Genomic DNA, 58,516 nt, shown 5'->3' on the forward strand with positions numbered 1-58,516 from the left:
AAGGGAATATTTCATGCAAAGATAGGCTCGATAAAGGACAGAAATGGTATGGACCTAACAGAAGCAGAAGATATTAAGAAGAGGTGGCAAGAATACACAGAAGAACTGTACAAAAAAGATCTTCACGACCCAGATAATCATGATGGAGTGATCACTAATCCAGAGCCAGACATCCTGGATTGTGAAGTCAAGTGGGCCTTGGAAAGCATCACTACGAACAAAGCTAGTGCAGGTGATGGAATTCCAATTGAGCTGTTTCAAATCCTGAAAGATGATGCTGTGAAAGTGCTGCACTCAATATGCCAGCAAATTTGGAAAACTCACCAGTGACCACAGGACTGGAAAAGGTCAGTTTTCATTCCAATTCCAAAGAAAGGCAATGCCAAAGAATGCTCAAACTACAGCACAATTGACTCATCTCACATGCTAATAAAGTAATGCTCAAAATTCTCCAAGCCAGCCTTCAGCAATACGTGAACCGTGAACTCCCTGATGTTCAAGCTGGTTTTAGAAAAGGCAGAGGAACCAGAAATCAAATTGCCAACATCTGCTGGATCATGGAAAAAGCAAGATAGTTCCAGAAAAACATCTATTTCTGCTTTATTGACTATGCCAAAGACTTTGACTGTGTGGATCACAATAAATTGTGGAAAATTCTGAAAGAGATGGGAATACCAGACCACCTAACCTGCCTCTTGAGAAATCTGTATGCAGGTCAGGAAGCAACAGTTAGAACTGGACATGGAACAACAGACTGGTTCCCAATAAGAAAAGGAGTACGTCAAGGCTGTATGTTGTCACCCTGCTTATTTAACTTATATGCAGAGTACATCACGAGAAACGCTGGGCTGGATGAAGCTGAAGCTGGAATCAAGATTGCTGAGAGAAATATCAATAACCTCAGACATGCAAATAACACCACTCTTATGGCAGAAAGCGAAGTAAAGAGCCTCTTGATGAAAGTGAAAGTGGATAGTTAAAAATTTGGTTTAAAACTCAACATTCAGAAAACTAAATCATGGCATCTGGTCCCATCGTTTCATGACAAATAGATGGGAAAACAGTGGCAACAGTGGCAGACTATTTTTTGGGGGGCTCCAAAATCACTGCAGATGGTGACTGCAGCCATGAAATAAAAAGATGCTTGGTCCTTGAAAGAAAAGCATATTAAAAACAGAGACATCAGCAGATGAATGGATAAGAAAGCTGTGGTACATATACATAATGGAATATTACTCAGCCATTAAAAAGAATACATCTGAATCAGTTCTAATGAGGTGGATGAAACTGCAGCCTATTATACAGAGTGAAGTAAGCCAGAAAGAAAAACACCAATACAGTATACTAACACATATATATGGAATTTAGAAAGATGGTAATGATAACCCTGTATGCAAGACAGCAAAAGAGACACAGATGTATAGAACAGTCTTTTGGACTCTGTGGGAGAGGGAGAGGGTGGGATGATTTGGGGGAATGTCATGGAAACATGTATAATATCATATAAGAAACTAATCGCCAGTCCAGGTTTGATACAGGATCCCTGGGGCTGGTGCACTGGGATGACCCAGAGGGATGGTATTGGGAGGGAGGTGGAGGGGGTTTCAGGATGGGGTACATGTGTACACCCGTGGTGGGTTCATGTTGATGTGTGGCAGAACCAATACAATATTGTAAAGCAATTAGCCTCCAATTAAAATAAATAAATTTAAATAATAATAAAAAACACAGACATTACTTTGACAACAAAGGTCCATCTAGTCTAAGCTGTGGTTTTTCCAGTGATCCTGTATGGATGTGAGAGTTGGACTATAAAGAAAGCTGAGTGTTGAAGAATTGATGCTTTTGAACGGTGGTGTTGGAGAAGACTCTTGAGAGTCCTTTGGACAGCAAGGATATCCAACCAGTCCATCCTAAAGGAAATCAGTCCTGAATATTCGTTGGAAGGACTGATGTTGAAGCTGAAACTGCAATCCTTTGGCCACGTGATGGGAAGAGCTGACTCATTTGAAAAGACCCTGATGCTGGGAAAGATTGAAGGAAGGAGAAGGGATGACAGAAGATGAGGTGATTGGATGGCATCACCGAGTCAATGGACATGAGTTTGAGTAAACTCTGGGAGTTGGTGATGACAGGAAGGCCTGGCGTGCTGCAGTCCATGGGGTCTCAAAGGGTCAGACATGACTGAGTGACTGAACTGAGCTGAACTGGGCTATGTCATTCTTTCAAAGTTGTGTCCTGCTCCCTTCCCTCCTGTTTCTTACTCTTTTCCTGAGCCCCATATGGGTTCACAATGTTGCCTCTACAACCTTCTGGAGGGACAACTAGAAAATAGCTGGCCCTTGGGAGGGAAATACTGTATAATATCCAATCCCTCTAGATGTTCAGGCCTTCATCTTCCATGTTTCCTACAACATGTGCAACCAGAGCATCTCTCAGGGAACCTGCTAGGGCAGGCGACAGGCACACAACGCCTGTTAGAAGTCCATCTGTTGGTGGCATCCCTTCAAGAGCAGCTGGGCTTCCAGGGATAATGTTTACCTCTTTGCGAGTTAGTGCTGCAGATCATTTGGGTCCAAACCCTTGCCACCCTTCTCCTTACAAACATACCACTGGATCAAATCTTCATTCCACTTTATGGAACACGTGGTCTATTACCTCTTATCAATTTGTTCTTAAGCCACTTACTAATTCCTACAACCAGGACTCTGCCCCCTAGAATACTCTTACTGCCCCTAACAGGACCAGATAATCCACTCCTTTGTCATTACTTCTGGTATTACCTAAAGCGGGTCTATGACAATGAAATGTTTACCACTGCAGACACTCTAATCTGCTCTTAGGGAGGACCCTAAGATCTGCCTAGGGATCTGGTCCCCAGGAGTTTGTCACACCTCAGCCTGCTCAGAGATCTGCCAGTCCAGGGGTCGCAGGAGGTCGACATTCCTCGACCTGCCTAGGGACCCAATTCTTGGGAAGCTGTCATGCCTCACCCTGCCTGGATCTGCACCCTGACCTGGGGATGCCCGGCTCTCAGATTGCAACAGTACTGGGTAGGATAAGCTTCAGAAAGACTCACCCCTAAGGAAGTCCACCCATAAAAAGAAAAGGAAGCCTTATAGTTGTGGGACTGTGCCTGGTCTCAGCAATAACTCAGAAGCCCAGTGAGAACCTCATTGCCTTTCTGGAAAGGCTAAAGGAGGCCCTCCAAAAGTTTACCAATTTGGACTTAGACTCTTATGAGGGACAGGTGATTTTAAAGGACAAATTCCTGTCCCAGTGTGCATCAGGCATCGGAATAAAGTTACAACAGCTCCAGCAGCAGGACCCTGTTGCCTCTTTAGATGAGATGTCCAGACAGCTATCAATACCTTTTATAACAGAGAACAGGAGAGGGAGGCCAAGGCCCAGGAAAGGGAGAAAAGGAAAGAGACAAGGCATGTCCAGATGCTAGCCGCCCTCCAGAGAAGCCCTATGGCAAAGCCTGAGTCCTTGAAGTTGAAGGACAAGCATGGGGCAAATGCCTAATCTGTAGACAGTGGAGCTTTGGGCCAAAGAGTGTCCAAACTGTGACAAGTCTCCTAAAAGGGCTTGCTACAAATCCCATCAATCGGGACATTGGGTGGCACTCTGCCCTCGGGACCCAAGAGCCTCAAGGTCAAGCGGCAAGCCTTTGCTCACGATGGCTCAACAGGACTGAAGCAGTCCACTCCAGCCAGCCCGCCTGTCACAGATAACCACCATGGGGATGGAGCCAAGGGTAAAATTGGATGTGGCAGATAGGTCTGAGAATTTCTTGGTTGACACAGGGGCTGCCTACTTTGTCCTGACCTCCTTCCTACTCGGGAGCCTTCTTCTCCCAAACCTGTACTATTTTGGGTGCTCCAGGAAAAACAATTACAAAAAGATTCACCTGAGCACTTCTTTGTTGCTGGGATGGACAAATATTTTCTTACCAGTTCCTGGTGGTCTCTGTGTGTCCTACTCCCTTATTGGGAAGAGATCTTTCCCTGCCTTCGAAATCTTACAGCTATGGCAGTCCTGATAGAAGATGCTTTGAAACTCTCTTGGGGGAAAACTAACTATTTTGAAACATGGTGGATGAAGCACAAGCTAGGATCAAGATTGCTGGGAGAAATATCAATAACCTCAGATACGCAGATGACACCACCCTCATGGCAGAAAATGAAGAAGAACTAAAGGGCCTCTTGATGAAAATGAAAGAGAAGAGTGAAAAAGTTGGCTTAAAGCTCAACACTCAGAAAACGAAGATCATGACATCCAGTCCCATCACTTCATGGGAAATAGATGGGGAAACAGTGGCAGACTTTATTTTGGGGGGCTCCAAAATCACTGCAGATGGTGACTGCAGCCATGAAATTAAAAGACGCTTACTCCTTGGAAGAAAAGTGATTACCAACCTAGATAGCATATTGAAAAGCAGAGACATTACTTTGCCAACAAAGGTCAATTTAGTCAAGGCTATGGTTTTTCCAGTAATCATGTATGGACGTGAGATTTGGACTATAAATAAAGCTGAGTGGTGAAGAATTGATGCTTTTATAACTGTGGTGTTGGAGAAGACTCTTGAGAGTCCCTTGGACAGAAAGGAGATCCAACCAGTCCATCCTAAAGGAAATCAGTCCTGAATATTCATTGGAAGGACTGATGCTGAAGCTGAAACTCCAATCCTTTGGCCACCTGATGTGAAGAGCTGACTCATTTGAAAAGACCTTGATGCTGGGAAAGATTGAAGGCAGGAGGAGAAGGGGAGGACAGAAGATGAGATGGTTGCATGGCATCACCAACTCAATGGACATGAGTTTGAGTAAGCTTCAGGAGTTGGTGATGGAGAGGGAGGCCTGGCATGCTGCAGTCCACGGGGTCACATAGAATTGGACACGACTGAGCGACTGAACTGACTGACTAGGTGAAACAACTCCTGAATGGGAGAGGCCATTTATGGATGTCTGATCAAAGGATCCTCAGATATCAAATAGTGCTGATGGAAAATCCATGCCTGACTATATCCCCTTGTGAAGTTCTTAACCCAACTACCCTCTTGTCTACTCCTGAGGGCTCTCTCCCATTTCACTCTTGCCTAGAAACCTTGGACCACTGGACAAAACCATGAGAAGGATTGTAAGAAGATCCTCTGGCCAATCTTGAGGTAGTCTGGTACACTGATGGAAGCAGCTTTGTCTTGGATGGAAAAAGAAGAGTGGGATATGCAATAGTCTCTAATTTTGAGACCTTAGTGGCTAAACCTTTGCCACCAGGTGAAGTGAAGTGAAGTTGCTTAGTTGTGTCCAACTCTTTGCAACCCCATGGACTGTAGCCCACTAGGCTCCTTGGTCCATGGGATTTTCCAGGCATGAATACTGGAGTGGGTTGCCATTTCCTTCATAGCCCTGATTCGAGCTCCAAGCTGGGAAAAAGAAAAAGAGTAGCCATTTACACTGACTCCAAGTATGTTTTTCTGGTGCTACATGCACATGCTGTTATTTGGAAAGAAAGAGGCCACTTGACCACCCGAGGGTCCCCAGTCAAATATGGTGATCAAATCTTTAGGCTTCTTGAGGCAGCTCATCTGCCTGCTGATGTTTCAGTCTCCCCTGTAAAGGACACCAAAAAGGAAGCACAAAAGTGGTACGAGGGAATCAAGCAGCTTACCAGGAAGCTAAGAAAGCAGCATGACAGAACAATGACCTAATGGGGGTTGCCACCTTAGTTCCACAGACAAATTTTCCAGAAACTCCTTCATATACTGAAGGTGAGACTCTTAAAGCTAAGAGTGAGGGCTTTCAAGAAGATCATACAGGGTGGTTCCACAAGGAGGGACTCCTTTTCTGCCTGGGAACCTCCAAAGGAAGTTGGTTAATGCCTTACATGCTACCACTCATTTAGGTGAAAAGGTCATCCAAAGATTACTAGAAAGTTCCTTTAGAGGAACAGGCCTCCAAATGACTATAAGGCAAGTGGTCTCCTTTTGTCTCACTTGCTAATTAACTCCCAAGGAGCTCGAAGACCCCAGCTGGCTGAGCCCATCCAATGACGTGGAACCTACCCAGGAGAGGACTGGCAGATGGACTTCACCTAGATGCCAGTTTCTCAAGGGTACAAATACCTATTAGTCATGATAGATGCATTCACAGGATGGATTGAAGGCTTTCCCACTCGGACTGAGAAGGCTGAGGAGGTGGTAAAAAAAATGCTCCATGAAATCATTCTGAGATTAGGTCTGCTCAGTTCAGTTAGTTCAGTTCAGTCGCTCAGTCGTGTCCGACTCTTTGTGACTCCATGAATTGCAGCACGCCAGGCCTCCCTGTCCATTACCAACTCCAGAAGTTCAATCAAACTCATGTCCATCGAGTCGGTGATGCCATCCAGCCATCTCATCCTCGGTCGTCCCTTTCTCATCCTGCCCCCAATCCCTCCCAGCATCAGAGTCTTTTCCAATGAGTCAACTCTTCGCATGAGGTGGCCAAAGGATTGGAGTTTCAGCTTTAGCATCATTCCTTCCAAAGAAATTCCAGGGCTGATCTTCAGAATGGACTGGTTGGATCTCCTTGCAGTCCAAGGGACTCTCAAGAGTCTTCTCCAACACCACAGTTCAAAAGCATCAATTCTTCAGCGCTCAGCTTTCTTCACAGTCCAATTCTCACATCCATACATGACCACTGGAAAAACCATAGCCTGGACTAGACAGACCTCTGTTAGCAAAGTAATGTCTCTGCTATTCAATATGCTATCTAGGTTGGTCATAACTTTCCTTCCAAGGAGTAAGTGTCTCTTAATTTCATGGCTGCAATCACCATCTGCAGTGATTTTGGAGCCCTCCAAAATAAAGTCTGACACTGTTTCTCCATCTATTTCCCATGAAGTGATGGGACCAGATGCCATGATCTTCGTTTTCTGAATGTTGACCTTTAAGCCAACTTTTTCACTCTCCTCTTTCACTTTCATCAAGAGGCTTTTTAGCTCCTCTTCACTTTCTGCCATAAGGGTGGTGTCATCTGCCTATCTGAGGTTATTGATATTTCTCCCAGCAATCTTGATTCCAGCTTGTGCTTCTTCCAGCCCAGCGTTTCTCATGATGTACTCTGCATATAAGTTAAATAAGCAGAGTGACAATATACAGCCTTGACGTACTCCTTTTCCTATTTGGAACCAGTCTGTTGTTCCATAACCAGTTCTAACTGTTGCTTCCTGACCTGCATACAGGTTTCTCAAGAGGCAGGTCAGGTGGTCCCATCTCTTCCAGAATTTTCCACAGTTCATTGTGATCCACACAGTCAAAGGCTTTGGCATAGTCAATAAAGCAGAAATAGATGTTTTTCTGGAGCTCTCTGGCTTTTTCTATGATCCAGCAGATGTTGGCAATTTGATCTCTGGTTCCTCTGCCTTTTCTAAAACCAGCTTGGACATCAGGAAGTTCACGGTTCATGTACTGCTGAAGCCTGGCTTGGAGAATTTTGAGCATTACCTTACTAGCATGTGAGGTGAGTGCAATTGTGTGGTAGTTTGAGCATACTTTGGCATTGCCTTTCAGGATTGGAATGAAAACTGACCTTTTCCAGTCCTGTGGACACTGCTGAGTTTTCCAAATTTGCTGGCATATTGAGTGCAGCACTTTCACAGCACCATCTTTCAGGATTTGAAATAGCTTTAGTGGAATTCCATCACCTCCACTACCTTTGTTTTTAGTGATGTTTTCTAAGGCCCACTTGACTTCACATTCCAGGATGTCTGGCTCTAGATGAGTGATCATACCATCGCGATTATCTTGGTCATGAAGATCTTTTTTGTACAGTTCTTCTGTGTATTCTTGCCACCTCTTCTTAATATCTTCTGCTTCTGTTAGGTCCATACCATTTCTGTCCTTTATCAAGCTCATCTTTGCATGAAATGTTCCCTTAGTATTTCTAATTTTCTTGAAGAGATCTCTAGTCTTTCCCATTCTGTTCTTTTCCTCTGTTTCTTTGCATTGATCGCTGAGGAAGGCTTTCTTATCTCTTCTTGCTATTCTTTGGAACTGTGCATTCAGATGCTTATCTTTCCTTTTCTCCCCTCACCTCTCTTCTTTTCAGAGCTATTTGTAAGGCCTCCCCAGACAGCCATTTTGCTTTTTTGCATTTGGGGGATGATCTTGATCCCTGTCTCCTGTACAATGTCACGGACCTCATTCCATAATTCATTGGGCACTCTATCTATCAGATCTAGGCCCTTAAATCTATTTCTCACTTCTACTGTATAATCATAAGGGATTTGATTTAGGTCATGCCTGAATGGTCTAGCGGTTTTCCCTACTTTCTTCAATTTGAGTCTGAATTTGGCAATAAGGAGTTCATGAGTCAGCTCCTGGTCTTGTTTTTGTTGACTGTATAGAGCTTCTCCATCTTTGGCTGCAAAGAATAGAATCAATCTGATTTCAGTTTTGACCATCTGGTGATGTCCATGTGTAGAGTCTTCTCTTGTGTTGTTGGAAGAGGCTGTTTGCTATGACCAGTGCATTTTCTTGGCAAAACTCTATTAGTCTTTGCCCTCCTTCATTCCATATTCCAAGGCCAAATTTGCCTGTTACTCCAGGTGTTTCTTGACTTCCTACTTTTGCATTCCAGTCCCCTATAATGAAAAGGACATCTTTTTTGGGTGTTAGTTCTAAAAGCTCTTGTAGGTCTTCATAAAACCGTTCAACTTCAATTTCTTCAGCATTACTGGTTGGGGCATAGACTTGGATAACTGTAATATTGAATGGTTTGCCTTGGAATCGAACAGAGACCATTCTGTCGTTTTTGAGACTGCATCCAAGTACTGCATTTTGGACTCTTTTGTTGACTATGATGGCTACTCCATTTCTTCTAAGGGATTCCTGCCCGCAGTAGTAGATATAATGGTCATCTGATTTAAATTCACCCATTCCAGTCCATTTTAGTTTGCTGATTCCTAGAATGTGAACGTTCACTCTTGCCATCTCCTGTTTGACCACTTCCAATTTGCCTTGATTCATGGACCTAACTTTCCAGGTTCCTATGCAATATTGCTCTTTACAGCATTGGACCTTGCTTCTGTTACCAGTCATATCCACAACTGGGTATTGTTTTTGCTTTGGCTCCATCCCTTCATTCTTTCTAGAGTTATTTCTCCAGTGATCTCCAGTAGCATATTGGGCACCTACTGACCTGGGGAGTTCCTCTTTCAGTATCCTATCATTTTGCCTTTCATACTGTTCATGGTGTTCTCAAGGCAAGAATACTGAAGTGGCTTACCATTCCCTTCTCCAGTGGACCACATTCTGTCAGACCTCTCCACCATGACCCTCCCGTCTTGGGTTGCCCCATGGGCATGGCTTAGTTTCATTGAGTTAGACAAGGCTGTGGTCCTAGTGTGATTAGATTGACTAGTTTTCTGTGAGTATGGTTGCAGTGTGTCTGCCCTCTGATGCCCTCTTGCAACACCTACCGTCTTACTTGGGTTTCTCTTACCTTGGATGTGGGGTATCTCTTCACGGCTGCTCCAGCAAAGTGTAGCTGCTGCTCCTTACCTTGGATGAGGTATATCTCCTCACAGTTGCCCCTCCTGACCTTGGACGTGGAGTAGCTCCTCTCGGCCCTCCTGCGCCCGTGGAGCCACGGCTCCTTGGATGTGGGATTGCTCCTCTCGGCCACTGCCCCTGACCTCTTGTGTGGGGTAGTTCCTCCCGACTGCTGCCCCTGGCCTCGGGCATGGGGTAGCCCAGGTTATTACAAAGTGACAATGGGACGTCATTTACTTCTAAGGTCACCCAAGGGGCCTCTAAAGCATTGGACATTACTTATTATCTCCTTTGTGCCTGGAGGCCTCAGTCTTCAGGAAAAGTAGAAAGAGCCAAGCAATTCTTAAAATCAACTATAAAAAAGAAAACCCAGGAGACCTCCCTGGGATGGAAGGAGGCTTTACAAAGAGCTCTCCTCTGCATCCGTATTGAGCCTAAGGAACAGGTTGGTCTTAATCCTTATGAAATGCTATATGGGAGACCTTTTGTTTGTGTCAGTAACCTCTTCTTTGATCCAGAGGCTCAGACCCTCTGGTCTTATACCATGGCCACTGGACAATTCCAACAGGATATACACTTGTGGGGTGTCAACTGGGACCCAAAAGATTCTAAAGAGTCACTACTATCTGCTCCAGAGACTCAAGTCCTAATTAGTCTGGAAAGATTGGTCTCCAAAGGCTCAACTCCAGCCCACATGGAAGAGCCCCGACCCTGTAATACTTTCTACCCCCACAGCAGTCAAGGTACCAGGACATGACACCTGGATTCACTACTCACAAGTCAAACTGTGGAAGGAGACAGAAGAGGACACTCAATACACCTGTGAGCCCCTGGAAGACCTCAGATACCTGTTCAGAAGTACAAATGAGTGCCATTCCAATGAATGCCCCCCAAATTAAGTTTCTGGGGATAAGATTTCTCAGGATATCTCTAAAGAGCCAACACAGCTTGGTAGCGGTTGTACTCCAAAAGAGACAAGAGATAGATTTCCTGATCCCTGAACAAGGAGGGACTTGAGCCATCTTGAATGAGACATGTTGTTTCTGGGTAAATACCTCCAGCTAAGTTAAAGTCTCACAGTCTTCAGGAAAAGCATTCGGACCTTACAGGGTCTCAAAGAAATATCTGGAGAGTTCTCAGGGTGGCTACAATCTCTCTTTGGGGGATCCTCCTGGCAATGGGAAATTTGGAGTTGGCTAATGCCCGTGCCAATCCCTGTTATCACCATATTGATGCTGCTTATGATTGCTCCATGTATTATCAGTTGTCTAACCCATTTTGTCTCTGCCCAGGTCAACAAGCTACAACATGCAGTGTCAGTTCAACAAGGATATATAAAACTAGAGCCAACCATGGAAAATATCACTTACCCATGGATGGACACCACTATAAGGACTCTGAGGCTTGAGACTAGCAAGAGGGGGAGGCCCAATGCCCCCTCGCTGTCTCAGTTCAGCAGGAAGTATCCAGAGAGATCTTGACACCCCTATTCCCAAAGAATTGTGCCTCCCATCTCTTGAGGGGGGGATGTTAGATAGTTAGAATAAGAAAAAGGAGTCAGGAATGGTGCTGGATAAAAGACAGAGAAGGGAAAAGCCCGCAAAAATAGAACAAAGGAAGGTCCGAGGACTGGAGTGAGAACCTCAAGTAGAACAAACAGCACTCCTGGCTAGCCCAGTTTACATAGGGTAGGCCCAGGGAGAGGAGATAAATGTGTAAAAAGAGGAGCCAAAACTGAGCCAGGGGCTTCTCTTCTCTTCACGTCTTTTGGGTCGGTCTGCCTTCACGCCTCGAGGATGTATTTTCCTTTGCTTTCTAAATAAAACTCAGCTGTAACACGGAGCTATAATACTGGTCCACTGGAAGAAGTTACATGGTGCTGTAACACTGGTCTGTCCGAAGAAATTTACACGGGGCTGCAACACTGGTCCATCGGTTATTTCAAATTTTTGCCACGATGAGACAGAACTGAGGAAATTATAAACTCCCCTGACATTACCATCTGAGCCATCAGGGAAGCCCATACTTCTTATACCAAGAGGATCTTAGATTAAATTACAAGACAATTAGATACAATATATTTAGATCCACAATGAACCTTGACACATATTATAATACATATATGTACATATTTTATGCATATTAATTATACACATACACATTTAAATATATGTACATACATACACATGTACAAGCATATGTTATTTTATTGTGCTTCACAGATGTTGCACTTTTTTCCAGTTGAAGATTCATGGGAACCCTTGGTTATCAGATGATGATTCACATTTTTTAGCAATAATGTTCTTTTAAATTAAGGTATGTACATTTATTTAAGACGGAATGCTACATAGCACACTGAATACATTGCAGTGTAGTGTGAACATAAGTTTTACATGCATTGGGAAACCAAAAAATTGCATGTCTCTCCTTAATGCCAATTCTCTTTACTGTGGTGGTCTGAAATCAAGCCAGTAATGTCTCTGAGGCCTGCCTGTAGGGTCATATCATTTAATTATTATCAAAAGTGCACAATTTTTCTTTCCTGGAGAATGGCCCACATTCTGCGTTTGGCTGATTGTGTTTTCAGTTGAAATTGGAAGCTATCCCTCATGACTGATATGATCTGGTATTTGATCTGGAGATTGATTATATTCTGATACAACTTTTCATCAAGACTATGGGTGGTGTTCTGTTTTGCCATGACAGCACAGTGGGAAGCACATTGTATCTGGCTGTTCCACAATAAGGGAAGAACAAGAGTCAGGTGACGTCAACTTCTTTCATCAAAGTTTCACCTGACAGTTTCAGCCTCCATTGTTTCCTAAACTGATAATTTCAGTAGAACTTGCAAGATAGTGATTTTTTCCAGTTCTGTTAGTCCTCCTCCATCTACTTTTAATTCAATTAATAATTTTGCTATACATTTTCTTGACCACCATACCCCCTTCGCTCAACTGCAGTTGTTCATTCTCACAAACAATACTTCATTATTACCAACATCTTCAGTGTCCATAATCTCCATTTCAATTATTCTGTTCTTCATCAATAACTTTTTAAAAATTTTTATTTATTTTAATTGGAGGCTAATTACTTTACAATGTTGCAGTGGTTTTTGCCATACATTGACATGAATCAGCCATGTGTGTATATGTGTTCCCCATCCTGAAACCCCTCCCACCTCCCTCCCCATCCCATCCCTCTGGGTCATCCCAGTGCACCATCCCTGAGCACCCTGTCTCATGCAATAACTTTTTAATCTTGTCTCTGCAATTTAACTTTGTTTTAGTTCCACTCAACTGTAACCATTTATTAATCAACCATTACTTCCCATCTTATTGCCCTTCCTCTAGCAATGCAGGAGAAGGCAATGGCAACCCACTCCAGTACTCTTGCCTGGCAAATCCCATGGATGGAGGAGCCTGGTAGGCTGCAGCCCGTGGGGTCGCTAGGAGTCGGACATGACTGAGCCACTTCACTTTCACTTTTCACTTTCATGCATTGGAGAAGGAAATGGCAGCCCACTCCAGTGTTCTTGCCTGGAGAATCCCAGGGACGGGGGAGCCTGGTGGGCTGCCATCTCTGGGATCACATAGAGTCGGACACGACTGAAGAGGCTTAGCAGCAGCAGCAGCAGCTAGCAATGCAGGTGTTTTGTTTTGTTTGTTTCAATTAAAAGCTTGTTCTAATCAGCTCTGTTGTGTACGTCTAAGAGTCTTTGACAGAAAAGTAATCATTTATACCTTCTTACATGATATCTCAATGAAGTTGGAAAAAAGAATTAAGATGATCATTTCTCTTTACCATTATGAAATGATCCACTTCGTCTATTATTATTTCTCTTTTTCTCAAAATCTACTTTGATATTACCATATCTCCCCTAGCTTTCTTGTGTTACTGTTTGCACAATTTATCTGTTTCCTTCCTTTTATGTCCAACATAGCTATGTCCTAGTATTTAAAGTGCAACTCTCAACACAATATACAGTTACCTGTGTTTTCTTCCAGAAGCAACAAACTTCTGGCACAAGAACTTGTTTCTCATGTGCCAGGTTAAAATTTTATTTCTTCCTTTGGTTGCTGGTAATGTTGTTGTACTTTTTGAAAATTCATCTTGGTGCACACTTATGAAGCATGTGCTTTTCTGTACGTATATCATGTTTTGAAACGTTTACTTAAGAATTTTACAACATAAAAGTCATTTTGTCTGCTGGCAATAAATTCAGGCTTTAAATGCCTATCACCTTTAAATTCCATAGAGACTCACAGTGTCCCTTGAACCAGCAGATACTCCAGTGCCTGGAAGGATTTCACACAGCATTTGCTTCCTCTGGTTAAGATGACTCAGTACCAGGGATGTTTTCATCAACAGCCTGGAAAGTGGAGGCTGGCGGCTGTTGCCCATTGTTCTCCTCCAGGCTGTGTTGGATTCCATATCCAAAGTATATGGCAAAACCTAGGAGGGAAATGAGACAGTGAGAAGGGAAAGTAGGCTCTTTCCTCACTTACAAATGCCCAATGGGTTTCCTGTTATGGCATCTGACACAATGTGGGGGGAGGGATAGTGGGAAGAGGATTGGGTTGAGTCACTCAACAGTGCTCTTTGGGGCACTTCCCGGGTGGTTCCATGGTTAAGAATCTGCCCACCGATACAGAAGATCTGAGTTCAATTCCTGGCCTGGGAACTAAGATTCCACCTGCCTTGGAGCAACTAAGCCTGCACTGAGACCACATGCCAAAACTCAGCAGTTACCTGTGACTACGGAGCCCACATGGTCTGGAGTCTGTGTGTCACAACTAGAGAGAAGCCCACAGACCACAACAAAGAGCCCTCAAGCTGCAACTAAGACCCAATGTGACCAAATAAATAAATATTAACAAAGAACCCTCTTTTTCATAGAAAGCCACTCACCAATCACATTCCAGATGCCAAGTTGGACCCAGATCCCAGACGTCATCTGCATCATCAAGTAAACATTCACAAAGATGCTCACCAGTGGGAGGACAGGCAGAGCAGGGACCTGTGGGCCAAATCAGTTCATCCCTGAACACAGCCCAGACGTCTGAAAGGGAGACCCTACTGGGGTGGGAAGACTCCAGTCCAATTGCAGCTGTGTGTTCAGTGTCTACTCAGGTTGGGTGTGTAAAGGACTAAGTGTGGATCAGGGAAATGTCCACTGGTTTTAGCAACTCCCCTTCTCCCCTGGTCCAGCAAAGGATGTTTAGACCTAAAGCACACAGATCTCCTTCACTCAGGGTGGACACTTTGGGCACATAAGGTCACCTACCCTGAATGTAAGACGAGAGGGGTTCTGGGGCTGCCTCCAGATGATGACCGTGATCCCAATGATAAGCAGCAGCAGCAGCACAGCCACTGTTGTGTACACGGGGTCTCCAGAGAACACATATCTGGACCTTTGAGCCAGTATCATGGTCAGGATCATCAGCAGGAGAACTGCAAGGGTCAAGGAGGAGAACAGGCTGGACTCCAGAAGACCAAAACATCAGGACCTTGTGTCACACCCCTCCCCAGGCTGCCCATATCAGGAATGGCCATCATATGTCCAAAGACACAGGCTCCCACTCTATCTTGCCAATTTCAGAATATGATCAAAGAGAAATCCCACTGCTCACCAAGCAGTAAGGCACATCCGTAGACAATTTGGCCAGATTTACGGGTGGGGTTGGTGCTAATAGGGTCACACAGACTCTTTAGAATCCTTGAGATTCCTGCTTCAGGTACAGATTCCAAAGGACTTGCTTCACGTTCAGAAATCTCAATTTCATTTTCTGTTTTCTCCTTTTTGCTTAAATTTTGGTCTGGTTGGTACCTGAATTAGAGGTATTAAAGATATATTATTTGATTGGAACAAAAGTAATTGTGGTTTTTACATTGTTGAAATTTACCATTTGATATTGGAATACATTCTAAATAAATGTGGCTATATTATACAACATTTTAATGCACATTATGTTTTTTTAAAATTTCCTGTTTATCTTATATTTATTTTAGACTATAGAAATGATGTTAGACAAAAAGCAAATTTGAGTGATTTTTCTATTTGAGTTCAAAATAGGTCATAAAGCAGCAGAGACAACTTGCAACATCAACAATACATTTGGCCCAGAAACTGCTATTGAACGTACAGTGCAGTGGTGGTTCAAGAAATTTTGCAAAGGAGATAAGAGACCTGAAGAAGAGGAGCACAGTGGCCGGCCACTGGAAATTGACAATGACCAATTGAGAACCCCTTGGACTGCAAGGAGATCCAACCAGTCCATCCTAAAGGAGACCAGTCCTGAATATTCATTGGAAGGACTGATGTTGAAGCTGAAAGTCCAATACTTTGGCCACCTGATGCAAAGAGCTGACTCATCTGAAAAAACCCTGATGCTGGGAAAGATTGAGGGCAGGAGGAGAAAGGAACAACAGAGGATAAGATGGCTGGATGGCATCACCGACTCGATGGACATGGGTTTGGGTGAATTCTGGGAGTTGGTGACAGACAGGGAGGCCTGACGTGCTGTGGTTCATGCGGTCAGTAAGAGTCGGACATGACTGAGTGACTGAACTGAACTGAACTGAACTGAATTGAGAGCCATCATCAAAGCTGATCCTCTTCCAACTACATGAGAAGTTTCTGAAGAACTCAACACTGACCCTTCTATGGTCATTCAGCATTTGAAGAAAATTGGAAAGGTGAAAAAGCTTGATAAGTGGGTGACTCATGAGCTGACTGAAAAGCTTTTTTAAATTGTCATTTTGAAGTTTCACCTTCTCTATATATACAACAACAACAATGAACCATTTCTTGATTGGATTGTGACATGTGATGAAAAGTGGATTTTATATGACAACTGTTGATGACCAGCTCAGTGGCTGGACTGAGAAGAAGTTCCAAAGCACTTGCATCAAAAGAAAGATCAGGGTCACTGTTTGGTGGTCTGCTGCTGGTCTGATCCACTACAGCTTTCTGAATCCTGGTGAAACCATTACATCTGAGAAGTGTGCTCAGGAAATCAATGAGATGCACTGAAATCTGCAATGCCTGCAGCCGGCATTGGTCAACAGAAAGGGCCCAATTCTTCTCCATGACAATTTTAAATTCCATTTAAAATTCACAGTCGGAAACTGTAATTACGTTTGCACCAACCTAAAAACATCAGCCCATAGTCTCCCAACATAGATGGCCCCATCAACTTTTTTCCTGCCTTAAGCCTAGTGCAGCACTTAGAAAGTGGCATGGATATAGAAGATGATCACCTCCCCCATCAACCCCCACCAGGTCAAGACCCCCAGTCAAGGTGTAGCAGAGTCTCACCTGAGGACGAGAACAGAAATCACCACGAAGGAGTAAGCAAGCAGGGTCCCAATTGCCATGAGGTCCACAAGGTTACTGAACTCTAAGAATAACGCTGTGACCCCTAGGATGAGGGTACAAACAAGGTGTGGGGAGAGAATGAGAAGCCACTGGAAACATACAAGTTAAGGACATTGATCAAAGAAGGAACGAGTTTTGTTCACTCACCTGCAAGAGTTCCGGAAGCCAAGATGGCCATGATGGGAGTGCGTGTGCGGGGATGGATCTGGGCAAGTCCTTGGAAAAGGAGCCTGTCATCTGCCATCGCGTACGTCACTCGAGACATGGAGAACATGGTACCCAGGAGGCTGGAAGAGATGATGGAAGCATAGGTGAGAACATGGAGAAGTAGGACAGACCGAAGTTTCTCCTCCCTAGTCTACCTGAGGTGGAGTAAGATATCTCTTCATCTTGTCTCTCAAATAACAAGGGATGGGTTACCTGAACATCTGATGGTAGATGGAGAGAAAACTTTGACACTCACCTGGATGAAAGAGCACAGAATGTGCCAACAACCACGACGTATCTGGCAGGGCCCCACCCAATATGGAGAAAAGCCTGCGGCAAGGGGCTCTCAGGATGAATCTGGTAGTAGGGCACCATGAGGGTGAGTGCCGCTGAGACACCAAAATATGCCAAAAAGCAGATCAAGAGTGAGACCACGATGCTGAAAGGGATGGACCGCTGGGGATCCTGGGCTTCTCCCCCTGCAAGATGGGAGGAAGTGCTGGGTCAGCAAACATGCCGGGGTGAAAGCACAAAATCAAATTCCCTCCTCCACGTTCAAAAGCAGGTAACCTTCTCCCAATCCCTATGTCTGAGGACGGCCCAACCTGTGCCCAAACCCCTGATAGGAGGCCCAATCACCACGTTACCTGTAGTGGCAATGGCATCAAACCCAACAAACCCGAAGAAGCACGTTGCCGCTCCCTGGAAAATCCCATCAAAACCAAAAGGTGCAAACCCTCCAGAACCCGGAGGGCCCAAGCTATGATGAGAGAAGGAATGAGGAAGAACATGGGTGAGGTGAGTTCATCCATCCCTACTGGACTCCTCCCTTCACACCACAAGTCCTGGCCCCTAGGACCCCCATCACTTAGACCCATCACCCCAGATCTCTTTAGTCCCCACCTTATCCTCAGCTCCATACCATCTGACATGCATTACTGTGGACAAGGGTCCCCTCCTAACCTAGAGGAGGCATTGGATCCAGCTGCAGCCAATGTGTAGTCCTGTTCTGTGAGCTGCCAATTGTGCAGGTCTCCCTTAATGAAGCCAGAGAGGATGATGAAGCCGAGAACCAAAATGTTAATGCCCGTGAACCATTTGTTAACCAGTGCTGACTCACGGGCTCCCAGAACCAGTATTCCTGTGGGAGAGGTGGAATATGAGACATTCAAGATAACCAGATCCATAGACACAGAAAGCAGACTAGCAGTTGCTGGGGGTTGAGGGTTGTGGAAGTGGACAGATGGACAGTGAGTGATCAGTGGGTACAGGGTTTCCTTTAGGGGCAATGCACCTGTTTGGTGATGGTTGTACAACATCGTGAATGTACTAAGTGCCACTGAATTATACACTTTCAGATGGTTAATTTCTTATTGTGGACAGTGACACATGACATGCACAATGATCAAATCACCATAATGTCCACCTTAAACTCATACAATGTTGTCTGTCAATTATGTCTCAATAAAGCTGGGAGCAGTTGTGAAATGGTTAACTTGAGGCTAGATGAATGTCCTCTCAATTAAAAAAAAGAAGTTTGATCTTGGTGCACAGGAAGAAAGTTATCATTTGAGGTCAATGATTCTGAGCTGGGGAAATTTTATCTCCCAAGGGAATTTTGGGGATGTCTAGAGACATTCTAGTTGTCACGATTTTGGATATGGGCTTCACAATTGTCTCATAAAGGACATTCAATCAACAGACAATAACTAAAAAAAAAAAAAAAACCTACAAGGCACAAGACAGTCCCTCAGACTACAGAATGTTCCTACCGAGAATGTCAGTAGTGCCAAGGGTGGGAAACTATGGTCTATGTCTTGCTTTCCTCTTTGTCATATCACAAATCTTTTCCAGTACTAATTCCCTCACCATTCTGCCACCCCAAGCCTTTCCCACCCTAGATCCCCTCCGCTCTCCTCTCTTCCCATCCTATCTCTGACCCCATCTCACCCATCATCACCAGCACCACACCCAGGGCAAGAAAGTCAGGATACTTGGCCAGGAAAGAGGGCACGTGCAGTGGGAAAGTTCCTCTTAAAGCTCGAGACATGTGGTTCCCAATCAGGCTGTCGAAGGTGGAGCTCCAGGCTCTGGCGACACTTGCAATGGCTGCAGGTGTAGAAGAAGAAAGATTCATGAAAAAACTTTAATTGAACCCCTACCATGTGCCATGGGATGTATGTCATGGAGGGGAGAAGACAAAGTAATTAATCTCGGGGAGAAGACAAAGTAATTAATCTCAAAGAGTTTCATTTCACGGGATAGGGAGAGAAGATACAGCTGATTCACAAAACAGCTCATCTGCTCAGAGTGTTAGGAGGAGATCGGTGTTTTGCAAGAAAAGATAACAGTAAATTGGGACCAGGAGGACTGGAAGGTAAGAACTGAAATTTTAGGCTGATGTGTAAAGAAAACTTCCATGAAGCCAACAGCTGAGCAAAGGCTTCAATATGATGAAGGGATGAGCCTGTGGGTCATGCGTCCCTCCCACCCACTCACTCCCTACAGTTCCTTCTACTCTGGGTTCCTAGTCCATCATTGAAGGAAAGAATAGACCCGGGTACAATGAAATTGTGCCTTTTTCCTGCCACCACTACCCACTTCTGCCGCAAAGTGGATAATGAAGTTCTCATGAATGAGTTGAAGACCCTAATCCCCCCTTCTTGTTTCCTCATCTCAACTCCCACACCTTTCCCGTCCCCATCATCTCACTGATGGCGTAGGACAGTAAGAGGTTCCAGCCAGTGACGAAGGCGCACAGTTCTCCCACGGTGACGTAGGTATAGAGATATGCAGAACCGGACCCAGGGGCTCGGGCCCCAAACTCGGCATAGCAGAGCCCGGACAGCACAGAAGACAAGGCGGCCACCACGAAGGAGACGACGATCGCTGGTCCAGCTTTGTTCCTGGTCACTTCTCCAGGCAGGATGTACACGCCAGCTCCCAGGGTGATGCCAACACCCAAGGCCACCAAGTCGAGGGTGTTCAGACAACGGGACATGCGGCCCTCAGACCCCTCCCTGGGCTTGAGCGGCCGCCTGCGGACCAGCTTCTGACCGCATTGACGGAGATTCTGACATCGCATCCTAGGTGGAGTTGTGGATCTGTGATCTGCTGAGAAAACAAGACACCAAACCATCAAGAATGTCCATCCGGCACTGGGCCTGGCACACAGTCACTGCTTAATTATTACGACTTGGGTGGGTAAGAATCATGAGAGTTTTTTCCTTTCTTTCCTTTTGTTTGCCAGGCTCATGGCTTGCAGGATCTTAGTTCCCTGACCAGGGATTGAACCTGGGTCATGGCAGTGAAAGCCTGGACTTCTAACCAAAAGGCCACCAGGGAACACCCCGGAAGGTTTCTTAAATTTTTATTTTAATTGAGGTATAGTTAACGTACAATATTTTTAAATTTCAGATGTAACACATAGGGATTCATAATTTTAAAGGTCTTATGACATTTATATTTATTATAAAATATTGGGAAAGATTGAAGGCAAAAGGAGAAGGGGGTGGCAGAGGATGAGATGGTTAGATAACATCACCAACTCAATGAACATGAATTTAAGCAAGTTCTGGGAGATAGTGGAGGACAGGGGAGCCTGGTGAGCTGCAGTCCTTGGAGCTGCAAAGAGTCAGACACGAGTTATTGACCGAATAACAACAATATAAAACCTTGGCTGTATGGCACCAAATGTTCATAGTCACAGTATTTATAATATCCAAGGCATGGAAGCAACCTAAGTATCCATCAACAGATGAATGGATGAATAAAATGTGATAGGCATATATGAATATGTATGTATGCACACACATCTATATACGTATATGTGAGGTGCTTATACTAGGTGAAGTCAGACAGAGAAAGACTAATACTATATGATATCACTTCTATGTGGAATTTGAAAAATAATATGAATGAACTTGTTTGCAGAACAGAAACATAGGGGAAAAGCTTGTGGTTACCAAAGGGGAAAGGTAGGGGGGAGGGATAAATTAGGAGATTGGGGTTAACATACCCACACTTATATACACAAGGACCTGCTGTATAGCAAAGGGAACTCTACTCAATATTCTATGATAACCTAGACAGGAAAAGAATATGATAAGGAATGGATATATGTATCACTGAATCACTTTCTGTACACCCCAAACTAACACAACAATGTAAATCAACTCAATTCTGATATAAAAATAATAAAAAAGAGAAGTGTCCAGGAAACATGAAATATTTGAGAGCAACTGAATAAAAGCACATATTTATTCAGAGGGGAAAGAAGCAAAAATAAATGACAGGACTCTGTGTCCTCTCCTTTGGGGCATGGAATGTCTCCTCACTACCCAGCCCTGCAGGGAGAGGCTGACCCAGTGACCATGAGTTACTATCTGCAGGCTTCTGTCTGTGATATTCCAAAGTCCAAGTTTACCATTTTGGATTAAGAGTGTAACTGAGCAGGACCCTGTGAGGTTTTCCCAAAGTAGACCCCTATCCATGTCCTCCACCTTCCTTTTATCTGTAGAAAAACCTCAAAGAATAAATTTAACCAGAGAAGTGAGAAAATGCAGAATTAAAACAGTCAGACAAGACAAAATAATAATACTTTAGCTGTTAAAGTCAAAGTTCTTCCTCAAGGATCACAGTAATACTCTGAGTCATGTCCTTTGGGGTGTTTTGCAGATACTAAAACCCTCACCAGGAGGAAGATGTTGGCTGTATGCTACCCACAAGCACAGAGGCCCCAGATTGTTTGGAACCAGAAAGCTGATGATACTGACTTCCAATTTCCTCACCACCGTCCAGTGAGAGGTGTGTCCATGAGCTGATCACAGCCAGCTCCTTGAACACCGTGACTCCTCACTACCTGGTCCAGGGCAAGACACACAGCACTGAGGGTGCTAGACCACTGTGGCCCCCTTTGCCCAGCAAAGCAATAAACTCTTCTCTTTTCTACTTCACCCAGAATTCTGTCTCCAAGCATCTATTGGGCATCAGTGAAGAGAGGCCGAGTTTTGGCTACAAGAACAAGCATTCAAACAGCCAGAAAACTCTGATGAGAATCTTGGCTTCACCATCATCTCTGTGTCTTTGGAGAAGTCATTTACTTCTATGGACCTCCATTTCCTCTTGTTCAAATATGATGACTATAAAACAATTTTAGTTTTACAAGATGAGAAGAGTCCTGATGGCTGATTGCATGATAATGTAAATATACTTAACATTACTGAACTGTACACTTAGAAATGGTTAAGATGGCAAATTTTATAACATATGTAATTTACCACCATATTTTAAAATTACTGCCAATAATAAATAATAGAGCCAGCTTCACATTGGGTTAACAAACCCAATGGGGACTTAATTTAATATAAATCACCATACAGCCCTCCTCCCAGATACCAAAATCCATGGATTTTTCAGCCACCTGGGCATCCATAGAGGAGAAACCTGCAGATACAGTGATCAGCACTACACAGGGGACTGACAGCAGTGGCCCACACACCATAAACCCTATACAAGGGGGATCTTTGATGTTGTTTGAGCACTAGTCAGAAGAGTCTCAGTTCATTTAAACTGAGGTGGATGAACCTAGAGCCTGTTATACAGAGTGAAGCAAGTCAGGAAGAGAAGACAGATGTCATATATTAACACACATATATATGGAATCTAGAAAAATGGTACTGATGAACGTATTTGCAGGGCAGGAATAGAGGCACAGACAAAGAGAACAGACTTGTGGACACAGCAGAGGAAGGAGAGAGTGGAATGGCTTGAGAGAGTAGTGTAGACATATATACACCACCATATGTAAGCTAGGTAGCCAGGGGGAACCTGCTATACAGCACAGGGGGCTCAACCTGGTGCTCTGTGATGACCTAGAGGGGTGGGATGGGGGACCGTGGGAGGGAGGTTCAAGAGGGAGGGGATATATGTATACTCATGATTGATTCATGTTGTTAGATGGCAGAAACTGACACAACATAGTAAAGAAATTATCCTCTAGTTAAAAATAAATTAAAAAAAAAAAAGTCTTAGAATCTCCAGGAACTGATTAAATCCCAACCGATTCTCACACAAACACAACAGCTCCCAGCTTTCATCTAGAAAATGGGTCTCTCTACCCTCAGTCAGGAGCCGGGCTGACCCCCCGCACTCTGGGGTTGCAGAGGTCTCTTTAGGAAGATGTGAACTCAGCGCCCAGTCTCCTACAGGAGAGGGTGACCCGAGACTTACTGGATCCTTGGAGCAGAGCCTGGAGCACTGGGTCAGTCAGGGAGGCTGAGGTTAAGCTGTGCAGGGCTGGAGCTGAGCCATCTTCAAGAACCGAAGCGGGGAGTCCTGAGCACAGAAGACAGCCTTTACCCCTGGGATGTGGGGTGCGGATGGGGTTGAGTGGGTGGGGCTGCTATCAGCTCTTGACACTTATGTGGTTACCCTCAGGAGGTGGTTCTGAGAGGCTTTTTTTTTTTTAATTGTGGTAAAGTACCCATAACATATTATTTACCATTTTAAGAGTACAGTTCAGTTACATTAAGTACATTCACAGTTTGTGTAACCAAACTCCAGAGCTTTTTTCGTCTGGCAAAACTGAAACTCCATTCCCATTAAACAGTTCCCCATTTCTCCTTTCACAGTTCCTGGCACTCACCATTCCTCCTTCTGCCTCTATGAATCTGACCAGTATAGGTACTCCATTTAAGTGGAATCATTCAATATCTGTTCTTTCCTGTCAGCCTTATTTTATTTAGCACAATGTCTACTAGATTTATGCATATTTTTACCATTAAAAAAACAATTGATTTATTTTGGGGGCTGTTAGGTCTTTACTCTGCACGTGGGCTTGCTCTAGTTGCAGTGAGTGGGTCTACTCTCTAGTTGCAGGCATGGACTTTTCATTGCAGTGGCTTCTCTTGTGCATGGGCTTCAGTGGTTGCTGCTCGTGGCCTGAGATTGCCCCACAGCATGAGGAATCTTCCTGGACCAGGGATCAGACCCATGTCCCCTGCACTGGCAGGAGATTCTTATCCACTGCCCCACTAGGGAAGTTCTTGTGCTGTGTATGTGTTAGTCGCTCAGTCATGTCCGTGTCTTTGCAACCCCATAGTCTGTCCATGGGATTCTCTGGGCAAGAATACTGGAGTGGGTTGCCATTCCCTTCTCCAGGGAGATCTTTCATACCCAGGGATCAAACCCAGGTCTCCTGCATTGGCAGGTGGATTCTTTACCATCTGAGCTAAATACTGAATAACACTCCATCTGTGGTGTTGGAGAAGACTCTTGAGAGTCCTTTGGACTACAAGGAGATCCAACCAGTCCATTCTGAAGGAGATCAGCCCTGGGATTTCTTTGGAGGAAGTGATGCTAAAGCTGAAGCTCCAGTACTTTGGCCACCTCATGCGAAGAGTTGACTCATTGGAAAAGACTCTGATGCTGGGAGGGGTTGGGGGCAGGAGGAGAGGGGGATGACAGAGGATGAGATGGCTGAATGGCATCACTGACTCGATGGACATGAATCTGAGTGAACTCCGGGAGATGGTGATGGACAGGGAGGCCTGGCTTGCTGTGATTCATGGGGTCGCAAAGAGTCGGACACGACTGAGCGACTGAACTGAACTGAACTGATGGGTACCTACCACATTGGCTCATCCATTTAATGGTCAATGGACACTTAAGTTGCTTTCACGTTTTAGCTATTGTGAATAATGCTGTTATGAACATGAGTGTAAAAATATCTCTTCTACAGTTTGCTTTCAACTCTTCTGGGTATAGGTTCAGAGGTGGAATTGCTGGATCATATGGTTTTAAGATTTTTTTCTGCTTGTGATGGAGAAGATGTTCACATATTGAGGAATGGAGAAGTCATTTTGGCTTATCCATGGTTCAGCCTGAACTCCATGTGAACTAAGACAGCCGGTCAAACCCTCACAGCTCATCTGCTTTAACCACTGAGGTAAAGAGCGTCTGTTTTGAAGATAAGGATGAATAACTCCCTTCTCATGGCCTCCATGTTAACACTCCCTGTGAGATAAAGTTCCCTTACCAGACACCAGGGAACTGCTGTCTTGCTGTCTCTGTACTAAGTCTGCCTCCTTTGAAACCTTGAAGGAATACACCCTGTTATGTTGATGTATGTGCTTTGTTTGGATGAGGTATAAGACTGTGCTGGAAACCATGCTTCAACAGAGCATGTGCCTGTTTTTATGTGCCTGTGGCCATCTGCATTTCCTCCTTGAAAAAAGGTCTAATTGTTTCTTCTGCCTGGAAGAAATGTTGATCTGTAAGAGCCTTTTATGTACATGGGATTTTTTTTCTGTTGATCTGGAAAAGGTCAGTTTTCATCCCAATCCCAAAGAAAGGCACTGCCAAAGAATGTTCAAACTACCACACAATTGCACTCATCTCACACGCTGGTAAAGTAATGCTCAAAATTCTCCAAGCCAGGCTTCAGCAATATGTGAACCGTGAACTTCCTGATGTTCAAGCTGGATTTAGAAAAGGCAGAGGAACCAGAGATCAAATTGCCAACATCCGCCGGATCATGGAAAAAGCAAGACAGTTCCAGAAAAACATCTATTTCTGTTTTATTGACTATGCCAAAGCCTTTGACTGTGTGGATTGCAATAAATTGTGGAAAATTCTGAAAGAGATGGGAATACCAGACCACCTGACTTTCCTCTTGAGAAACCTGTATGCAGGTTAGGAAGCAACAGTTAGAACTGCATATGGAACAAGAGACTGGTTCCAAATAGGAAAAGGAGTACGTCAAGGCTGTATATTGTCACCCTGCTTATTTAACTTCTATGCAGAGTACATCATGAGAAACGCTGGGCTGGAAGAAGCACAAGCTGGAATCAAGATTGGCAGGAGAAATATCAATAACCTCAGATATGCAGATGACACCACCCTTATGGCAGAAAGTGAAGAGGAGCTAAAAAGCCTCTTGATGAGAGTGAAAGAGGAGAGTGAAAAAGTTGGCTTAAAGGTCAACATTCAGAAAACGAAGATCATGGCATCTGGTCTCATCACTTCATGGGAAATAGACGGGGAAACAGTGGAAACAGTGTCAGACTTTATTATTTGGGGGCTTGAAAATCACTGCAGATGGTGACTGCAGCCATGAAATTAAGAGAGGCTTACTCCTTGGAGGGAAAGTTATGACCAACCCAGATAGCATATTCAAAAGCAGAGAGATTACTTTGCCAACAAAGGTCCGTCTAGTCAAGACTATGGTTTTTCCAGTGGTCATGTATGGATGTGAGAGTTGGACTGTGCAGAAAGCTGAGCGCCAAAGAATTGATGCATTTGAACTGTGGTGTTGGAGAAGACTCTTGAGAGTCCCTTGGACTACAAGGAGATCCAACCAGTCCATTCTGAAGGAGATCAGTCCTGGGTGTTCTTTGGAAGGAATGATGCTAAAGCTGAAACTCCAGTACTTTGGCCACCTCATGCAAAGAATTGACTCATTGGAAAAGACTCTGATGCTGGGAGGGATTGAAGACCAGAGGAGAAGGGGACGACCAAGGATGAGATGGCTGGATGGCATCACCGACTTGATGGACATGAGTTTGAGTGAACTCTGGAAGTTGGTAATGGACAGGGAGGCTTGGGCATGCTGCAATTTATGGGGTCGCAGAGTCGGACACGACTTAGCGACTGAACTGAACTGAACTGAACTGAAGAGCTTTTTAATGTTGATCTTACAGATCAACACTGTTTCTGATCAGCTGATCTGTAAGAGCTTTTTATGTACATGGGATTCTTTCATTATGTGTTGCGTTGCATGCGTGCTCAGTTGTGGCCGACTCTTTGAGACCCCTTGGACTGCAGCATGCCAGACTTCCCTGTCCATCACCATCTCCTGGAGCTTGCTAAAGTTCATGTCCATCGAGTCAGTGATGCCATCTAACCATCTCATCCTCTGTCATCCCCTTCTCCTCCTGTCTTCACCCTTTCCCAGCATCAGGGTCTTTTCTAAGGATTCAGTTCTTTGCATCAAGTGGCCAGAGTATTGGAGTTTCAGCTTCAGCATCAGTCCTTCCAATGAATATTCAGGACTGATATCCTTTAGGATGAACTGGTTTGATCTCTTGGCAGTCCAAAGGACTCTCAAGAGTCTTCTCCATCACCACAATTTGAAAGCATTAATTCTTTGGTGCTCAGTCTTCTTTATGGTCCAACTCTCACATTCGTACATGATTTACTGGAAAGACCATAGCTCATAGATTAGACCTAGCTTTAAACTCTCATTTTCCTTTTCAATTAGTTTCACAAATATTTTTTTCCCAAATGAATACTGTGCATTCCCCTTGATAACAACTTCTAAATAAAATTTTCTCTGGGAGCACATAAAATATATGTATATGTGATTCTTTTGTCACATATCTCATCAAATATAGTTGACCACATTCTGTATTCCAGACACTATTTTGGCTGCTGGGAAGAAAACAGTGTCAAAAGTGTGATGGGCTGAATCCATATCCCTGCTTTCAAACTCATATGTTGAAGTCCTAATTCCCAGGAACCACAGAATGTGACTGTATTAGTCATTGGGCCTGAAAGACATAATTAAACTTAAACGAGGTCACTAGAATGGATCCTAACTCAGTATGACTGATGTCTTCATAAGAAGAGGATTAGAATGCAGGGAGTATACACAGAAACAAAGAGGTGAGAGATTTAGCAAATATAAATATAAGACACCTATATGTAGTGAATTTCATAGAAACAGAGAACAATAAAAAATATATATTTAGTACATATGTCCTAGATAGATACATATTTTATGCATGTTGATTTTACATATATACTTCCATATCTTACTATGTACAAATACAATCACAAGTACAGCCATAACTTGTTTTCCGTTGCTTTCCAGATAATGCTTCTTTTTTCTTTCTTTCTTTTTATTTTTTTGCAAACTGAAGATTTGTGGCTACTGAAGTTAATGTTTACCACACTGTAAAAAATATTTAAAAATCAAGGTATGTACATTATTTTTTTACAGAATGCTCTTGCACACAGAGTAGAGTGTAGTATGGCATAACTTTTACATGCACAGGGAAACTAAAAAGTTTGTATATGACTCCGTTTATTGCCAGTTCTTTTATTGGGTTGTCTGGACTCAACCAGAGATATTTCCAAAGTACGCTTGTGTGGGTGATAGTATTTGATTAACGAATGAATCTCCAGTTTGGGTCATATCACTTATTCTATTTTGTTGGTTGCGCTGTGCAGCTTGTGGGATCTCAGTTCACCCATAAAGGACAGAACCCGCAATCCCTGCAGTGGAAGCACGGAGCGCTAATGACCAGACCACCAGGGAATTCCCCATACCATTCAACAGTTATGAAAATGCACCAGTTTCTTTCCTGGAGAACTACCCACATTCCGGTTTCAGTTAATGGCACTTTCACTTGAAATGTGAATCTATCCCTCCTGACCACTATGAGCTGGTGGTTGATCTGGAGGCTTGACTACATTGTGATGCGACGTTTCATCGAGTCTTGCCTATCACAGCACATGGAGTAGCACAGGATATCCAGTTGTCCCGGAAGTAAGGGAAGGATGATAATCAGGTGAGGTCAACCTCTTCCATCAAAGTTTTACCAACAGTTTCAGTCTCTGTTACTTGGATCCTATGCCTTTAATTTCATCACGGCTCTCAATTTGGTGATCTTCCTACTTCTGGTCAACCTCCTCCATCTAGTTTAAAATATATACTTACTATTTTTCTTATTTGGCTGCTCCAGGTCTCAGCTGTGGCACCTGGGGTCCTTCATTGTGGCGTGAAGACTCTCCCTGTGGCAGGCAGGCTTCTCTCTAGCTGTGGTGGGCAGGCTCAGTCACCCCCCCTCCCTCCCCAACCAGCATATGGGATCTTAGTTCCCTGACCAGGAATCAAGCTCATGTATTCTGCATTGGAGGGTGGATTCTTAACCACTGGACCACTGGGCAAATCCCCTTTTCCATCTAGTTTTAATTCACCTAATAACTTGCTACTCAGTCTCTTTTTTAAAATTATTATTTTGTTTATTTATTATTGGCTGTTCTGGGTTTGTGTTGCTGCGTGGGCTTTTCTGCAGTTGTGATGAGCAGGGGCTCCTCTCTAGTTGTGGTGCACAGGTTCCTCATTGCAGTGGTTTCTTTTGCTGCAGAACATGGGCTCCGGGGCATGCAGGCTTCAGGAGTTACAGCTCCCAGGTTCTAGAGCACAGACTCAATAGCTGTGGCACAGGCTTAGGTGCTCCATGGCAAGTGGGATCTTCCTGGACCAGGGATCGAATCTGTGTCTCCTGCATTGACAGGTAGATTCTTAACTGCTGGGCCACTGGCGAGGTCCCATCTTCCATCTAGTTTTATATCAGCTCATGATTTTCTACTCCATATCTTTTTTAAAAAAAAATTCGTTTATTTGTTTATTTATGACTCTTCTGGGTCTTTGTTGATGAGTGGGCTTTTCTCTAGTTGCCGTGCACAGGCTTCCCATTGTGGTGGTTTTTCTTGTTTCAGAGCTCAGGTTCTAGAATGTGCAGGCTTCAATTGTTACAACTCATGGGCAGTAGAGCACAGGCTCAGTAGTTGTGGCCCAGGGCTTAGTTGCTCCATGGCATGTGGGATCTTGCTGGACCAGGGATCGAACCTGTGTCTCCTGCATTGGCAGGCAGATTCTTTACCACTGAGCTACCAGAGCAGCCCGCTACTCAGTTTCCTGACTTTCATCCCTCCTTCACTCTATTTCAGTTGCTCAAGCCCACAACCAATCCTCTACTTCATTATAACTGCTGTCTTCATTGTTCATAATCTCCATTTCAAGCATTCTGTCCTGCAACAGCTTAAACTTGTCTTTTCAATTTCACTTCCTATTTTTCAGTTCCACCCAACATTTATCAACAAACCCTTGACCCACCTCTGTCAGTGCAGACTTTTTCCTAGGTAAGAATTTTTCCTAATTAATTCTACTGTGCAGCTCTAAGAGCCTGAGGCAGAAAAGTCAAGAAAAATGATTATTTTCGCTATTGACACTATATCTCAGTAACGCCAGAGGAAAGGCACGAATGAGCATATCCCTTTGTCATTATGAAAGGATCCACTTTATCTGCTATCACTCTCTTCTCCTTAAGGTCAGCTTTGTCTGATATCGATGCAGCCATGCTAGCTTTCTCGTGTTACTGTTTGCACAGTGTATCTGCTCTTTTCGTTTTACTTCCAGTATATTTGTGTCCTAATATTTCAAGTGCAATACTGGACACATATACTGTTACCTGAATTTCCTTCCCATGTGGGAGTCCCTGGTGTTTTTACCCGAAAGAGTCAGGAGGAGGAGCTTGTTATGTGCAGGTGAGTATTTTATTCCTTCTGGTTGCTGCTTACGTTGTAGTTTTTTGTGAAAATTCATCTTGCTGCACTTGACAAAATTTTAAAAAGTTTATTTAATATTTATGCAATGTTACAGTCACTGTGTCCATAAACAATAAAATACAGGGGTCTAAGTGCATCCACCTTTATAGTCCATAGAGGCTCACAGTGCCCCTTGAAACAGAAGATCCTCCAGGACACGGAGGGATTCCATACAGCATCTACTTCCTGTGGTTAAGATGGCTCAGCATCAGGGATGTTTTTGTCAAGTCTGGGAGGTGGAGGCTGGTGGCTGTTGATGATTGTTCCCTGCCAGGCTGTGTCGGATCCCATATCCAAAGTATATGAGAAATCCTAGTAGAGAAATGAGACAGTGAGAAGGGAAAGCAGGGCTTCTCCTCACTCACAAATGCAGAATGGGCTCCTATTAGGGCATCTGACACAGTTTAAGGGGAAGGTGGTAGGAACAGGATTGGGTTCAGTCACCCGAGAGGCCTCCTTATCCCAGAAAGCTACTTACCAATGGCATTCCAGATGCCAAATTGGGTCCAAGTCCTCGGGGTCATCAACATCATCAAGTAAATGTTCACAAAGATGCTCACCAGTGGGAGGACAGGCAGAGCAGGGACCTGTGGGCAGAGTCAGGTCATCACTGAACACAGCCCAGACGTCTGAAAGGGAGACCCTACCCCACATGGATGGGAAGACTCCAGTCCTTTTCAGGCTGTGCATTCAGTGCCTACTGAGATTGTGTATGTAAAGCACTGAGTGTGGATCAGGGAAAGGTCCATTTGTTTTAGCAACTTATATTGTTTGGGCCAGCAAAGGATATTTAGACTTCAAAGCCTGTAGACTTCATTCATTCAAGGTGAACAGTTTAGGCACATAAGGTCACCTACCTTGAAGTACTGAGGAGCTGGGTCCTTGGGCTGCCTCCAGATGATGACCATGACCCCAGTGATGAGAAGCAGCAGCAGCACAGCCACTGTTGTGAGCCCAGGGTCTCCAGAGAACACCTGGCTGGGCCACTGGGCCAGGATCAGGCTCAGGATGGTCAGCAGGAGAACTGCAAGGGTCAAGGTGGAGGAGAACAGGCTGACTCAAGAAGCCGAAGATGTCAGGACCTTGGGTCACCCCCCCACCACCAGGCTGCCCACCTCAGGAAGGGCCATCGTATATCCAAGACTCCTCAACTGACAAAATGCACACTCCCACCACCTCCTGTCAGTCTCAGAATATGACCAAAGAGAAATTCCACTGCTCACCAAGCAGGGAGGTACATCCATAGACAATCTGGCCAGATTTCAGAGTGGGGATGGTGCTGGTAGGGAACCACAGAGTCTTCAGAATCCTTGAGGTTCTTGCTTCAGGTACAGGTTCTGAAGGACTTGCTTCATGTCTTGAAATACCAATTTCCTCCTTCTTGCTTAAAGTCTGTACTGGCTGGTACCTGAATTACAGATATTAAGGCAGTGTTAACAGCAGCCCTTACTCATCCAACATTAGGCAGCCTGCTCCACCTCTCTCTTGCCTTAAGCATTCAGTTCAGTTCAGTTCAGTTCACTCACTCAGTCGTGTCTGACTCTTTGCGACCCCATGAATCGCTGCATGCCAGGCCTCCCTGTTCATCACCATCTCCCGGAGTTCACTCAGACTCATGTCCATCGAGTCCGTGATGCCATCCAGCCATCTCATCCTGGGTCGTCCCCTTCTCCTCCTGCTCCCAATCCCTCCCAGCATCAGAGTCTTTTCCAATGAGTCAGCTCTTCGCATGAAGTGGCCAAAGTACTGGAGTTTCAGCTTTAGCATCATTCCTTCCAAAGAAATCCCAGGGTTGATCTCCTTCAGAATGGACTGGTTGGATCTCCTTGCAGTCCAAGGGACTCTCAAGAGTCTTCTCCAACACCACAGTTCAAAAGCATCAATTCTTCGGTGCTCAGCCTTCTTCACAGTCCAACTCTCACATCCATAAATGGCCACAGGAAAAACCATAACCTTGATTAGATGGACCTTAGTCGGCAAAGTAATGTCTCTGCTTTTGAATATACTATCTAGGTTGGTTATAACTTTTCTTCCAAGGAGTAAGCATCTTTTAATTTCATGGCTGCAGTTACCATCTGCAGTGATTCTGAAGCCCCCCCAAAATAAAATCTGACACTGTTTCCACTGTTTCTCCATCTATTTCCCATGAAGTGATGGGACCGGATGCCTTAAGCATAGAAGGACATTTAGAAGGTGGCATGAAGACAGATTTAGAAAAAGACATTTAAAAGGTGTTTGCAATGTTGAGGTCTGGGTTTGATTCCTGGGTTGGGAAGATCCCTGGAGAAGGGAAAGGCTACCCATTCCAGTATTCTGGTCTGGAGAATTCCATGGGCTGTATAGTCCATGGGATTGCAAAAAGTCAGACACGACTGAGTGACTTTTATTCACTTCAATTTATGAAGGCAGAAGATGATTACTTCCCCATCAATTCCCACGAGTCTAAGACCCTAGTCAAGGTGCAGTGGAGTCTCACCTGAGGACAAGCACAGAGAAAGACACCAGGGAGTAAACAAGCAAATTCCCAATTGACATGAGGTCCACAAGGTCACTGAACTTGAAGAGCAATGCCAAGAGCCCTAGAATGAAGGCAAAACAAGATGGTGGAGGGAGGGAAAAACTGGAGGAAATACCCAAGCTAAGGAAGTTGATCAAAGAAGGAGTGGGTTTGTTATCCACCTGCAATATTTCCAGAAGACATGATGGCCATGATGGGGGTTCTCGTGTGAGCAAAGACACTGGCAAGTTTCCGGAAAAGGAGCCCATCACGTGCCATATCCCTGATCACCTCGGGTATGGGGAAGAAGATGCTCTGGAGCCTGGAAGGAAAAAGAGGAACATGAGAACAGACTGGGGCGTCTGCTCCCTGGTCCACAAGGTGTAAGGTGTCTTTATCTCTTGTCTCTCAATCCCAAAGTGTTGGCAACCTGAGATCTGACCGTAGATGGGGAGAAAACCATGACACTGACCTGGATGTAAGAGCACAGAGGGTGGTAACAGCCACGACATATCTGGCAACGTCCCAGCCAATGTAGAGAAAAGCCTGCGGCAAGGGGCTCTCAGGGTGAATCAGGTAGTAGGGCACCATGAGGGTGAGCGCGGCTGAAACTCCAGAGTACGCCAGAAAGCAGATGAAGATCGTGATCAAGATGCTCCAGGGGATGGAACGACGAGGGTTTAGGGCTTCTTGCTCTGCAACAGTGATGGAAGTACCATGTCAGGAAAGCACACTGGGGTGAAAGCACAAAATCCCTCTCCTTCTTGTACCACGAAAATAAGCCTAACCTTCTACCCACCCCTGTGCCCAAGGGGCAGCCCAATCTGTCCCCAAACCCCTGATGGGACACACAATGACCATGTTACCTTTAGTGACAATGGCATCAAAACCAACAAGCGCGTAGAAACATATCGCTGCTCCACGGAGAATTCCACCAAGGCCAAATGGCACAAATCCTCCAGAGCCCAGGGGACCCAAGCTATGGTGAGAGAAGGAACGAGGAAGAACATGGGTGAGGTGTGTTCAGCCGTCTCTACGGGAACCCTCAGTTAATATCACAAGTCCTGGGCTCCAGACTCCCAACATTTGGATCCATCAGCTCTGGTCTCTTAGTCCCAGCTCTGCACCCTTCAGCCCATGCATTACTAAGGTCAAGGGTACCACCCTAACCTAGAAATGGCACCCGATCCAGGTGTGATGGATGTGTAGTCCTGTTCTGTGAGCTTCCAGTTGTGCAGGTCTCCCTTAAAGAAGCCAGAGAGGATGATGAAGATGAGAACCAAGACGTTGATGCCTGTGAACACTCTGGTAACCAGAAGTGACTCACGAGCTCCCAGAGCAAGTGCCCCTGTGGGGAAAATGGAATATGAGACGTCCAAAATAACAAAATCCATGCAGACAGAAAGCAGACCGGTGTTTACCAGGGGCTGGGGGTTGTGGGATTGGGGCAGATGGATGGACAGTGACTGCTCAGTGGGTGCAGGGCTTCCTTTGTTGTGATGGACATGTTTGGAACTACATGGAGGTGATGGTTGTACAACGTTGTGAATGTGCTTAGTGCCACGGTATTGTATACTTTCATAAGGTTATTTTTTTGTGTGAGATGGTAACCATCTCACAATATATACACCTAACACCTTAAACTTACACAATGTTGCATGCCAATTATATCTCAATAAAACTGAAGATAGTAAAATGGTTAATTTTATGCTATGTGAATTATTTCCCAGTTAAAAACACACCTTTTGTCTCAATACAGAGGAAGAAACTTGTCCAAGTAAATGATTCTCAGTGGGGGTTGATTTTGTGCCCTAGGGATGTTTGCCAATGTCTGGAGACATTTTGATTGTCATTGTCACTACTTGGGAGATAGGCATAGTTTCTAAATAGGCATGGTATCTAGTGAGGAAAGTTCAGGAATGCTATATATCTGGCAATGATAAATTGAGAAAGGCCTACAATGTGAAGAGCCAACTCATTGGAAAAGACCCTGGTGCTGGGAAAGACTGAAGGCAAAAGGAGAAGCAGGCAACAGAGGATGAGATGGTTGGATGACATCACTGACTCAATGGACATGAGTTTGAGTGAACTCTGGGAGATGGTGAAGGACAGGGAAGCCTATAGTCCATGGAGTCACAAAAAGCTGGACCTGACTTAGGAACTGATGAGAGCAACAATCGACAGGACAGCCCCCAGTACTGAAGGCTGTTCCAGTATAGAAGGTCAGTAGTTCCCAGAGTGGGAAGCAGCAGTCTGTGTCTTGCCTTCCTGTCTCTCATACCCCAGACCCTTCTTGGTGGATGGATTGTGCCTGTGTGCTCAGTTGCTCAGTTGTGCCCAACCCTTTGCGACCCCATGGACTGCAGTCCACCAGGCTCCTCTGTCCACGGATTTTCCTAGCAAGAACACTGGAGTGGGTTGCCATTTCCTCCTCCAGGGGATCCTCCTGACCCAGGGGTTGAAACTGCGTCTCCTACATTGGCAAGTAGGCTCTTTACCACTGAACCACCAGGGAAGCCACATCCCAGACCTTTATTGCAAGTCCTAATCCCCCGTGATTCTGCCACCCCAAGCCTTTCAGCTCCTCTGCCACACCCTTCTCTTTCCATCCTAATTTGGACCCCTATCTCACCTGTGAGCAGCAGCACCACGGCCAGGGCGATAAAGTCTGGGTAGCGGGCCAGGTAGTTGGGCATGTACTGAGAGAAGGCTCTCTGTAATGCCTGAGAGATGTGGTTCCCGATCAGGCCATCAAAGGTGTAGCTCCAGGCCTTGGACACACTTGCAGTGGCTGCAGCAGGAGAAGAAACATTCATTGATAAACGTGAATTGAATCCCTCTATGCACCATGGGATGTATCTGGGGAGGAAATTTACAAAATGTCAAATGTCAAACAATTTATTTTCATGAAGTGGGGAGGATAGACCCAGATGATTCACAAACTAGGTCAATTATTAAGTATTTTAGTGGGAGATCAATGTTATGCAAGAAAACAGGGAAGAAGGAACAAGAAGTCTGGGAGATAAGGATTAAAATTTTAAATCCAGTGCTAATGGAAACTCCATGAAGGCAAAAGCAGAGCAGAGACTTCAGTATTGCTGCTCCAGCCCTGGTGGATCCAGGGTTATTCAAAGCGGGGATGGAGTCGGCGTTCTAGAGGAAAATTGTTTAATTAAAGATATGGAGAGAGATTAGAAAAGAATAGTGTAGTAGGAAAATTAGTGGAGAAAAGAGGCTGAATAACTTGTTTTACATGGAGAATCAATAAAACCTAGAGACAAGAGTTTTGCACTGCCTACGTAGGCCACAGGCATCTTCCCGGTCTTCTGGAGGAGCAGAGACACAAAGTGTCTCCCTGTTCAGATCTTAAAAGCCCAGGCAAAATTAGTAGGCTCAGTGAGCCTCCGTGCTCCAGATGGGAATTCAGCCAGAAAACAAGAAAAGATGACACGGGGGAAACCAGTCTTTCCAGGAACTTGTCCATTTCTTTATATTCCAGGTCCGCTTTTATACTTTTAGTTGTACGTAAAGATAAATGTAAGCAGCTGCTCTGACCCTTATCTAAAGACAGTGTTCTTTGCCTATCTTTGTTCTTACAAGGGTCTTACATTTGTTTACAATATCTTCTGGTCTGGAGACCGATTAACATTTTATGGCCCCGTCTTACTTTCTACTGATAAAGGTTAGCCAATCAGAAAACTTGTTTTCCCTTAAGATCTACTTAGTCTTAAGATAGTGATAACGTTGCATTCTTACATTGCAAGGATACCACGGTTTATAACAAAGAAAGAGGAGTACAGTGATTTATAACAAAGAGAAAATTCATTAACTCAAAACATACTCCCAGGTGCTTAAGTGTATGGAGGCCTGACGGCAGTCATTGACTCAGCAATGAGAAAAGCCCTATGCTAATTAAGACTTTCAAAATACTCCAAACTCTCTGTGCTGTTTATGGTTGAGAGGTAGTAAACAATCATGTGCATAGTAGCAGGAGTGTGGATAATCCTGTCACACTAGCTAGACTGCCAGCAGAGTGGTTTGACCTAAGACACTCCTTTTATATGCAGGAGACTATTATAACAGACAGATTTTGGTTTAGGGGTAGATGCTCAGGAAAATCCAGGGGGAATCCCTGGAGCCTGATTCCGCCTTTGCATGTCAGGCCCCCTTCCTCATGACCTTTGCCATGGGCAGGATTCCTCAAGCTGGCTCTTGGCACAGTATGGTAAGGGAATGAGCCTGTGAGCCATACCTCCCTCTCACCCACTCCCCACGGTTCCCTTTCCTCTGGGTTCTTGGTCTATCATTTAAGGAAAGCAGGAGAGAGCTGAGTAGAATGAAGCTGTGGTGTTTTCCTATCACTATTACTCTCCTCTTTGCACAAAGTGGACGATAAAGTGCTCACGAATGACTGAAGACCAAATCCCAATCCTAGTTTCCCAGTCTTCAACCCCATACCTTCTCCAGCCATCAACTCACCAAAGGCATAGGACAGTATGAGGTTCCAGCCAGCGATGAAAGCCCACAGTTCTCCCACGCTGATGTAGCTATAATGATACGCAGAACTGGTCCACAATATCCGTGTCCCAAACTCAGCATAGCAGAGCCCAGACAACACAGAAGACAGGGCGGCCACCAAGAAGGAGATGATGATCGCTGGTCCAGCGATGAACAGGGCCACCTCTCCAACCACGATGTACACACCAACCCCTAGGGTGCTGCCCACACCCAAGACCACCAGGTGGAGGATGTTCAGATGACGGCTCACGAGAATCTCAGACTCCTCCCTGGGCTTCAGGGGCTGCCTGCGGATCAGCTTCTGACCACACTGGCGGGGATCCTGACACCGCATCCTCGGTGGAGTTGAGGAGCTGTGATCTGCTGAGAAAGGAAGACACCAAACCATGAAGAATGTCCATTGACCCTTGGCCCCGGAAGTCCAATTCCATGGAGCAATGGCGTGATGGGGGGCAGGTGGTGAAAGGACACTTGGGGCAAGTTTTCCATCTCTGAGCCTTGGTTTCTTCAAACATAAAGAAGCCTTTTAACAAGTTTCAAAGTTACTGGAGGGGACTTTCTTGGTGGCACAGTGTTTAAGAATCTACCTGCCAATGCAGAGGACATGGGTTCAATCCCTGGCCCAGGAAGATTCCACCTGCTGAGGGGCAACTAAACCAGTGCACCACAACTACTGAGCCTGTGCTCTGGACCCTTCAAGCCTCAACTACTGAGCCTCTGTGCCTTGAGCCCATTCTCTGCACCAGGAGAAGTTACCACAATGAGAAGCCTGCGCACCAAGACTAGAGAGTAATTCTGATCACCGCAATTAGAGAAAGCCTACACACAGCAACAAGGATGCCACACAGTCATTAATTTTAAATTACTTTTTAAGAGTTAGTGGAAAGGTGGAATGGATTGCATCACCCCCCAGTTGTGCCCCTTTGAAATATGGATAGTTTTGAGCTGAAGGCGATGAAGACCCAGCTGAATGAAACTCCTTGCCACTCCCCTTAACTGCTCAACATAATGTAGTTTAGGGGCCTATACCTAGAGGAGAGCTATTACCAAAGAAACATTTTTATCTCAGAAAGACTTGCCTACATGGAATAGCAACCATTTGTTCACCAAGTGTGGGCTCTTCCCATCTTTCCTGTGGGTTCTCTTCCCCTTGTTTGAAGCCCCGGGTTCCTACCTACCCTTCTTCCTTCACTCAGTGGCGTGTATAAGCCTCAACTGCCTGACCGTCTTTGTGCCTTAGAGTCTTTATCGGGTTCCAATACATAGCAAATTAAACTTGTTCATCTGACTTATGTCAACTTGATTATTAGACTGGGCAAAGAGCCTGGAAAGAAAAGGTTTTTGCCCCACAGAAGCAAAAGCTGCCAACACAGAACTTGGCACAGTAGATGCTTACTTGGTATGAGCTGACTGGATGAAGATAGTGATTTTTGTATTGAATTCAACCAGCTCTCCTGGTTCAAATCCACCTATAGTACTACTTACTAGCTTCTGGGCTCCCCTGATTGCTCAGCTGATAAAGAATCTGCCTGCAATACAGGAGATCCCAGTTCAACTCCTGGGTCAGGAAGATCCCCTGGCAGAGGGATAGGCTACCCACTCCAGTATTCTTGGTCTTCTCTAGTGGCTCAGACAGTAAAGAATTTGCCTGCAATGCGGGAGACCTGGGTTTAATCCCTGGGTTGGGAAGATCCCCTGGAGGATGAAATGGCAACCCACTCCAATATTCTGGCCTGAAGACTCCCCATGGACAGAGTAGCCTGGCAGGCTACAGTGCATGGGCTTGGAAAGAGATGGACACGACTGAGCGACTAAGCACACACACACACACACACACACACACATTAGCTCGTCTGATTTAACATAACTCACCACAGTCTTCCCAAGGAAACTGCGAATTTCAAGTCCCGGAAGAAGGACCAGAAACTACGGAGATCCCACAGTATAGAGGAGACTGAATCCAGGGGTCCACGTATCATAAACTCTATGTAAGTGTAATCTTTATTGTTTCAACACCACTCAACAAACACATCTAGAGACTCCAGACACTAATGCAATCTCCCCCACACCACCTCTTCACACACACACACACACACACACACACACACACACACACACACTGAGTTCTCATTTCCTTCTGCTTTCATCTAGAAAATGGGTCTCTCCACCCTTAGGCTGGAGCCGGGCTGACCCCTGCACTCTGAGATTGCAGAGGTCTCTTTGGGAGGATGTGAACTCAGCAGCCAGTCTCCTACAGAAGAGGGTGATGCGAGACTTACTGGATCCTTGGAGCAGAGCCTGGAGCACTGGGTCAGTCAGGAAGGCTGAGGGTAACTCATGTGGGGCTGGAGCTGAGACCTCTCCAAGAACCGAAGCGGGGAGTCCTGAGCACAGAAGACAGTCCTCACCCCTGGGTTGTTGGGGTGGAGATGGGGCTGGGCGGGCAGAGAGCAGTGTTGCTATCAGCTCTTGACATTTGTGTGGTTACCCTCAGGAGCAGGTTCTGAGAGGTCTTTTTTTATTGTGGCAAAATACCTATAACATAAAATTGACCATTTAAACCGTCTTTAAGTGTCTAGCCGTGTTAAATATATTTGCATTTTGGGTCGTGTTAAGTACATTTGCATTTGATGCAACCAAACTCCAGGGCTATTTTCATCTTGCAAAAGTTCAACTCTGTTCCCATTCAACAACAATTCCCCCTTTCTCCTTTCCCAATTCCTGGCAATCACCCTCCTCCTCTCTGTGTCTATGAATCTGACTACTCCAGATACTTCATTTAAATTGAATCAGAATATTTGTCATTTCCTCTCAGGTTAATTTAGCTTAGTAAATGTCCACCAAGTTCTTTCAGGTTGTAGCATGTGTTGGAATGCCCTCCCTTTTTAAGGATAAATAGCACTCTATTATTTGGACCTACCACATTGTGTTATTCATATGTTGGTCAATGGGCACTTGGGTTGTTTCATGTTTTAGTTTTGTGAATGATGCTGCTATGAAAATGAGTGTACAAATACCTCGTCCAGAGTGTGCTTTCAATTCTGTTGGTAAAGCCTTGGAAGTAGAGTGAGCTTCCCTGGTGGCTCAGACAGTAAAGAATCTGCCTGTGGTGTGGGAATACCCAGGTTTGATCCCTGGGTCAGGAAGATCCCCTGGAGAAGGGAATGGCCACCTTCTCTAGTATTCTTGTCTGGAGAATTCCAGGGACAGAGGAGCCTGGCGGGATATAGTCCATGGGGTTGCAAAGAGTCAGACACAAGTGAGTGACTAACACTTTCTCTCTCAGAAGTAGAATGGCTGGATCATATAGATTTTTGTCTGCTTGTGATGGAGAAATATTCACATACTGAGGTATGAAGTCATTTTTTCTTATGGTTCATCTTGAACTGTGTGTGAGCTAAGACAGCCTGTCCAGCCCTCACAGCTCATCTGCTTTAACCATTGCGGTAAACAGAGTCTGTTCAGAAGATAAGAATGAGTAACTCCCTTTCCATGGCATCCATGTTAACACTTCCTCCAAGATAAGGTTCCCGTCCCAGACACCAGGGTCCTACTCTCTCGCTGTCTGTGTGTTAAGCCTGTCTCTCTTGAAATCTTGAAGGAATTCGCCCTGTCATGTTGATGTGTGAGCTTTGTTTGGATGAGGTGTAGGGGGATGCTGGAAACCATGCTTCAGCAGAGCAGTTCCTCAGAGCTCTCTGAGAAGCTGCCTTCCCAACTATAGTCCTCAGTTTGGTTCAAATTAAATTTTTTTCTATCCCTATGGTAGGTTCTTTATTGATTGCTTCTGTGGACACAGATTCATTTGATCATCAAGAACACTGAAAAGAAGCGGCTGTAAAACTGGGGACCCAGCTCTCAATCCTCCTCCCTCCAAGTTTATTTACATGACTTGGCCTTGCACAATCTGCTTGTGACCTGAGACACTCAATTATGGGGAACCCTTAAGCCCAGCTCAGCACCAATTAGGAGTTTGTTGTTGTTACATTCATTCACGAAGTCGTATGCAAGTCTTTCCAACTCCACGGACTGTAGCATGCCAGGAATCCCTGTCCTTCACTGTCTCCTGGAGTTTGCTCAAACTCCTGTCCTTTGAGTCGGTGATGCTGTCTAACCATTTCATCCTCTGCCACCCCTTCCTAATCCTGCCCTCAATCTTTCCCAGCATCAAGGTCTTTTCCAATGAGTCTGTTCTTCGCATCAGGTGGCCAAAGTATTGCAGCCTCAGCTTCAGCATCAGCCCTTCCAATGAATATTCCAATGAATGATTTTCTTTAGGATTGAGCCTTGAATTTCTTGCTGTCCAAGGGACTCTAAGAGTCTTCTCCAGCACCACAGTTCAAAATCACCAAAGTTCAATTCTTTGGTGCTTAGCCTTCTTTATGGTCCAGTCTCACATTCACACATGACTACCAGAAAAAACAAAGCTCATAGATTAGACATAGCTTTAAACTCTTATTTTCCATTTTAATTAGTTTCACAAAATATTTTTTTCAAGCAAATACTGTTCATTCCCCTTGATATCATCTGAAAAATAAAATTTTCTCTGTTTTGGGGCACATAAAATATTACATGTACATGTGATTCTTTTATTATATATCTCATCAAATATAATTGAACATTTTCTGCATTTCAGACACTGTTTCAGCTGCTGGGGAGAAAATGGTGGTCAAAAGTGTTGTGAGTTGAATGCATTTCCCTGTTCTCAAATTCCTCTGTTGAAACCCTAACCCCCAGGACCACAAAATGTGACTGTATTTGGTGAGAGGGCCTTAAAGAGGTAACTAAATTTAAATGAGGTCATTAGAGTTGGCCCTAACCCAATATGACTGATATCCTCATAAGAAGAGGTGATTAGAACACAGAGAGCATACAAAGAGACCAAGAGGTGGAGAGATTTAGCACATAAAAATACAAGACACCTAAATGCAGTGAATTTCATAGAAACCATGAACATTTAAAAATATATTTTAATACATATATCTTATATAGATACATATTTTATGCATTTAATTATACATATTTTACTATGTATAGATATATTCACATGTACACACATGCTTTACTTTTTACAAATATTGCATGTTTTACAAATTGATTTGTGACCACTGTGTTATCAATTGATGTTTACCATATTTTAGAAAAAATATTTTTAAATCAAGGGGTGTACTTTTTTTAAACAAAATGCTATTGCACACTGAGTAGAGTATAGCATAACATAACTTTTTAAAAACGTGACTTTTATATGCATGGGGAAACTAAAAAATTTGTGTATGACTCCTTTTATTGCCAATTTTTTTTTATTGGGTCATCTGGACCCAACAAGCAATATTCCCAGTGTATACCTGTATGGGTAATCATATTTGATTAATGAATGAATCTCCCATTTAGGCCACATCACTTATTTTATTGGTTGCACTGTGCAGCTTGTGGGATCTTAGTTCCCCCATTTGGGACAGAACTTGCACAGTCTGCAGGGGAAAATGGAGTCCTAATGACTAGACCACCACGGAATTCCCCATACCACTTAATAGTTATGACAACGCACCATTTTCTTTCCTGGAGAATTACCCACATTCTGGTTTTGGCTGATTGCATTTTCAGTTGAAATGTGAATCTATCCTTTATATCTGCTGTGAGCTGGGAGTTGCTCTAGAGGCTTGACTGTATTCTGATGCAGTTTGTCATCAAGGCTATGTTCCAGGAAGTGTTCTGTACTGCTTATCACAGCTCATCGGGTAGCACAGGACCTGGGTGTCCCATATCAGTAAGGCAAGAATGACAATCAGGTGATGTCACCCTCCTCCATCAAAGTTTCACCTGACAGCTTCAGTCCCCATTAATTTCTCAGCCAATAATTTCATTAGAAGTCACAAGATAGTGATATCTCTAACTCTGTTAATCTTCCTTCATTTATTCTTTGATCCACCTGATAATTTTGCTGTTTAGTTTCTTGACTTCCATCCCCCTTTCACTCTACTTCAGTTGTTCATTCCCACAAACAACCCTCTATATCATTATCACCGACATCATGAAAGTCCATGACCTCAGTTTCGAGCATTCTGTTCTGCAGCAACCACTTTTCATCTTGTTTCTCCAGGTTCATTTTCCATCTTTTAGCTTCACCCAACTGTAAGCATTCATCAACCAATTATTACTCCCCATCCCATTCCCCTTCCTCTAGCAAAGCAGGTGTCCTTGTTGTTTTTTCAACTAAGAGCTTCTTCTCATCAACTCTGTTGTGCAACTCTAACGTTCTACCACAGAAGAGTAAAGAGAAATGATCATTTGGACAATGTTACACTACATCTCAGTAAGCTGGGGGAGGAGATTGAAATGAGCATTTCCCTTTATCACTACTCAACGATCCACTTTATCTGTTATTCTCTTTTTCTTAAACTCTACTTTGTTCTATAATGAGATAGCTGCCCTAGCATTCTTGTGTTACTGTTTGTACAATGTGTTTGTTCCCTTCCTTTTACTTCCAACCTATTTATGTCCTAATATTTAAAGTATAACCTTGGACAGAAAATATACTTACCTACATTTCCTTCCCAGGTCACAAACTCTCTGTTTTCAGTGGAAATAGACACAAGAAGGTGCTTCTTATACACCCATTAATATTTTAGTACTTTCTCTGGTTGATGGTTATTTTGTTGTACTTTCCTTGTGAAAATTCACCTTGAGGCTCACTTATGAAGCATGTGCTTTTCTGAATATACATTTTGCTTTGAAAAGTTTACTTCAAATTATTCAATAGTAAAGCCATTTATCTGCTGGCAAAAAGCACATGGTTGTAAATGCATTTCACCTTCAGGCTCCATAGAGGCTCAAAGTGCCACTTGAACTGGAAGATACTTCTGAGTCTGGAGGGATTCCACACAGCATCTATGTCCTGTGGTTAAGAAGATTCATCACCAGGGATGTTTCCGTCAAGCATTTGGGGATTGGAGGCCGGCGGCCGTTGATCATCATTCTCCCCCAGGCTGTGTCGGATCCCAAATCCAAAGTATACAACAGATCCTAGTAGGGAGATGAGACAGTGAGAGGGGACAGTAGGAGCTCTCCTTACTTATTAAAGCCCAGCAGGTGTTCTCTGCCTTCTGTCATGTCTGACAGTTTAGGGGAGAGGTAGCAGGAAGACACTTGGGTTCAGTCACTAAAGGGGCCTCAGTTTCCAAGAAAGTCACTCACCAATCCCCATCCAGAGGCCAAAGTGGACCCAGGTCCTAGTGTTCATCTGCATCATCAAGTAAACGTTGACAAAGATGCTCACCAGTGGGAGGATGGGCCAACAAAGGACCTGTGGACAAAGTCAATTCATCCCTGAACACACCCCAGACGTCTGAAAGGGAGACCCTACTCCACATGGGCAGGAAGGGTCCAGTTCAATGCAGGCTGTGTGTTCAGCACTTAATGAGATTGTGTGTGTAAAGCGCTGAGCGTGGATCAGGAAAGGGTCAATTGGTTTTAGCAACTTCCCTCTGGGAGAAACTCCTGATCCAGCCTACAGCATTTAGATGTCAGAGCAGGCAGCCTTCATTCCTCAAGGTGGAGCGCTTGGATACATAAGGTCACTTACCTTGCAGTGAAGAGAAGAGGGGTTCTGGGGCTGCCTCCAGATGATGGCCATGACCCCAATGATGAGCAGCAGCAGCACAGCCACCGTCATGTACACTGAGAGTCCAGAGAATACATGGCTGGTCAACAGGGCCAGGATCAGGCTCAGGACCATCAGCAGGAGAACTGCAAGGTCAAGGTGGAGGAGAACAGGCTGGACCCAGAAGACAAAGACATCAGGACCTTGGGTCACACCCATCTCAAAACTGCCCACCTCAGGAAGGGCCATTATCTTTCCAAGATTCCTCCTCAACTGCACAAAACACATTGCCCTCTCCATACTGTCAAATTTGGAATACAGCAAAAGAGAAACCCCACTGCTCACCAAGCAGGAAGGCACATCCATAGACAATCCGCCCAGATTTCCGAGTGGGGATGGTGCTGGGAGGGAACCACAGAGTCTTCAGAATCCTTGAATTTTCTGCTTCAGGTACAGATTGTAAAGGTCTTGCTTCCAGCTGAGAAATATCTATTTCCTCTTCTGCTGTCTCATTCTGGCTTAAATTCTGTTCTGGTTGATACCTGAATTAGAAATATTAAGGCAGTATTAATAGTATCCCCTACTCATCCAACATCACCCAGATGATTCCATCTCTTCCCCAAATTAATGATCGTTGGTCATTTTGAAGGCAGCGTGAAGGCAGAAGAGGATTATCTTCACATCAGTCCCCACCAGTCAAAGAGCCCCAGTCAGCTTGTTGTGAGGTCTCACCTGAGGACAAGCACAGAAAAGGCCACCAGGGAGTAAGTGAGCAGGGTCCCAATTGACATGAGGTCCGCAAGATCAATGAGCTCAAAGAGTAGTGCCATGACCGCTAAAATCAGGGCACAAAGAAGGTGTGGGGAGAGAGTGAGATAGTGGAAATATGCAAGTTAAGAAAACTGATCAAAGAAATTTTGTTTATTCACCTGCAAGACTTCCAGAAGCCAAGATGGTCCAGATGGCAGTTCGTGTGTGGGCATGGATTTGGGCAAGTCTCCTGAAAAGGAGCCCATCCTCTGCCATTGCGTAGATCACACGAAACATAGGGAACATGGTGCCCAGGAGGCTGAGAGAGAAAGTGGGCACATGGGAGGAAGGGGAGAAGCATGAGAGGCTGGGGTTTCTGCTCCCTGGTCTACATGGGGTAAGCTGTTTCTCAATCCGAAGCTACGATGTCTGATAATCTGACAAAGGATGGAGAAAAAGCTTTGACACTGACCTGGATGAAAGAGCGCAGATGGTGATAGCAGCCAAGACCCATCTTAGAGGGCCCCACCCAACACCGAGGAGAGCCTGCAGCAGGAGGCTCTCAGGATGAATCTGGTAGTAAGGCACCATAAGGGTGAGTGAGGCTGAGACACCAAAATACGCCAAAAAGCAGATCAAGATCGTGATCACGATGCTAATGGGGATGGAATGCTGAGGATTTCTGGCTTCCACTCCTGTGAGATGGGTGGAGTATTAGGTCAGTAAACACACTGGAATGAAAGCACAAAATCCAATTACCTTTCACCTCCAAACGCAGTCTAACCTTCTTCCAATCCCTATGCTCAAGGACAGCCAAAACTGCCCAGACCCTTGATAAGAAACACAGTGACCACGTTACCTGTAGTAGTAATGACATCAAAGCCATCAAAAGCATAGACGCATGTTGCTATTTCATGGAGAATCCCTTCAATGCCAAAAGGTGTAAACCCTCCAGCACCCAGAGGACCCAAGCTGTGATGAGAGAATGAATGAAGAAGAACATGGGTGAGGTGAGTTCAGCCATCTCTACTCGTATCTTCAGTTACTATCACAACTCCTGGACTCCATGGCTCCACCATCGGATTCATCAGCCCCAATACCTTTGGTCCCCACCACGTTCCCAGCTGTGTGTATCACACACATAGACATTATTCAGCCAAGAGGACTCCCCTAACCTCGAGGTGTCAGTGGACGCAGATGTGTTCAACGTGTAGTCTTGTTCTGTGAGGTTCCAGTTGTGCAGGTCTCCCTTAATGAAGCCAGAGACGATGATGAAGATGAGAATAGAAAGGTTCAAGACTGCAAACACTCTGTTAAGCATGACTGATTCAGGAAGTCCCAGAACCAGTAGTCCTGTGGAAAGATGGGATATGAAGCACCCACAATAACTAAATCTGTAGACATACAAAGAAAACTAGTGGTTGTCATAGGCTGGGGTTTATGGGTGGGTGAAAGGTAGACAGTGACTGCTCAGTGGGTACAGGGTTTCCTTCTGTAGTGATGAAGATGTTTGGAACTGCATGGAGGAGATGGTTGCACCACACTGTGAGTTTACTAAGTACCACTGAACGGTACACATGAAGATGGCTAATTTCTTACTGTGGCGATCATCTCACAATAAACACATCGATCAACATCACTTTATACATCTTAAAATTATGTAATATTGAATCTCAATTAAGACAAGCTATGACAAGCCTAGACAGCACCTTAAAAAGCAGAGACATCACTTTGCCAACAAAGGTCTGTGCCGGGAGCCACCATGGGAGATTCCACCCATGAAAGGGTCATGTGGAAGCGAACTGTTAAGCAGGGCTTCAGGACTCAAGGGGCTCCCTAGGCTTTCTCGAGCATCTACCCCAAAACCAAAATCTGTCTGTTTTACTATTTCATGACTTTCACCAACTCCTCTGACATTAACAGGGGGCTATCCCCGTACGGGCCACCTTTCTCTAGAGAAAATTAACTTAGGGCTATAGCTAATAAGTCTCCTGGACATGAGAGGATTATTTCAAATCAAGCCCCCTCTGTTAGCATTCTAGCTTGCTTGGCAGGTATATCCAGACTCTTGCAGCTACACATGTGATTATTTACAGCCTCCCAACTGTGAGAGGCACGAAAAGCCTAAACCATAGAGCCTTTCAAAGAGTTAAAAGTTATTAGAGTAGTACTCGTGTAGGATTTCATTATTGGGCCAATGCTTGTTGCTAAGTTCCCATATCTCTTATCCACTGTGCACCCGGGAGTGCATTAGTTAACATAGTTGGAATCTAAGAAAAACAAGTGTAGCCTTGAAATTAACCACATCAGACTTTGAGCTAACTGGTTCTTTCTTGTAACTCACTGAACCTTTGCTCTGTGAGAAATGTAACTTGTTTAATACTTTCTGATGCTGACATAGATTAAAAATATATATAAAAAAACATTTCAAGGGAAAATAAGTTTTCTCGTTGAAAAGCCTTTATCAAAAGAGGGTCATAAAATGTTCACAGGCCTCCAAGGCCAGAAGATAATATACACAATATTATTTATGGAAAAGGTTTGCAAAAAAAATTCTGGTTTTGATAAAGACAAAACAGATGTAATGTTTGGGCTGACTCTATATGACTTTGCATCTTTCATTTCCCTCTATGTATAAGACAAGGTATAAAAATACCTTTAAAAAATAAAGCTATTGGGCCTCGCTTGAAGGAAGGTTGTCCCCCTGTGTTCTTTTTTTTTTTTTTTTTTTCTTTTTCTCTCTTTCTTTTTCAGGCTGATCCCTTGGAACATAGGGGCTCTCTGTGTTCACTTTTCTGCCTGGGCTTCTAAGACTTTATTAGCTTTCTATGTAAACCAAGAAATATCAGCCTCTTTCTCTCCTCTATTTTCTTATCTACAATATTCTTTCCTTATCTCTCTCTAAATCAATTGCCTTCCTTCAGGTTCCCCTGGATCCTGTGGGGGCTGGACCCTGACAGGTCTGTATAGTCAAAGTTGCGGTTTTTCCAGTAGTTATGTATAAAAGTGAGAGTTGAACCATAAAGAAGCCTAAGCACCAAAGAATTGATGCTTTCAAACTGTGCTGCTGGAGAAGACTCCTGAGAGCTCCCTGGACAGCAATGAGACCAAGCCAGTCAGTCCTAAGGGAAATCAGCCCTGAATATTCATCGGAAGGACTGATGTTGAAGCTGAAGCTCCAATAGTTTGGCCACCTGATATGAAGAACCAACTCATTGGTAAAGATGCTAATGCTGGGAAAGACTGAAGGCAGGAGGAGAAGGGGATGACAGAGAATAAGACGGTTTGATGGCATCATCAATTCAATGGGCATGAGTTTGAGCAAACTCAGGGAGATAGTGAAGGAGAGGGAAGCCTGGCATACTGCAGTTCATGGGGTCACAACGAGTTGGACACGACTTAGCAACAGAATAACAATAACAATCTCAATTATATCGCAAAAAAATCTGGGGGGATATGGTAAATGATTAATCTTATTTTGTGGGAATTTCCACTCAAATAAACAAATATCTTCAGTCTCAGTACAGGGAAGGAACTTGTAGGCCTAAAGGAAATGATTATCAGGTGGGGACGATTTTGTCTCTGAAGAGACTCTTGGCAATATCTTGAGGCATTCCGATTGTCATAATCTGGCTGGTGGGCACTGCTGTTATCTAGTAAGTGAAGACTGAGGGTGCTAATCAACAGCTGACAATGACTGAAAAGAAAATTCACAATGAATAAGACAGCTCCCTGACACTGAAGAATGCTATAGTGCCCAGAATGTCAGCAGTGCCAAGGGCGAAGACCAGGGGTTTGTATCTTGGCTTCTTGTCTCTCTTATCTCAGACAGTTCATTCCAGTCCTACCTGATGTGAAGAGCTGACTCATTGGAAAAGACCCTGATGCTGGGAAAGATTGAGGGCAGGAGGAGAAGGGGATGACAGAGGATGAGATGGTTGGATGGCATCACCGACTCAATGGACACGAGTTTGGGTAAACTCTGGGAGTTGGTGATGAACAGGGAGGCCTGGCGTGCTGCGATTCATGGGGTTGCAAAGAGTCGGACATGACTGAGCGACTGAACTGAATTATCCCACCATTCTGGAACTCCAAGCTTTCTTCATCCCAACTCCCCCCTCCACATCCCACTCTTCCTGTTCTATCTCTGAGCCCTGTCTCACCTGTGAGCAGCAGCACCAGGAGCAGGGCAAAAAAGTCTGGGTGCCTGGCCAGGAAGTAGGGCATATACGGAGAGAAAGTTCCCTGGAACACCAGAGAGATGTGGTTCCCAATGAGGCTGTCAAAGGCGGTGCTCCAGCCCCTGGCCTCACTGGCGGTGCCTGCAGGAGCAAGAGAACACTCACTGACAAAGAGAAATTGAACCCCTATCATGTACCATGGGATGTTCTGGGGGGGAAAAACAGACAAAACACCTAATCTTACAAAGTTCCCTTTTATAGAGTGGAGAGGGTACACCCTTCGCAAGTGGCACTAATGGTGAAGAAGCTGCCTGCCAATGCAGGAGACTTAAGAGATGCAGGTTCAATGCCTGGGTTGGGGAGATCCTCAGTGGTAGGAAATGGCAACCCACTCCAGTGTTCATGCCTGGAGAATCCCATGGACAGAGGAGCCTGGTGGGCTACAGTCCATGGTATAGCAAAGAGTTGGATGTTACTCAAGCAACCTGGCACTCAGAGTAGACCCAGATGATTCAGAAAACAGGTCAACTATTTAATATGTTAGGAGGAGATTAATCTGAGGCCAGAAACTATAACAGGGAAGTGGGACTTAGAGGACCGGGAGATGAGGGTGACAATTTAAGTCGAATTGTAAACAAAAATCCCACAAAGGAAACAGTGGAGCAGAGACTTCAATATGGTGAGGGGAAGGGCCTGGGGGACAGGCCTCCTTATCACCCACTCCTTTCAGTTCCTTTTCCTGCTCAGTTCTTGGTTCAGTCATTTAAGGAGAGCAGAGCTGACGTAACTAGAATACAGTTATAAGGGTTTCCTGCCACAGTTACCCATGTCCCTCCACAAGGTGGATTAACCAAGTTCTCATGAATCAGTGAGAACTCCAGTACCCGCTCTGAATTTCCTGATCTTAAGCCCCACACCCTCCCCCACCCCACCGTCTCACCGACGACAAAGGACAGGATGAGGCTCCAGCCAGTGATGAAGGCACACAGTTCTCCCATGGTGACGTAGCTGTAGAGATAGGCAGAACCGGAGCGTGGCAGAGCCCGGACAAAAGAGTCGACAGGCCAGCCAGCAAGAAGCAGATGACAAATGCTGGTCCCGCTTCGTACACAGCCACTTCTCCAGCCACGATGTACACGCCAGCTCCTAGGGTACCGTTCACACCCAGGCCTGCCAGCTCTATGGTGTTCAGACAGTGGGCCCTGCCCCTCTCAGACTCCTCCCTGGGCTCCAGCCGCCGCCTACGGACCAGCTTCTGACCAAACCGGTGAACATCCTGACACAACATCCTAGAGAATCGAGGAGGCTCAGATCTGCTGAGAAAACAACATAGCAAGCTGCCAAGAATGTCCGCCTGCCCTTGGCCCTGGGAGTCCAGTTCCACGGAGTGACAGAGTGATGGGAACAGGTGGTAAGAGGACAGATGGAGCGAGTTCTCTATCTCTGAGATGTGGTTCCTTAAACCTAAGTGAATCTTTTAAGATGTTTCAAAGTTATGGAAAGAGTTGCTTGAAGAGAAGCGAGGGGGAGCACTTCTTTTAATGAAGTGTGATTTTATTCCTCCTATCTTCTTTACTGAAAATACACATTCTACTTTCCTGTATATTAAAATGCTTCCATTATTATTTCTAGTAGCTTTACCTATATATTTCAGATAGAATCCTCAACTCTTAAAACCTAGAAAAGCTAAAACATAATTATTTCTAAAGTGTTCATTCAAAAACTTTTATCCTATACCAAGCCAATTTTCTTGCTAACAAATGTTGTAACATAAATTTAGTGACTTTCAGGAAACCTAGGTACAGTAAAATTATTATGCTTAATATTGATGACTCTGAAGATATGTCTATATTAACAAACTTAAACTGACTTTAAGGTCAGATATCAGTTTAACACTGAATATTTCCCAGAGTGTGTGAACCTGCATTTAGCTTCATTCTTGTATTTAGAATTATTTGCTTTCTTTTCTTTAAGCCAATTTAATAGCGCTCCTCTACAAATCAGCAACACTATCCAAAAGCAAAGACACATACTGAGACGTATGTAAATCCAGACAGAGACCTCATGGTTTCATTTTCTAAACTTAGCCATGAATCAGCTATTACAACATGAAACTCACTAGTTTGTAAATAACTGTAACAGTGAAATATAGTTACTCTTTAAAATAAATACATTTGTGTAAAATTTTTATAAAGTTTTTAAATAAGTAATAAGTAAAAATTTTAAATGATTCTTCCATGTTTTATCCTCAGTCTCAGAACTTAGACATGGCTTAGATAAGTGTTCCTAAAAGCCCTGGTCTCAAGGCATAGGCAGAGAAAATCATGTTCTCCTAGCAGGAGTTGTTCTTTAAGGGTCAGAATGCTGGAAAAAAAAAAAAAAGTATTTTAAAAGTCAATTTTCTATAATTGCACATGCAAAAAGAACCAGTATTTTTTCTTCAACAGAGTTTTTAATCTTAACAAATTTTCTCTAGAGTCCAGAGAATATTGTGGCCACACAATGTTAGAATAAAATATCTTCTTTCTTTTCTGTAGCCATAGTTTCATAGGTTAATTTTAGACCAGAAAGTTCTCAAATTGGCCCTGATAACAGGGGGAAAGTGGCTCATAAAATGTTGTACCAGCAAAGACTGTTTCTCTGGAAAGAAGGGGGTCTTCTTTTAATCCAAAGAATCTGAAGCAGTAAGGGAACCTGCATGAGTTGGGGAAGCTTGGTTCCCCTCCGAGAGCTGGGAAAAATTAGAAGGGGATCATTTAGAATGAATAGGACATTTAATCTCAGCTTATTTTCCCATTCATGGCAATAAAGACTTAATTGTAAGGTACTATATATAATATTATAAGATAGTATAATATTATAATCCAGAGACCCAATTTTTTAGGTCATTTTCCATCCCTCAACTTAAATAAAGACCAGCGATCATTAAAGCAAATCTAAGTTTTCCCTTTCTTGGCCCATCTGGCTTAAAAAGGACAATGTCCCAGGTTGAACAACTGGCAACCAAGAACAGCACTCCTAGAAATGAAGCCCAGCCTCCCAGAAACATGACTCGGGGGCCCCCTGAGGGAGACCCAGACTGCCCTCTGAATTTCCTTCGAATGCTGTGCGTGCTGGAATTCTGCGAGTCCTCTACTCGCCCGTTGCTCACTGACCAGAAGTCTGTAGCTGACCCAGTCCCTCCCATGAGGGGTTCCCAGGTGCGCGGCTGGAGTAGGGGGTCGAGGCAACCTTTGAACCACTGCCCGGTCACCGGGGTGCCCCTTGAGGAGCGTCTGCCGTAGCGGTGAGGTCAGCTCAGTAGGCTGTGCCCCTTGCGGTGCAGGCGCTGTCTCAGCCCGGAGTGGCGGAGAGCTGCTGGCGGAACTGGAGGTGGCTACAGGGGAGAAGGCCACGGGCGGCAGGACCTGGGGGCCAAGTGCTGAGAGCCGTCTCACAGCGGGTTTGTGCACACGGAGTACAGCGGGAGAGAAAACAGCAGAAACAGCCCCAGCTCTATCACCCCGTTTGTTTGGTGTCTAAGGTAAAACTGAAGGGGACAGAAGGCTTAGGTGAAAAAGAAACCTTGCTTCTCAAGTAAATTAGTAAATTAGTAAAATCAAGTAAATTCTTTACTTCTCGAGTAAAGATCACAGGACAAGAAGAATTTGCCTGCTGGTGGGTTGCTTGGGGAGAACGACATGGAAGACTGACTGTGGGGGCTGGAGGCTGTAATTTTTCTACTCCTGGGAAATAAAAGTGCAGTGTGTAGCAGGGAGCAGTTTGTTGGAGGCAGTGGCAGCTGCCAAGCTATGATCCCCCTTGCATTGCTCTCAGTGTTGAAGAGGATGGGCACAGGGTATGCTGGCAGTTATAGTTCCTACAGAGCCAGTGAAAGACAGAGAGAGGAGCTAGAAGAACATGACTTGGGCTCCTTCACTGAGAGGACCTGTAGCCCTGCGGATCTTGGAAGGAGAACAAAGCAGAGAGTGAGAGCAAGCACGTTCTCATGGGAGAGAGAGAAACTCAGAGGTCTCCAGCCAGCAGTCTCCGGAGACCTGCAGTTTAACCTTGAAATCCTGGGTCTCAGCATCAGATGTTCTCGGATAGAGTCAGGCGTGAGTGGTGGCTTAGTTCTCTGCCCAGAAAACCAGGAATCCTAGCCGCTGGTCCACCAGGGGCCAGAGGTTAGAGACAAGGTTCCTCTGGCTCTCATCCCCATTGATAAATTTGTTTCTCAAGGAGTCAAAAGCTGTAAAAAAAAAAAACACACACACAAAGAAAGAAAAAGTGTACAAAGTATATTAGAGACACAGCCCAATAAGCCAGAGGCACAGAGAAACTGCTTGTTCAGTTCAGACCAAAGGGAGGCAGAATCACACACCTGGAGAGAAGAGCTGTGGGCCTTCCCTCGAGGAGGATGAGCCCTGTAAAAGGGCAGTTAAGTCAATCACACAGGGCACTTCTCCCAGATTTGTTCACCTTTGGCCAATTGTCTGGTTTCTTTTTCCACACCTGCCCTGCCCTAGGATCCTCCCCAAAACACATGTGCAACTTCTTTCCAAGATGGATTCTAGTCCAGAGCCCTGTGAGGGGGTCCTTGACATCACCTATTACAGGATGGTGCCCCCGTCATTTTGACCTCCAAGGCTTTCTGGGCATGTGCAGCGTCTCCCCAGTCCCAAGGGTGGGAAATATGTGACTTCTTGATCTTTTAATCAAATAGAGTTTAGCCCTGCTATGATTGTTATCTTGAGTCCACAGGAGACAAAGTCCGGCTACTTACGATGTTCTTGTCATTTCTATCTCGAAGTGCCAACAGGAGGCTGGCTGTAAATGTCTAGCCTAGAGCCCACCTGCCTCCTTCCTCGGGAAATGTAAACAGGAGTCTAATTCTAAATGCCCAGCCCGGAGCTTACCTAGATCCTGCCTCAGGGCCATATGGAGCTCCTGGGCGTTATTTCTGTCCCTTGTTTCTTGTGGGCAGACTCCAGCCTCCACCACCATCCCTGAGTTCCAAAGGGCAGCTTCAAGCAGTTTGCTAATCACAGAGCTTCCGAGAAACCACCTGAGGCAAAATTAAAGGGGCCAAAGCAATTTCATTGCCTAAAAATGTTCTACCTACAAGATGAGACCTTTAAAAAGTAAGGTTGCAGTTACTAGCTGCCAGCAGATATTGTTCTGTGAATGGATGTGGCATCCTAGTCTGATGCAACTCAGAAAACTCGTTTTTGGCAATGCAAGCACTTGTCTGAGATCACACCCAGCGTCACCTAGGTATTTCCACGGATGTCTGCACCACAGCTACTTCATTTTGACTTTTAACTGTAGTTTTCTCCCCAACAGCCAAAGCAGGTGCCACATTAGTGATGTCGGTGTTGTCTATGTATGCAAAGATGAAAGAATTGGGGCTCATAAGATCTTCTCCTGACTTGTGGACACAGTGGAGGAAGGAGAGGGTGGGACAAATTGATAGAATAGCATTGAAACATATACGCTGTGTGTGCTAAGTCACTTCAGTCATGTCCAACTCTTTGTGACCCCGTGGACTGTAGCCCTCCAGGCTCCTCCGTGCATGGGATTCTCCAGGCAAGAATACTGGAGTGGATTGCCATTCTCTTCTCCAAGGGATCTTCCAGACCGAGGGATCAAACCTGGGTCTCTTGCATTGTAGGCAGATTCTTTAACCATCTGAGCCCCCAGGTAGGCCCCCAAACATATACATTACCACGTGCAAAATAGACAGCTAATGGGAAGTTGCTGTGTAACACAGGGAGCTCAACCCAGTGCTCTGTGACATCCCCTAGAGGGGTGGGATGGGGGGTGGGTGAGAGGGAGGTTCAAGAGGGAGGGGACACATGTATACCTATGGCTGATTCACGCTGTTGTACGGCAGAAACCAACAGAACATTGTAAAGAAAGTATCCTCCGATTGAAAATAAATTTTAAAAAGTCTTCTGAAAGTGTCTAACTCTCTGACGGCCTGTTCTGCCAGTTTTCCCAGTGCGCAGACTGCTTCATTCCTGATCTCCACCCTAAACTCCTCTCAGGGGGCGTTGAAAGTCAGCAGCTGCAGCAGCTCCTGATTTAATCCTTGTAGAGGTAGATGGCAAGTGCCAGTTTCCAATCAGCAGGGCTCCTGTATGGTCATAAATTCAACCACGGTTTGGGTGGCAATTCATTATGGTCCAGGAAAATACTCTCTCTTGTTGCTTCTCCCAACATTTAGAGTTACACGGTTACCGGCACTGATCTCATATGAAACTATACGCCATCATTTTATCAGAGGCCAGTTGTGGAAGAAACAACAATTTTGCGAAACAGGAGAAACACAAATAACAAAGCCGGCAGTATTCGTAAGATCATAAGTGAGAATTAAGCCGAGAACGTCCATTAGGTGTGGCCCAGTAGATTTCAGGTCGTCTGACTCAATCCATTCTGTATTAGTCCTTATCTCTCAGAGAAATTATTTATTGGCACCATCCATAAGGCACCAGCCCTCTCATTGTTCTCAGAGCTGTGTGGGATCCTGTATTGAAAAGGTGGAGTGTTCTGATGAGCTATGGGCCTGTTAGACTTCTCTATGGGCTCCAGCGGCCGCCCGTGACCAGCTTCTGGACAAACTGGTGAACATATGGATGCAGCATCCTAGACAGAACTGGGGAGGGTACGATCTGCTGAGAAAGCGAGACACAAAGTCCTCAGGAGTGTCATCCTGAACAACACAGTCCTACTGCGGAGACCAGGAAACTTTACTCAATATCCTGCGATAAACCATAGGAAAAGAATATGAAAAGGAGGGACTTCCCTGGTGGGCCAGGAGCTAAGACTCCACGCTCCAAATCAAGGGGCCCAGGTCCCATCCCAGGTCAGAGAACTGGATTCCATACACCACAGCTAAGTGTTGGCTCAAACAAATAAACATTTTTCAAAATATGAAAACTGTGTACATAACTGAATCACTTTGCTGTACAGCTGAAATTAACACAACATTACATATCAACTTTACTTCAATAAAAGAAAAAAAAAAAAAGAATATCCATCCGCCCTTGGCCTTGGGAGTCCAATTCCATGATGCAACAGAATGAGGAGGGGAGGCAGGTGATATAAGGACACACTGGGCAAGTTGTCCGTCTCTGAACTTTGGTTTCTTCACACATAAGTAACACTTTTAACATATTTCAAAGTTACTGGGAGAGTTACTTGAAGAGACGTGAGCAGGAGGAGAATATATCTCCCCAAAATGTCCCACTTTGGATATGGGTTGTTTTGAGCTGAAGGTGATTCAGACCCAGCGGACTCAGGAATTCTTTGTCTCTCCTTTAACTGCTCAAAATAATTGTATTAGGGGACCTACGCCAGGAGGAGAGCTATTACCAGAGAACAGCTTTTAATCTCAAAAGGACTTGCCTGCCTGGAGGAGCAAGCAGCTGTTCACTGACCTCCTGTAAGTTGTCTTCCTCCCCCTTGAGGCCTCAGATCCCTACCTCCTTCTCCTTAGCTCAGGGGAGCGTCTGAGCCTCAACTGCCAGACTGTCTCTGAGCCTAGGGGCTTCCCCGGTGGCACAGTCAGTAAAGAACCCGCCTGCAATGCAGGAGCCCCGGGTTTGATACCTGGGTGGGGAAGATCCCCTAAGTATTCTTGCCTGGAGAATCCCATGGACAGAGGAGCCTGGAGAGTTAGAGTCGGACACTACTGCTGCGAGTTAGCTCGCAAGCCCTGATCCTAGTTGCAGCGTGCGGACTCTTTGTGGCAGGCTCCCTGTGGACTTCCCTTCAGTGGTGGCCTGCAGGCTCCAGGCCCTGTGGGCTCAGGAGCCGCGGGCATGGAGGACCTTAGTTCCCAGACCAAGGATCTTGAACCTGCCTCCCCTGCATTGGCAGGCAGATTCCTTAGCACTGAGCCACCTGGGAAGCCCTCTGTGTATTTTACCACTATTAGAAAAAATTGCTGCCCATGATAAAAAATAAAACTTGGGCACAGCAAACCCCAAAGTGACTGAATGTAAGTCATCATGCGTTTATTCTTTACATATACCTAAATCTGTGGGTGTTCAAGTCCCTTACAGTTACCCCAATATCTGCAGAAGAGGAAGAACCCATAGATCCAAAGGGCCCACAGTAAAAAGAGATTAAAATCATAAAACCTATACTAGGGCATGATCACCAACCCTACATCATAAACCTTATATAAGGGTGATCTCTAATATTATATAAACAACAGTAAAAATTGTCTTAGAGCCTCAAGGCACTGATCCAATCTCCCTCCACCCTTCCTTACACACACACACAGCGCAGACACCAGCTCCTGCTTTCATCTGTAAAACGGGTCTCTCCACCCTCAGTCAGGAGCTGGGCTGACTCCCTGCACTCTGGGGTTGCAGAGGTCTCTTTGGGAGGATGTGAACTCAGCGCCCAGTCTCCCACAGAAGAGGCTGACCCAAGGCTTACTGGATCCTTGGAGCAGAGCCTGGAG

General features: G+C 44.8%; 3 protein-coding genes across 3 annotated transcripts; all 3 read right to left on the reverse strand.

Moving 5' to 3' along the window:
• Positions 1-13,158: 13,158 nt before the first annotated feature.
• Positions 13,159-20,205, reverse strand: LOC120871972 (cationic amino acid transporter 3-like). Its single transcript, XM_040252073.1, has 11 exons — positions 19,833-20,205; positions 19,071-19,229; positions 18,084-18,261; positions 17,768-17,880; positions 17,377-17,599; positions 17,061-17,200; positions 16,854-16,956; positions 15,166-15,362; positions 14,820-14,986; positions 14,444-14,552; positions 13,159-13,987 (listed from the first exon to the last, which is right to left on the reverse strand). The coding sequence occupies exons 1-11, from the start codon at positions 20,203-20,205 to the stop codon at positions 13,866-13,868; spliced, it is 1,884 nt and encodes a 627-aa protein (XP_040108007.1). The 3' UTR covers positions 13,159-13,865.
• A 10,323-nt stretch (positions 20,206-30,528) lies between these two features.
• Positions 30,529-39,888, reverse strand: LOC120871976 (cationic amino acid transporter 3-like). Its single transcript, XM_040252076.1, has 12 exons — positions 39,810-39,888; positions 37,492-37,893; positions 35,645-35,803; positions 34,183-34,360; positions 33,879-33,991; positions 33,485-33,707; positions 33,195-33,334; positions 32,992-33,094; positions 31,739-31,923; positions 31,373-31,539; positions 30,994-31,102; positions 30,529-30,827 (listed from the first exon to the last, which is right to left on the reverse strand). Exons 2-12 carry the CDS (start codon positions 37,862-37,864, stop codon positions 30,739-30,741), a joined length of 1,839 nt encoding a protein of 612 aa, XP_040108010.1. The 5' UTR covers positions 37,865-37,893; positions 39,810-39,888; the 3' UTR covers positions 30,529-30,738.
• A 2,362-nt stretch (positions 39,889-42,250) lies between these two features.
• LOC120871978 (cationic amino acid transporter 3-like) lies at positions 42,251-51,349 on the reverse strand. The gene is given in 12 exon segments (XM_040252077.1): positions 42,251-44,553; positions 44,725-44,833; positions 45,113-45,276; positions 45,476-45,672; positions 45,863-45,965; positions 46,060-46,199; positions 46,353-46,575; positions 46,740-46,852; positions 47,056-47,233; positions 50,044-50,202; positions 51,002-51,097; positions 51,100-51,349. Coding segments are annotated over 12 exon segments (1,854 nt in total). The 3' UTR covers positions 42,251-44,431.
• Between the last annotated feature and the right edge of the window lie 7,167 nt (positions 51,350-58,516).

Source organism: Oryx dammah, unplaced genomic scaffold (assembly GCF_014754425.2).
Source record: "Oryx dammah isolate SB20612 unplaced genomic scaffold, SCBI_Odam_1.1 HiC_scaffold_13, whole genome shotgun sequence".
NCBI lineage: Eukaryota > Metazoa > Chordata > Mammalia > Artiodactyla > Bovidae > Oryx > Oryx dammah.

What these genes read in the sequence shown, in the direction of transcription:
- LOC120871972 (XM_040252073.1), bottom strand. Translation starts at nt 20,205, where the DNA reads ATGCGATGTCAGAATCTCCGTCAATGCGGTCAGAAGCTGGTCCGCAGG. An exon ending in GGCTTCCGGAACTCTTGCAG is followed by an intron (nt 16,957 to 17,060) that starts GTGAGTGAACAA and finishes CCCTCATCCTAG; the next exon opens with GGGTCACAGCGTTATTCTTA. An exon ending in CGGATGTGCCTTACTGCTTG is followed by an intron (nt 14,987 to 15,165) that starts GTGAGCAGTGGG and finishes TGACCCTTGCAG; the next exon opens with TTCTCCTGCTGATGATCCTG.
- LOC120871976 (XM_040252076.1), bottom strand. Translation starts at nt 37,864, where the DNA reads ATGCGGTGTCAGGATCCCCGCCAGTGTGGTCAGAAGCTGATCCGCAGG. An exon ending in TGATGCCATTGTCACTAAAG is followed by an intron (nt 33,708 to 33,878) that starts GTAACATGGTCA and finishes TCACTGTTGCAG; the next exon opens with AGCAAGAAGCCCTAAACCCT. An exon ending in TTCTCTGTGCTTGTCCTCAG is followed by an intron (nt 31,924 to 32,991) that starts GTGAGACTCCAC and finishes TCTGTAATTCAG; the next exon opens with GTACCAGCCAGTACAGACTT.